This window comes from Lissotriton vulgaris, chromosome 3_1, assembly GCF_964263255.1.
Source record: "Lissotriton vulgaris chromosome 3_1, aLisVul1.2, whole genome shotgun sequence".
Classification (NCBI taxonomy): domain Eukaryota; kingdom Metazoa; phylum Chordata; class Amphibia; order Caudata; family Salamandridae; genus Lissotriton; species Lissotriton vulgaris.
This window is the reverse complement of record NC_141689.1, coordinates 1,446,240,600-1,446,312,688: the sequence shown is the minus strand read 5'-3', so window position 1 is coordinate 1,446,312,688 and position 72,089 is coordinate 1,446,240,600.

Below are 72,089 nucleotides of genomic sequence, written 5' to 3'. Positions count from 1 at the left end.
AACTCCGTTAAGCCGTATCCCGGAGTTTACAAACCCCTACCCTGCCACTCCCACGCCCCGCCTCACCGACCGCAGCACTCCCTCGAGGAGCCGCCACTGCATATTTACAACAATATGGTTCAGCCCTGCATTTCTCCCTGTGCTGGGGCTAAATTTGGCAGCTAAGCGCCAATGCAGGCACCCTTGCACCATAGTTCAAGGGTATCTGCGTGCAGAGGAATATTGTTTATGTGCAGGAAGGTCTCCCTTCGTGCACAGAAACAATCTTTAAATGGCGTTATGTAAGTTCTATGTGCGCTACTTAAGCACACATTGAAGTTGCAAATCTTCATTTTTTAATGATTGTTTATGTGCAAGAAGGGACACCTTACTGCACATAAACAATCAAGCGCCTTTTGCTGTTTCTATGTGTGCTGTACACATGGAAACATGAAATACAAGGAGTAATGAACATTTTTTCCTTGTTGTTCCTGTTTAAAATCAGGATTTCCCTTGTCTTAATTATGGCACTGCCCTATAAGTATGCTGCCCTTGTAAATATGGGGCAGCGTCAAAATCAATGGGTGTTGGGGTGGAAGGCACACCGCTACACCCATTGCCCACCCCTTTCACGCTAAGTATAGCGTGAAAGTGGGCCTTATTCACAAGGCAGCATTAAGCAATGTTAGGTGGCTTAATGCTGTCTTGTGAACGCCATCACAACGTCCTAAAATGTGACGCTGTGGTGGCGAAAGGGATTGTAAATATGCACCCGGAGTGTGTCAAAAATAGAACCCACTTTGAAAAAAGGTAGTTTGCCTTTAGTGGCAAGGCATAAAAGAGAATTTAGAAGCATTGCTAATCGGGATTTAGCACAGGGAACAGAAAGGTCAACAAACATCAACTTTCAGTGACAAAAAGTGACAGATAATGTAAAGTTAGAGTTGAAAGCAGATTGAAATTCTATAACATAATTGCGGATGGCCTCAATCTACCCACAAAAGGGCCTACAAATTACCACACCAGCTGCTCACCACATTCATTTACGCATGTGTACTTTGGTATGTTCTATAAAGAACAGAGACAGGTCTTATTTAAACCACTGATAGGGTGTAACTTACACCAGTTGTGATCTGCCCCAGTTGTTATGAATCAGGGTCAAGGTTCGGCCATGCGTATAAATGTAATGACACGTACTTGACACCCTGTTATACAAATCTGTTTTCACCTAAGCCTTGGCGGGTGTTTTTTTAATTTTATTATTCCTTAGATTTGACCAGCTTCTTATAATAAATAAGGCATGTAGCACCAAAAAGCATCTCACCTGGAAAGGTGACATTCATTTTCTTTATCAAAGACCTTTCTGTTTTAACTGAGGCCAAAACCAGGCATCAACAAGGGCATATGCACATTGGTTACCCTATTGTTAGAACAATTATGCATTTATGAAGGTCACCAAGGTTAAAAATAGCTCCACAAACACTGTTTTCAGAAGAAAAAAATGACATTTACCTGTTGTCAGCAGCTAGCATTTTTCAACCCTTTTCCATCTTTAGGAAGTAAACCAATTCAACTGTTTTCGATAGAAAATGCTTCCGGTAACATTGCACTTCACAAATCATGCGTGTTCTGTTTAAAATGTCATAGTCAGGTACCACCTTATCAAATGCACTTCCTATTATCATTTCTTAGAAATATACATGAACATATTTTTACTAATGCCTTAATATTCTAATCGAAGAGGTGTACTGGAATGTGTCTGCCGTCTATGAGTGCTGGTATTTTTTCTGAACCGCACATGTCACACTTCAGTAGTGCTTTTCATACTTTTCAAATTGCAGGTCTTAAACCCCTTGGGATGAGTTATACAGAAGAGCCAACATCTGTAATTAACTTTTCTTAATTGGTGTTTCACAGAGACAAATAGTGTTAGCAGAGGTGTGACTCTGTCTTTCAAATAATATAAAAATATAACGCTGGCACATTTCCAGCATACACGTAATGGGAAGTGCTACATTCTTTTAGCAAAACCATATTTGGTACTTATAATTAAAATGAAGAAGACGATAACATTTTGAGTGGCGGCAAGCTCAATGTTTTATTTCAAATGCATCCAAAACATCCGATATCCAATGGCAAATACGATAATGCCAGTTTTATGGCATATTTCTGCTGCACTGTATGGCAGCCCTGAAGGTCTCTCCATAAAGGAGTTTGCACATCAGGGGTAGACTATGCACAATAGGAGGGCTCAACAAATAAGACTGATGGGGTTGCTCAATGTTTTATTTCAAATGCATCCAAAGCATCCCATATCCAATGGCAAATACGATAATGCCAGTTTTATGGCATATTTCTGCTGCACTGTATGGCGGCCATGAAGGTCTCCCCGTAAAGGAGTTTGCACATCAGGGGTAGACTATGCACAATGGAAGGGCTCAACAAATAAGACTGATGGAATTGGGGGCATTTAGATGATATCAACTCAGGAGCATTAAGGACATAAGAGATGTTATGTAACTCGAATTTGTAGAGCACACGTTCATCAGACGGTTCCTTGCCGCTGAGTGCATGATGCAGGATTTTACTGTTGGGCAGGGTGTTAATCGTATGTCTGTCTAAATTACCAGGTTTTTTTAGGAGTTTCCTGAATTTCAAGTAACATGGGACTGTCCTGATCTCTATAGATGGAAGAAATTCCAGATGCTAGATGTGAAGACTGAGAATCTAGAGCCACCCATTCTCTTCTTTTTAGGTCTCGACCTCTGCCAATGCGCTTGCGCATTGCAGATGTCGAGACTATTGAGTTGAAACCAGGAAAGCTAAACTAGTGCATGTGTGTCCGTGCACGCGCTATCTATTTGCTTCCGAGCCGCCTGCCTGCTTCACACTTCAAAGGAATGCGCCCCCCACCCATGCAATGCAGAGAGCCAGCGCTTCCCTCCCATTCGCTTACTCCCCTTCTCCCCCGCCCCCCACCCCATCCCACTTGTTTTTTTTATTGCCGCGCGGCGTCACATTTACAGCCGCGCGGCGCCAATGCTTGTTGTAATTGCATTCACTTATACTGAAAACAACGTGTTGTTTTTAAGTCCTGACAGTACATAGTGATGTCTGTGATACAATTTGTTAATAAAAAACGGAATTCCTTCTTCAAAGCACCTCAGCGAATCAGCACTGAACTCATTCATTCATTTTATGAGTTACAGGAAACGACTACTGTAGTTAAAGTGCAACTTGTGAGTTTTCTGTATCCTCCTTTTTTCCGCAACTCAACACTGAGATCTGAACCCTCTGCCTCTTAATTATATGTGGGTGACCCGTAGCTGCGTGGTTCACTTGGCTACGCTCTCGTTGACGTTCTTGTTTACAAGGAGGTTGCAATTACACAAGACACTACCATCCGATATTTGTTGAAAACAAACACCAGGTATCCAGTTGGTTGCCTGGACCGGGCATGGCTTCCTTCACAGGCATAGACTGCGCACGTGTCCAGATGGCCATGTTGAAAGTGGAACACTCCACTTTCTGCGGGCGGAACCATTCTTTTCTGATATCTGTTCTCGATAAAAGCGTTTTATTCTTGGATTAAAATGCTTCTTATGTAGGGCACTTGTTAAGCTGTGGATAGCTGGTGAATATTTCATATTGAGACCCAGGTATCCTCGCACTTACACCTTCATAACTATGACGTTTGTATTATTGGTCCCAGTTCTGAATATCTTTTGCTGAATGGACACTGTACCTTAAAGTAGGTGTCTGTGGCCTTTGTAAAATTTCCGGCATAATTTTGTCTGAACAAATATTCTGTGCATTGAGACATAATGTTCGCTGGGATTGAACCCACCTAGATGCAAAGTGTATGCAGACTTATTTTTCCCTTTTTTTTCTGCCCTTGTGCCCTCTGTTAGACTCGTTTTTTGTGCCTTTGTGCCCTTTGTTAGACTCGTTTTTTGTGCCCTTCTGCCCTCTGTTAGACTCGTTTTTCCCTTGTTTTTCCGCCCTTCTGCCCTCTGTTAGACTCGTTTGTTGTGCCTTTCTGCCCTCTGCATCACCACATCATCACTCAGCGCTACCCCAGCATCACTCAGCACCACCACATTATCACTCAGCACCACCACATTATCACTCAGCACCACCACATTATCACTCAGCTCCACCACAGCACCACTGAGCACCACCACCACAGCACCACTCAGCACCACCACAACATCACTCAGCAGCACCACCACAGCACCACTCAGCACCACCACATTATCACTCAGCACCAACACATTATCTCTCTCATTATCTCTTATTTCACTTTATGGAGGAACATTTTTAGAAAGCATGCCCATGACCTAGGCCAGGGATTACCTCCATAGAAACTTTGCCAACCTCCTGAAACCAGATGGCCAGTGACCATTTTTTTTCGATTCAGGCACAAAAATTGTTTCCATTCTACAGTGTTCTGCTTTCTGTCTGCTCGGGTATTATAAAGAAGTCCTATCATAGTTTAATCTAAGTCACTGTAGCATAAACTACAAGACCAAGAGATAAAGCTGTCAGCAGCCAAAGGAAACCTGGATGTGTGCAGAATGACAGGGAGGTTTGGATCCTGGTCTTACACTTAGAATGGAAGATGGTCCGTACTCAGGCAGCTTTATTGACAGCAAGCACAAAGCTGATAATTGAGGCAAGAACAAGGAGATACCCAGATAAAATATGTGGCAAATAGTATGGCTTTGAAACTAATTTAACCGTTCCAACCAGTACTTAATTTGAGATGGTGGTTGTGGGTGTCGCACACCAGTACTTATTTCTGGTGACCCGCATTTATTTTTTCTCCTCAGAATTAGACCCAGAGCAAGAGAGAGAAAAACACAAAAGTGAGAAGGAAAAAAGGGAGAGAAAGGTGGAAAAACTGTGACAAAGAAAAAGCAAGGATGAAACTGAATCTGAAAGAGTGATCTAAAGGGGCAGGGAGTGCCTGTTGGTGAATAAAAGACGCAAGAGGTGGAATCAAGACTAGACAGCCTTGGCATTTGGCACCCCACCATTGAGAAGTGATGGCTGCAGGGCTATGAGCAAACCTGTAGGCAGTAGCACTTATTCTTTTACAAATTAAGCACTGGTTCCACCCAACACACGTTGTTTCCCTCTTTGGTTCTGCAGAGCCCTTGCCTGCTGCCTCAACTGAGCTTCTTTTGAAAGTGAGCCAATGCATATGAATGTGAATACCTCTTTCAAGCATTGCCACTTAGTGGCATGGAGCTGAAACTTTCAGTGTGGTATGGTACAGCTATTGGGATAGTTTAGAGGAACACATTATATCGGCGTTAGGCTCAGTGTGTGTTGCTGAGGCTTGACTATGCAATCAGATTGTAGCACTACCCACTGATATGAGTGCTGCCCCAAGAGCTGCTCCTGCTGACAGAAATGCTCCACTCCAGGGGCTTTCACATTGCTTGGTAAGACTCACATTCCATTCCCACCCTGCCCTCCCCATTAGCATTTGATGGAAACACGTCCGTACTGGCCGTAGCGGGCACATTTCCCCAGTGGGGGCTGGTTTTGTCACTGAGGGCTAGTTTTGGAGCAGTGCTGCAATATCAGCCCCCTGTAACAAAAGAAGGAGCAGTGCTTCTTGCCCCCATCCACTCCTCACTACCCCACTGCCAGGGCTGGTTTCTGTTTCAAGTCTGGACCTGGATGCAATTAGGCCCCAGACTTCTCTGAGTGCTGTTCTGGCAGTCATTTATTTAAAATGCTGTCTCGATCATCACCAAACTACTAAACAATTCAGGGAAGAAAATCATGTGTCCTTGACAAATATTGACAGACTGAGGGTTTAGCACTACAGCAAGTAAATGATCACATGTACATTGCCTCAAGGCCCTACTGCACACATATTTAGATATATTTCCAGAAGGGAACTATAACTTGGAGAAAATATTGACTAAAGTGGAGGCAGTCTGCTTCAGTGATATTTCATCCAATTACACACAGGATCAGTTGGCGTATGCCTACGGCTCAAGAAATAGTTGTAAATATAGTTAAGATAAAATTAAATATCAAACTCATACCATGCTTACCATTTTGGTCTACTAATATTTCGAGTGAGCTGCCTATTTACTTCTACCCATGCTGCTTGCTTTTGAAAAATGCTATGTTTTCTTTCTCACTGCACCACAGTCATCTAAATCTGGCAAACAAGCATGGGCAAAACCGATTTTACTGCTTTAATTTAGACATACAGGATGTTTTGCAATGTTGTTAAGTGTGAAAAGTTAGGATACACATTTCAAACAAATATAGGGACATACATATAGAGTAAGCTGATGTTACAGAACAAAGGTGGCGATTAAGTAAATACAATCGTGGTAGTAATGACCGGTGATAGCCACACGAGGCAGTGAGAGTAATATTTAATCGAGTAATAAGTCTGCCAAAACTTTAAATCAGGCCCTCAGACACTATATCTAACATGCTACAGGTTGTGATAGAGTTTGGGAGATCTTGACTCGCAGGACAGCTACACTTTGGTGGCTATAGATAGATAAAGTAGAATGTTTTGTGCAAGAGGATTCAAAGGGTTTCTATATGTGCTTGGTCTATGCTAAAAACCATCAGTAACTTGTCTCGTTGCAACCCAAGCTGAAGAAAACGAAGAATGTGAGTGCACATGCTGAACCCTGGCAGGCTGTGCTAACTCCATGTGGAAGGCTTAAATAAATGCTTTCAGCTTGGCCTACAGCATAATTGATGAGCATAGTATTCTGTTTCTGATGGTGGCAAGACTTTTCTAGAGCCCTGGTCATTCTGAGGAGGCGAGGCAGGCAACATCTCCAATGGATGGCCACAGTTTCCAGCCCTCAGTGACAGCACCCATGAGCACTGGCGTGGCAAGGATGCCATGGGCCCTGTTGCAGGCAAGGAAAATGACCCCCTTGCTGTCCAGGTAGTAAAATGTGGCAATGTCAATTTTCAATGGGGCCCTCAGGACGTTGAGACCTGGTAGCTTTGTACCAGGTGCAACAATGGTAGATACGGTTCTACCCATGAGGTATTGGCAGTCAATTGGAACCTGGCCCAAAGTGAGCCTGAGAAAATCAACCAAAAGTGAAATGGGTTGTATATCAGACTATCATATTCAGAAATGCCATTTGACATAAAGATGTATCTCCTCATTGGATGAAGATTTTACATTTTTACCGCCAAGAATGAGATATGTTGAAGCCATTACTTAGGAAAAGATATTTACATGATACGATATTCTGACTACGTCATTTTGGCACCGCACTTGGACCAAACTTCTGACTGTTTTTGAAAGGGTCTCAACCTTTATTTTCATTTGGTGACTATTTTGGGCTCCAATCACTTTATCTTAGGTGATATGAACATTTCAACAACAATGGTGGCCATCCTATAGTGATTAAAGATTGTGCAATGCAAGAACATATTGTATAACAATTTCTGACTCAAGCAAAGGCAGATGGAGGTCTAAAAACTCGTCATGAATACTGACTTCCTTGCTTTACTCTAGCTTTCAACAATGTTGCTTTTTGCGTGCAGGAGTCAATAAATATGAAAGGAAACTTTGTCCTAAGCAGATAGGGAACTTAAATATACCCTTGTAGCTGATGCAGGGGTCTGGCTAAAGCTACAATGGTTGTGCCTGGCTAGCACTGTCTTCTGCTAAGGTCTGCACTTGCTTTGAACTAACTGTGCCTCTGCTTTTATACATCACCCTAGATGTTCTAGCCTCTACATGTCTTCAACTGTACTGTATACATAATGAAGCATCATCAAGGCAAATGATGGTGTTTGCTTGTAAAGTGTCATGGAAATCCTCAAGCTACCCTCCAAGGAGGGATCTTTGTCTCGAATTGAGGCTCAACATCAACAATTTAATAACATATCAATGACAGTGAACCACATTTTGCACCACAGTAAAGACAGCGATTAGTAGATTTGCAAACCATGAAGGTTTTATCAATAAATTAGTAAAGTTACAAGCTAAAATCAATCAGTTTAGTCTTTAATCACATGGTTACAGAACAAACAAATATAATCCAAACAGGTCAAACAGTAAATATAAAGCTAAGTTATCGAAGGATAGAGTAGGCAAATTACTAAAGATTCTGTTCTCCTAATGGGAAACTCAATTTTCTGGTAAAGTCGGGGAAACATAAGTAGCAAGTGTCATCAAATATAGCCTCAAAGCAGAACTAAGTAAAGGTTCAGATCAAGTAAAGATTAAGTGTGGTTGTGCAAAGATTAACTCTATGAGCAGAAATAAAAGCAGCACTGTTCCTCAAGAGTGGGAAAGGGAAATCCAACTCCAAGGGTGAACAGAAACACTAATAAAAAGCAGTGACACACAATTAAAAACATGAAATTCAGCAAAAGGATACTCTGCACAGCTCCCACAGAGAAGGATCCAATCAAAACCAGCATTTTCAAAGCACTTGGTATCACCCCTCTTCTCACGACTCATACAATAGAAGATTTCAATTACATGGTCTTCACAGATATCATCCAAGGGAGAATTTCTTCTCTACCTGCTATTCTCAGGCACAGGTGCTGAAATTTACTGTCCCAATTAATAAATAGATACTTTAGATGACTTTCACACAGAACTTAACAACAACAATGCAATTTTAAGGAGTATGGGTTTGAAACCTTGCTACTGAAATAAGAAAACTGTTATACAAGGAAGCACAATCACAACATTTCATTTAATATGGAGCCTTTCAAATCGGTTCCTACAGTGTCTGTGTCCAACTTAATACGAACACCCTCTAACTATGATTAAGTCTTGATGTAAAAGGCACAGGCTATGATCAATCTAAACATAAAATTGCCCATGAATATATGAAGCATTGATTATACCTGGTATGCATTTGCACGGCATTAAAAGCAAATTAACAATAGTGACACTGTGCCACCAAATTACCCTCTCTAATGACTCACATAGTCATCACATAAATCAGTCGCAATTTTCCCTCATGACAATTTCAGATACCATTTGTTGACTTTTGCTGCTTGTGTCTAGACTCCTGTAGTTCCTTTAATTCATCACAAATAAAACACTGTCTCTCCCCCAATTCTATTTATTCTTGTTTTCTTTTCTTCCCTTGCTCCTTGTTGATCTCTCTCCTTCTTTCTGTTCTAAATGCTTTGTTCCTTTCATCAGCTTGAATCCTTTTACCATCAAGAACAGTCAAATCACACAAAGTGCAATAATCATTACTCGTCTAAATATAGTGCTTAGAAGCCCACTACCAGTGTCACTAAACCATTTACCTACAGCAAAGGATACTTACCCAATTGCTTCTCAGACACTTCTCTTCTAACTCTTCAAGTCTTTAGATTACCTTGTGGAATTCTTCACACGCTTGTTGCTCTCCTGGCTCTCATCTGGCATGTACATGTAATATTGCTGGATGAGTAGCATTTTGCAAAGCAAAATGTCTAAAGCAAGCCTATTCTGCAAAACTATTGCTCTAATGGCTACTAATTCTGTAACAATGGCTAAGAGCGTGCAAATGCATTGGTCGCCAGTCTATTGACTAATGCAGACAGATCTCTAATCTTTAAATCATTTGGAGCTGCTCCTACAGATGGGATAACAGCCTCAAAAATGTCACCTACTGTTTGTGAAGTATTATGTTTAGCTCTTCCATGGAACACTATTTTTATGTGCAGAGATCGCTGTCCCTACAGCAGAGTCCTTACAGTCATAACATTACTATTACATTGTTTGTTGGTGAATACCAAACAAGGAAACATACACAACGGTGTAAGTTAACATTTATGAATTGGGCCTTCTGTGTCTCTGCTTTCATGGTAATACCAGAGATCCCATGTTACCAACATGGAATTTCTCTTGTTTTTTGATTATAGAACACTTTTCCCATGTTGAAAAAATATTCCCTTTCAGTGAAGTACATTTACAACAGAGTTAATGGTGAGCAACTTTTTTCAAAGCTTGTAGAGCACTGTTAGTGGAGCCAGAACACAAGGTTTATGTGCTTAAAACATACAGAGTCAATCAAAAACGTTGAAAGAAGGAGCAAGGAGCCAGAGGGCTAGTGCATCAGGGTCTTTCAGACCCTACATTATGTTTGTTTATCATATAAACCAGCATCATCAATTCTCAGCAGGCTTCAAGTACTCAACTTTAGATACCCACAATACTAATATCTTTTTCATTTATAAACTAATACTATCTCTGTTAATACATGTTTTTAATTACATTTTAAGCTAATGATCTGAGACTTTTTTATGTGTTCTGGGTTTAAATTAAGTATTTACAAATATTTTCCATTGAAATATTTTTAATGATGTATTTTAAGGTTTATTATAGCCTTATAGCCCGCTGTAGCGGGCTATACCGGCTAATAAAGGCCCGAGCCGAAGGCGAGGGACTTTAACGAGACAGCGGGACTTTAATTGCCGGTATAGCCCTGCTACGAAGGGCTATAAGGCTATTAGAACATTCTGCCACTAGAGGGCAGAATGTTCTTACAAATTAAACAAAGAGTTCTCGAAGCTCGAAGGGATATAAATCCCCTCGAGTTTCGAGAAGCCTTTGTAGAACATTGGAATGTTGCTCTGCGGACTGTAGAAGCAGGGAGCACTCCATTGTCTGCAATGGAGCTCCCAACATTCCAATGTTCTAATTACCTTTATAATTTCTTCTTTTACTTTACCCTAGGGAAACCTCCCCAGTGGCAGAAACCTCGGGTCTGTGTGTGAAAAGTTACAATTTGTCTCCACTCCCTAGTTCCATGGACTGAAGACACCTAAGAGTTACTTTACAATTGGAGATTGTGAATAGCCAAAAGCAGTACAGTTATCCATAAGTGTAAGAGCAAAAGCATACATGATTCAGGTGTAAACATACTTTTAGTGCATAGACCCCACAATCCTTTAGCTCTCTAAAAGTAAGTTACTCCTAACACTGAAAAGTATTTCTCTTTTGTCATTACATAATGCTGCATGAGCCCTTTAATAACGCAGACCAGCGACATAGTGCACCCAATGAAGGGTTAACTATGAAACAACAAGCTAATACTTTTATCACCTGATAAACATCTATGCATGCTAGGTATAAGAAAGGTATAGGAAGGTCCCCAAATGCCAAACCAAGAGTGACATTATGGCAAGCAGTTTAGTGTTCTCACACTTTTTGAACAGTGGATACATACCTTATTCTATTTTTTCTCCACACTGTGCACTATAACTTTTCTGAGTGGAGACAAAAGTTGTCCTGCTAACTCTTCAAATAGAAAAATGGTAGGTCAACAACTACCAGCATGTGTTACATTTGTGCAGACGTACTCACAATACATTGAATCACTGATATTCTAACACATTTTTCAAATTGATCTGTGAGTGCTACAGGTACATAGTTGAATCCATACAGGAAAAAGGGGTGTCAGTGCATCACAATAATAAATCACACCACAGAGGTAGTCCCAGGTAGTGCACGAAGTAGGCACCATAAAAAAGAAAGTAAAGTTAGTATATCTCATCCTGATACCACCATGCAAAAGGAAGATCATCACTGATGAAAATCCCATCTCATGGCAGCAGTGAAATAAATCCAGATGACTCACTGGTGCTCCTTTGAAAAGTCTTCCTTGAGCAAGACAATAAGTCTGCTTATATATATGATACTCACAATATTATAGCTTATGCACTTATAAGGTGCCAGATTCATATCTATACAATGCTTCCACTCTTACTGTTAAGTGGATACTAGTTCTGAATAATGAAAATGTGGTACATGTATGCGACTATCACCATCTTGTAATAGAAAAATGTAAACAAAAGGTCTGATTGTAATCATACATGTGTATATACCATCTGCAGTACTCGATAAAGTTTGTGTTAAAAATGTCTGCTTATATAAACGGTCACAAACTCCTTGCTGGAAGTATTAAAACAAGTATCAAAAGTCCATCTCATCAGCTTGTTTGTACCAATAATGTTCCAAAGCCACAGATATGTTGTATTACCATACTGTCTTTATTGCTATTGTTTTGTTTGTGCTGACTCTAATGACTCATTAATTGTTTATCTTTGACAGCAGGTGTCCGTTCTGGAGCATGCTCAAATGACCTGCTGACTCATTTTTGTGTGCTGACACTGGTGACTTCATTGTTTTTCCCTTTAGCAGCAGGTGTTTGTCTAGAACATGTTCAAATGATCGGCTGACCCTCATAACTCATTTGTTTGTGCTGACTGATTACTTCATTGCTGTTTGTCCTTGGCAGCAGGTGCAGGTTCTGGAGCATGCTTGAGGGCAAGTCTTCTGAGATAGAACCTCTATTTAAAGAGGCTGTGATCTTTCAGCTGCGCTTGCATTCATGTTTGGTTTTGAAAGGAGCTTCCACATCAAGGAGCTAAACACCCAAAAGGTGTTCTCAATTTCGAAAAAGCTGTTCTGATCTTCCTACAGATCAAAGTTGAATGTGTTTCATCATACTGTGTTCTCTATCAGAGTGCTTTCAGTCCCCGCTCACCTTCTTCACACCTTCGGATAAGGTACCACCTTCTGGTGCTTGAGCAGAAATTCTTCTGGTTTATTGGGCAAGCACAGCACTCTGGTAAGGTGGGGAGTAGTGGGACACATTCTGGTCTGTACTAGTGGTTGGTGAAGAGAGATCAACCAACCATAGCATGAGAGACACATTCGGAACTAACTCTTAGTTGCCCCTCAGTAAAGATTTGTTTTTGGATATAAAGGTATGTTTTGAGAACTCGCAATGAACCTTGAAAATAAGTGTTACAGTTTTTGATTCAGGAATATCAAGAACTTTGTGTTAGTAAACATAAGGAACTGTAATTCTGGACTTTGCTCCCTTAGTGAAAACAACCTGCATTTTCTGATGTGAAATGTAAAAACAATTATTCGTGAAGGTAGATCCAATAATTATTGACTAACCGTTTTCCTTCCAGGGGTACTTCCCTGCAGTACCCACCCTAACTTCTCTACCCCCCATTTGCCAACAACGATATTCTGGTAAAATATAACACTCAGAGTGGGTGCTGCAAAAAAAGATCATCTTGAGAGCATCGCTTCTGAGGAACCGGGCATGACATAAACCATGCACACACTGCACAGAAGGATCCTAAGAAGTAAACAAGAATCATGTGTACCCTGTCTAATCCGAGCCTCTTATTTCAAAAGGAAGGTTATCACACTTGGGATCTTACATTTTAAGTACTAATGTGGAACACAAGGCCCGATAGAGTGTAACCACTGCTTGCTGCACCACTTACCATATAGTTAAAGCCCATTGGGTGAGGTCTATCCCACTGACCCCCTAGTGTTCGTGGGTGGTTGTGATGGGACAAGGTTTAAAACAAAAAATCCCTACAAGCATCCCGGTTTTCCTGAGGTTAACATGGTAGATGGTCAGAAGTTGAATGAGATGCATGATACTTGTGTCAGGCTAATCTTAAGTCATCAGCAAAAGATACAGCCAAAACAACTTATGTAGCCTTTTGTTTTGAGGTTGACACAGGTGTTGCGGGCTTGTTAATGGTGATCTCATAAGTAGCGGTTAGAACTATGCCTGAACTAACTTAGTGGTTAACCCAAACCCTTGAAGTCTTTACACTACAGTCACTAGGGACTTCGGTGCATGTGTTCTAGTAGACAGCACAACTCAAACAATGAGCAGTGGCTGAAGCTTTCTGTATCCAAGCTGTGCTGCTTGTATTTCACGCATTAACATGTAAGATTTCGAGTTAATTATTTGCATTTTAGAAAGTGCAAAAAGCAGGTGTGTAGTTGTGCCCTTCACAACTACACACTTTCATTTGACCCACTGACCATATTTGCATTAGAATGTGAACCTACACTGGAAGCTGAATATTAGTCATTGGCAAGAAACTACTGGCCTGCCTTTCACAGGAGGTGGTAAACCCACTCTCTATTTTAGAGAAGTGGGTGAGCCTGGATAATCCCTGGGACCCCTGATTCTCACTCCCAGGGGGCACTTTGGGAGGCACACTGACTATGTACCACCCGATATGTGACGCACAATCTATGTGCTTCCTGACAGCTTCTTTGCCCATGCACCCACTCTTTGACATGGTGCATATGCAAGGACAGAAAAGTTCCTATATTTACCTTGGACCTTGGGATTATACTGGCAAACACTTTTGCCATATTATAAATGGGGCTGTACATGCCTCTGTTCCTTCTTCTAGAATACCAAAGTGACCACTGGGGAGAAAAAATTTATTAAAACAACCGAGAAAGGACGACAATGATTATTAAAGCTCCTAATGCATTAAAATGTTTGGTATTGTGATGACTGAATTACCTACAATGACATTACATTTACAACCACAACCTGTGCTCCAGTTTTCCAGAAATACCAACATTTTGAGATAAAGGTCATGGTTAATGCATTGATGGTGCTTGTGCCTCAACAATAGCTAGTACAGAGTATCATATGATTGCCCCATCCTGTCTGCACTTGGTTCACTCTTTGCTTAACATAGGAACAACTACAGATTTTGAAAAGCACATGTCAGAGTTTTACACATTAGAGAAGGACTGGTCTGTTATGACACATTTTATAATTCAAATTCAAATTTCATTTATTTATGCTTAGGGACATATTTAGCACCACACAACATAACACAAGTGTGACACAAAACCTAGATGAGACTTACCAAGCCATGCAAGGCCACCTTGTGTGGCCCTGCAGTGCTTGTAAATCTTGAGTAATAAAAGGCAGCGCAAGTCGCTGCCATGCCTTACTCTGCTCCACGGAGACATTCCATGAGTGGAGTGTTAGTGATCCCATGTATTCACCCATGGATTTTGGCACATTCCCAGATTTACCAGGTTTACCATGAGTGGGGGACTTGGAAATGTGTGGAATTGTTCTGCCTTTCCAGGAGAGGCATAACGAGGAAAATATATTTATTTCCCTTGTTTTTTTCTCTTTTTTCTTGTGCTGCATTCACACATAGATAGAGAAAAAAGCCTCGATGGATTGTTTTTGTATGGAAGGTGTCTCTCTGCACAAACAAATCCGTCTGCATTGGCACTAAACAGCCAAAAGTGCACCAGTGCAAGGAAAGAGCAGTATTGTACCATATCTTGATAGATGCAGTGCAGTGCAGTGCAGTGCAGTGCAGTGAAGCAAGGGGTCTTGCTGTGTTGGTTTGCATTGCATGAAAAAAAGATAAATATGGCCCTCAGTTTAGAAAACAAATAACTAGCACTGTCTGACCCCAATGAGAGCAACAGGAACGCATTAATCATAGGCTCAGTAAAACTTAGAACATTTGTTTCCCCAGAGTAACATTTTAAGTGAATCTGAAGAGATGTCCTTATGCTAATTAGACACTCCTTTCTGCAGCAGCCGGGTGAGGACTTCAGCCCCAGGCAGCCCAGGGAACGGATGCAGCCGCGTCATCTTTCTTGCACCAGAAGGTGCTTATTGCCAGCACAGGAGCACCGCTGCGCGGGATGTGCCTGAGCAAAGCCCGGGCGAGGGTGGGCCTGTCCTTGCCTGTCATTGGCAGGAAGAGGCAGGGCAGGGCCAACCCCATGGACCTTGCGTTTACAATTGATTATGGATTACTGCTGTAGCCCTGTGAGTTTTTTTAAAACTTTTGGTATATTTTGTTGGTATTACTAAGTCTGACACTGTATGCTTCCTTATTTATTTCTGGGAGTGAAACAAAAATAGTTACCGGCAGCAACAATGCAACTACTATGTAGACTCTTCACAAACTTGAGACTTTTTTAGTTGCTGTTACATTCAAAATTGATTAAATACTGTACCCTTCATACATTTTTGGGGGGTAATTGGTGGGCGTGATGGATTAAAGAAAGGTGACAAATCATCAATCTCCCCAAAAGAAAAAAGTTTTAGAGGCCCCTTTCTTAACATTGATGAAATATCTCACTGGGGCGATGAGGGCAATAGAGAAATAAATCACAACTGTGGAGGAATTGTTAAACTCAGGTTGGCTGGGAATAGCACCCTCAACGGACTTGGTGTAAGCCACAGATTGGATAGATGGGATAAAAATGATAGAGGCCCCTAAGGCAATGCATGACCAGAACGGATGTGTTAAAAACATGCCAGACCATATTATTATTAGCGATCTGGAGTGTGATAACCAGCCACCGCAAAAGGCCCTAGTAACCCAGAGGTTGCTTCCAAAGAGAAAACAATGAGTAAAAATGCAAAGCATGTTACAACCGCAGCTACTACAGCTACTGGGCCTACAGGACAATCCTGTCGGAAAAAGCAAGATAAAAACCCACAATTAGAAGCCACCATATTACTGGCAACAGTAGAAGAACTGGGGAGATTTTTACTGGATGCGCTAGACACCTTAATGTCCAGAGTGGCTTCGGTTGTGGAGCTATTAAAAAACATCCCTAGAGAAATGGCTAGTTTTGTTACGAAGACAAGCCCGCTAGCATCCCATAAGCAAAAGAGGGCAATTGAGCCCAGCCATATAGGGATAGCCACAGACCCTCAGGCAGCCCCCAGGTTAGACAAGCACCTTAAAGAATCTTATAGTAAGAAATGCCAAATTGAGGTTGCACCTAGGTCGCAAGTAGAAAGCATGAGGCCTACTGTATAATCCACCCAACTCGGCACGAGCCATTATAGTTGGAAACAAGAGGGTAAGCCAGCAACTTTTTAATATCCCACCTCTAAATAAAAACAATCAGCCGAAACCTCTTGAGCACCAAAATAGACACCTGCCCAATTGGGATCGCCCGGATCTCCTTCCAACAGCAACTCCCTACACAGTAGTTCTTGCAAGTGTGCCGAGATTAGCGGATCAGGAAACAGAATCTTGGGATACCTTAAAAAATAAAGCGCTGCATTGGATAGGTATGAAAACATGCCTAACCCAGTTACCCTTTTCAGAATTCAATATGGTAAGAAGAGTCAGCTGGATTGGCAGAGAACCAAAAATCTTGCAAGGTGACTGGGTTGTATTATCATTCAAATCACCGTCCTCGCTAGAGAACATTCTCAGAAGACTGGGTAGTCAACAATTACCAGTAACAGTATTAACTTTTTACAGTTGGGTTTTCCTATCATCCCCAAGTAAACTTTAGCACGAGATCCAGAAATAGGTATGAGAGATAGGTGAAAACAAACACGTTACGCCTATAACATCCCTGTTAGTAACCAATTTCATGATCTCCTAGTATTTGACGAAGTAGATTGACTGAATAGGACTGACACTGGGGGAGTTTTATCCAATGTACATATGCAAGATATAGGCCTAGATTCACAAGAGAGTAGATCTGAGACAGAGATAATTTCACACAAGGGTATCATTCTAGAAACACCACCCAGAATGTCTTCTCCTGATCATATAGTCTCTAACATCTCAAAGAACAAGTCCGTTGATAGAACAGATGGAGGAATAGACTTATATCAAAACCCTCGACCTATGACCCCGCCCCCCCAATGGTTGCTGAAAATAAATTGAATGGCAGTAACAGTAAAGATGACCAAGCAAGAATATTATTCTGGAATGTCGCGGGTCGGCAGAAGAAAATAATAGACCCCCTCTGGCTAGGCGTGGTAGAAACATTTAATATTCTCTGTCTCCAGGAGACTAGGGCAGAAGACCCTATACATATTAATGGGTATAAGACCTACCATGCTTCAGCAGTACCATCAGTACATGGGAGATCAAAAGGAGGATTAATTACGTATGTATCTAATTATATGAACACAGATAGGATAACTCTGGCAATCTCTGATACCCATTACAATCTAATTACTATTAAAACAGGACAACCTCATCTCATAGTTGTGATTAATCTCCATGATAATGCTTGCATGACCAAATTTTGGGGGTCTTAGGGAAAATTAATGATGATCTTCAGAATGCACTGAATCACTCCGTAAAAGATACTTTAGTACTCTGGGGAGGAGATTTTAAAATTGGATTGTCTACCCTTAAAGGTAGAGGGGGGAACTGTGGTATGGTATCTGAGGATAATGAGCCTTATACCCAACTCACACACTCACACTATGGGGATTATTTAAATGAGATCATGTCTACATTTGACTTAGGTTTTGCAAATGATTTATGTACCCCCTTGGTACCTTTCGATTTCACCTTTAATGGGAGAGGTGCAAAATCGATTATTGATTACATATCATTTCAAATAGACACCTAACTAGCCTCAAAGGTTTTAAAACTCACAATAATGCTTTGAATGATCACTTTCCACAGAGAGTAGCTATCCAAATGCCAACCAAGGCGATAAGTACTAGGGGCACAACTACACACCTAGTGCAAGATATAGCGTTCAATAAATTTAACAGTTATGCCCATGGGTGTTCGAAGGTGGAGCCATCAGAATTCACTAGGGAAATATTGAGGAAGCATTGACCAGCCTTTGCAGTCTGTCTTGAGGAGGCGTCCGACGATACAGAAATTTTAGTAGCCGTTGCAATAATTACTAGAACAATGAAAAATAAAAAGGACCACAAGAAACCCCAAGGTTGGTTTAATGGTAGATGCACGAAGGCATACACTAAGCTGAAACACGTTCTCCATAAGATACCAAGAGACAGCGATGAGATAAAAGAATGTAGACAGGAATATAAACTGACCTTGACAGAGCACAAGGTGGATGTAAAGAGGGAAGCATGGATAGCATTGCATGAAGCATTGACAGCCAGAGATAATACTGTCTTTTGGAGGGCAGTCAATGTTCCATTCCTGATATCTCATGACATTCCCACAATAGATGAATGGGTAAAACACTTTACAGACATGTATAAAGCTACACAAGAAAAGCCAGTCACTGACCAAACCCAGCTAGTGCGGGCTTCAACTGACATAAGGAAGCACCCAATGGACCTCCACATAACAAGGTAATCACTGCATTTAAGTTTAGTAACGGAGGTAAGACACCCGGACCGGACGGTGTGCCAGTAGACTTATTTATAGGCAATTTGCCATTATGGGCCCCATTGTTAACTCAAGTGATAAAAGCTTGTTGCTCTGCAGGGTTCATTACAACATGGTCAGATTCAATCCTTGTTCTGATCTTTGAGAAAGGGGATCGACAAAACCCAGTTTGTTACTGGCCAATATCACTTCGTGATTCCCTGATGAAGGTGGTAGGGCACGTAGTATTTAACAGACTCAAGGTATGGGCTGAGGACAACAATATAATATCAGAGTTGCAGTTTGGTTTCTGGGAAGGCCTGGGTATGGTTGAGCAGGGATAAAACCTAAACCTGCTAATCAGGAAGTTTGCAGTGGCCAAGCAGGGCAAATTATATCTGGGCTTTGTTGCCCTAATTGCAGCATTTGACTGCATGGAACACTATAATTTGAGGACCATATTGGCCAACATAGGTTTGGAAGCCCCACTCTTACATTTTCTGAGATACCTATACACAAATATGAGAGCTAGGGTACGCTATGGGGTAAAAGGTGAATGCAAGGCTCAATTCAGCGTGGAGAAGATGGTAAGACAGGGCTGTGTCCTGGCACCATTTTTATTTACGCTCTAAACCAATGGATTAGGACAAGCATTGGTGGATCAGTGCTGGACTTGCCACAAATTGACAGACGCCCTATACCGGTCCTTCTCTACGCCGATGATGCCATTTTAATTTCACGCAAACAATTGGGGCTACTATGGGGTTAACTTCCGTCACTGTTTCTATACAGAAGCTGGGTCTTCAAGTGTATATATACCAAAGACATTCATTATAAAGTATGGAATAGGAAGCACTAAGTGCAGGGATATATACATAGACAAAACAATGATACATTCCACAAAGACATTTCCCTACTTAGGAATTCTTTTTGATCATAAGGGCAGATGGCACATGGTCCCAGGTAGTTAATGCCAGGAGGCTTGCATTCTTAAAATTAACAGCAGCCCTATCGAACGTTGCATGGAAACTGGGAAAAAGAGCCCCTGAGGAATTGATAAACATATATAGAGCAAAATTTGTCACCACCGCTACATACGGGGCGGGTAAATGGGGTTATACTAACACTCAGCCCCTACAGATGCAGGAAAACTATTTTCTAAGATTCCTCCTAACAGCCCCTGATAGCTCTTCCACTTATATATGTGATGTAGGATTGGGGTTACCATATGTAACTAATTTAATACAAATCCAACCAGTCCTATTATGGTACATAATATGAACAAACAAAAAAAACGATGTCAACAGGGATATTATAAGACATTGTATTAAACTAGATCGGGCCTCCAATATCCCATGGTTGAAACACATAAAAGATTTTAGGCAGGATTTAGGACACCCGGAATACTATGAGAAGTCAAGCTCTGCACTCTCTGTTAATTGGAAAGATTTTTAAAAAGTGTGTATGACTCTTTTAGAGTCCTGCAGACTCTCTACAGAAATAGGGAGGCCCACATTCCAGCCCAATCAATTGTTACCTAATACATATGGCATGCAACCGTACCTAAAATACATGGAGGATACACAAGATAGATTTGTCCTGACCTGTTTTAGGTTTGCCATTTTCCACCGAAGAACATCCTTTCCTACAGTGAACGATTTGGACAAAACACTAAGTAAGTGTCCATGTAATGACGTGTCAGCTCCATCTACAATTCATGTGGTGCTTTTTTGTAAATTTTACTCTGTGCAAAGAAATATATGGGTTTTACTAATTTTAAAGATATTAGGTTGTAAACAATGCGGACCTTCATTATTGTTTTTACAATTTTCACAGAATGAGGATTTTACCAGGTCTATAGAACGGTTTTTAAGGAACATAATTGGCTGCAGAAAAACTAAGATATCATAGAATTTACAGTTTTACTAGATCATTGTATATAATAACTTATAAATATATGTGTTTTTTATGATATATGAAATGTGTATGATGATACATACTGGTTTTGATTGTTTCTGCTTTTATGATTTTTTTGTGAAGAATCAAATAAAGTATATTGTATTGAATATTGAATTAGACACAGACAGGCAACACTAAAACGTGTTTCACAGAACCCTCAGCACCCAATATGAAATCTTTAGTTGGCAAGTAGGGTGTTCTAATGAATTAAATATGTGAGCGTAATGTAGTCATCCACAGTAGGGAGGCTTCATCAGCCGTCCAACCCCAAATCGATGGCATTACTCAACATATTAGTGAACATCAATGACCATGTATCGTATGTCACACATTCTCACCTAAGTTGGCGAATCAGGTGCATTTTCTTGAATCTGCAGATGGTTTTTGCATGCAAATGAGAATAAAAAGATAACTTAATGATCAAGTGGAAGCATTTATGAAACCCACCTTACAATCAGATCTTAAAAGAACACTCTGAATGATATTCCTCTTCATTCAAGAGAACATTCTATGCATTTATTCATGCAACACGATCCAGTTGTTAATTTATAGATAACATTCTGGAAAGGAGAGAGGTGCAATCAGATACACATGAGGGAATTGATGTCAAACCAACATCTGTAGTTTAATGGTGTGTGCTGTGTGGCAGTGAGTGGTGGCATATTGCCTTTATGTAACACGGTGCCAGAGACATTTCATCATTTGGTTAAGATGAAAGGAGGCATCTCTATAATTGTCCACATATTGTTCTGACCATGCACCCACATGGATCAAGTGGCAAGGAGCTCTTCAAATGCTGTTTTCCACTCTGCACAGCTCTGTCTACCACCTTTCACCTCATCTACAGGGCTCTGAAACAGAATTAAGACTTCATAATCACATTCTCTAACTTACTCACAATGTCATCTACTCATCACACTGGCACCACCCTCTTCAGAGACTTTAACCTCCCGGACTTCTCAAACACAAAGAAAACAAGAGACACGCTCCTCTGCCTCATCATCATGCTCAACGTTATACAGCCTGTCACCAAGCACACCCACTCCATTGGCCACACTCATGGCCTGGATCTCTACATCACCTACCATCCAGTGCAAACCACCCTCATCCCTGGACTGGACTGACAATGTTGTCATTCCCAACACCAACCTTAATTTCTAACCAATTCTCCAATGCCAAGCAAAAAGATAACAACATACCTTCAGAACCTTCGAGGTGTTCTCTAGCAAGAGTCTAAAGCTCAAACTTATGTCTTACACTTTGTCACCACACTCTCAGCTTCCAATGTCATTATGCTCCTCACAAAGTTTAATATATTTCTGGAAACCATGTATACATCTAGGCACCAATGAAAACTTGTTAGTGCAAGACAAACCCTTTGGCATTATGATTTGGCAAAGATCTTACCAACAAATGTACCATTAACAGACAGGAAGAAAAATGAAAGCAAAGCATAATCCTTAATGACCTCACACAGCAACATTCCACCTAAGCAAAATACATACAACGCATCACATCAGCCAAAGCCAAAATATACACCAATGTCAACAACGATGGAGTCAAAAGAAGGAGAGCATGCTTCAGGAAAATCAAGTATTATATCAACCCTTGCATCGCCCACTTAACACACACTCCACAGGCTAAATGCAGTACTATCAGCCTCTTGGTTTAGAGAAAATGTACAGAAAATCTAACAGCATTTTGACAGCGCCAACCCTGCTTTGTCCCTACCACTCACCCCATCACAAAACATCCTACACTGCTTATCTTTTATTCTCTATCACAAGCTCAAAATGCCCTTAATTATCCCAGCAAGGTCTCTCTTCCCAAAGTTATAAGAGAACTTTTTGAATTAGCAAGAAAACCTGTAATGCTTAAAATGTTTCTGATAGATGTTTTTCTCCTGTCCTCAGGGCTCAGAGACCTTACCTTTTGAAAAAAAAGAAGAAGACTGAGAACATACACTTCCTCCTTATTCGTGTGGAGCAGCAAAGTCGGCTCCGAAGAGAAAAAGATGCAGGATGGCAGGAGTCACTGCGGGACCATCAAGGAGGAGACACAACATCAGCCCAGCTGGAAGTAGACTAGTAGAACCCAGAGAGGGAGGATAGTGGAGCCAGCCCATTGCTGGGGAAAGACTTTGCAGGCCATCCCACTGAGGCTCCGTCGCAAAGCAATGACCCCAGGCATGTGTCGCGAGGGGATTCTGGCACTGTGTGTTGATGAGCACTGAACAGGAAGTATTTGGTGGACCTATTAGGGACACACATATGTTATAAAATCCCCTGCAAAGACACCTGTGGATTGGGTGTACTGTAAAACCCCTCACTAATCCGAAATTTGCACTATTGGTATAAGAAGTGGCTGATTATTTAAGGCCGGTATATATTTATTTCCCTGAGCACCATTGTGGGCTAGGGGAAGGGCATACTAGGAAGACACTCTGAAGGCTCCCCAGGAAGACATCCGCAACAGCTATTGCGAAGAGAATCCTTTTGTTTGTTATAACAGCCAGAAGTTTAAGGTAATAAAAACAAACTAATAACCCACAGTGACTCAGAGTCATATCTGGCAACCTGTTACAGTGGTGTCAGAAGTGGAAGTTTTTTATCACTCCCTACAAAGCTGTGGATGTGACTCAGCCTGTTACAATGGAGGACAAGATAAAGAAATTGGCTGAAGGACAAAGACACTTATGTCTGTCATCAAGCAAGAAACTAAAGCTGCTTAGCAGTATCAGGAAAGCTCACAGACACCCCTTAAAACAAAGGCCACAGTAATCGCTGCTGATTAACAAGCTCAGGACACAGCAATACTGAGACTTACAGATGTAATAGCTAACACTAAGGTCCACCCAAGCATTCCCAATTTGGTATTGTAGAAGAATCAAGTGGATGAAAACGCGGACTTCTTCTTCACCAACTTTGAAAGAATGGCAATCATGGCTGTGTGGGGCACTGAGGGGTAGTGTCAGTATATTGCTCCCCTCTAGTCAGGAGAATTACAAATGGCATATCAAACCACTAATCCTGCATGGACACCTTATGTAGATATACATAGGATGACATTGGAATCGCTTTTGCTATGATACTACGTTTTGTAGGGACAAATTCAGTAAGGAGAAATGGAACCCTAGCCATAACTCCAGAGCATTGTTTTACCACATGCACAACTTGGTAAATAGGTGGCGGAAGCCTACCTCCTCCTCCATGGAAGAAGTGTTAGAGAAGGTATATATTGAGCAGTTTTTGGATGCCTAACTAAGCCCCGCTTGGGTGTGGATTCACCAGCACCCTAGCATCACTGTCATGGTGGCGATTGACTTGGCTGATGCTTCCCACAGATCCTCTGAATTCAAGGTCAAATCCCCAACAGACTAACCCTTCCCACCCCAGAAATGGAGAAGTCTTCCGAAAGCTGTGCCCAAACCCTTCCTGGAAAATAAACTGCAGCACCGAAATAATAAAGGAACCTGGGCAGGGAGACCCAATGTTTTTAGTGAGCAGAACGGGGTCATTTAGCCTGGAACTGCCCCAGAACCCTTAAACTCCCCAACCAATGAAAGTAGGTTACTCTATGTGCCTTATGGGTGTAAGGGAGACCCAGGAGATATAAACAAATCATGGAGCTTAATGGAACTCGAGTAATGGCTTAAGTCAACTCCGGTGGCCACTGCTCAATAGTCAGTCAAGAGTAGGTGGAACCCAAACAGGTGAGAGTGCACCCATCAACTGTATTCATGGGGACTGTAAAATGTACCTGGTACCCAAGGTGAAAATTAGAAAGATGGTCTCAACTGAAGGATAGAAGGGGTGGTTGAGAAATTGATAATAGGGACTGACTATCCTCAGTTCCCCCAACTTCTGTGAGAAACCGAGAGAGGTAAAACACCAAAGAATAGTTGAAAGAAGCTCCTTTCTGGAGTGAAACACTAGACAGGGGTAAGACTGAAAATAAGCTGTCTAGAACTAAAAAACATGTCAACAAGAAGTGTTATGTGCTGGATGGGGAAGCTAAACTTCCTTTTAAAGTTTCCTCTACAGATGAGCAGTTGGAGAGGCAGCATAGTTTTTGAGCCACCCAGAGGGTACCATCAATACAAAAAGGAGCACAGAGGGAAAGAAGGAACCCAGGTCGCCCTCCACTCATAAAGTAATTCAAAATGCAATGACCTGGTCCAATTGAGGAACTATTCTTAATTCCTTGAATTGATGTACAATATTTCGAAAAAAGTTTTCTTCTTTTCAAATATCTCCCCTATCTCAGAGATACACGGGGTAAAGAGTACATCAAAATCATGCCAAATTTTAAAATAAGCCACAGTTTCTTATCAGACAGTCATAACCTCTACACTACACAGTGTATATAGTGAAAAAAATGTGTGCAAGCTAGATGACCCCTCACGGGCGAACCACCAATGGGGAACCTGGAAGGAACCTCACCAGAGTTGCCCTGTTCTCATCATCGATTCAGAAAAGGGGGTGGTGATGAACAGAGTGTCTGAATTAAGCAGACCACTCTAACCCAGTCCAAAGATCAGGGCTTGATCCATCACCGTTATTTAGCTCACTGCACCATCCCAGCTCAGAACCTAGCTAAATGCAAATTAGTCTGTCCCTGGCCCAGTGCATCATGGGAACAGGGCAGACCAAACTACCAAGCCAATTCTTCACCAGAAAGGAGACAAGCTTCCGGGGACCGGTTTATGGCATTTCAGCCGTCGTCGGCCCGGCTTGCTTGAATCCTGATGGTGCAGTGAGCAAGGGACTTATGTCTGAGTATACCCTGCCACACCTATAGTGGCCAAAAACGATTCAGAAAAGGGGGTGGTGATGAACAGTGTCTGAATTAAGCAGACCACTCTTACCCAGTCCAAAGATCAGGGCTTGATCCATCACCGTTATTTAGCTCACTGCACCATCCCAGCTCAGAACCTGGCTATATGCAAATTAGTCTGTCCCTGGCCCAGTGCATCATGGGAACAGGGCAGACCAAACTACCAAGCCAATTCTTCACCAGAAAGGAGACAAGCTTCCGGGGACCGGTTTCTGTCATTTCAGCCGTCGTCGGCCCGGCTTGCTTAAATCCTGATGGTGCAGTGAGCAAGGGACTCATGTCTGAGTATACCCTGCCACACCTATAGTGGCCAAAAATGATTCAGAAAAGGGGGTGGCGATGAACAGAGTGTCTGAATTAAGCAGACCACTCTTACCCAGTCCAAAGATCAGGGCTTGATCCATCACCGTTATTTAGCTCACTGCACCATCCCAGCTCAGAACCTGGCTATATGCAAATTAGTCTGTCCCTGGCCCAGTGCATCATGCGCACAGGGCAGACCAAACTACCAAGCCAATTCTTCACCAGAAAGGAGACAAGCTTCCGGGGACCGGTTTCTGGCATTTCAGCTGTCGTCGGCCTGGCTTGCTTGAATCCTGATGGTGCAGTGAGCAAGGGACTCATGTCTGAGTGTACCCTGCCACACCTATAGTGGCCAAAAACGATTCAGAAAAGGGGGTGGTGATGAACAGAGTGTCTGAATTAAGCAGACCACTTTTACCCAGTCCAAAGATCAGGGCTTGATCCATCATCATTATTTAGCTCACAGCACCATCCCAGTTCAGAACCTGGCTATATGCAAATTAGTCCGTCCCTGACCCAGTGCATCATGGGAACAGGGTAGGTCAAACTACCAAACCAATTCTTCACCAGAAAGGAGACAAGCTTCCGGGGACCAGTTTCTGGCATTTCAGCCGTCGTCGGCCCGGCTTCTTGAATCCTGATGGTGCAGTGAGCAAGGGACTCATGTCTGAGTATACCCTGCCACACCTATAGTGGCCAAAAACGATTCAGAAAAGGGGGTGGTGATGAACAAAGTGTCTGAATTAGGCAGACCACTCCTACCCAGTCCAAAGATCAGGGCTTGATCCATCACCGTTATTTAGCTCACTGCACCATCCCAGCTCAGAACCTGGCTATATGCAAATTAGTCTGTCTCTGGCCATCACCACCCCTTGTTGTTAAATATTTTGTCCACCCTAAGCGTGGAAGCGTATACTCAGATGTGAGTCCCTTGCTCATTGCACCATCAGGATTCAAGCAAGCCAGGCCGACGACGGCTGAAATGCCAAAAACCGATGCCCGGTAGCTTGTTTCCTTCCCAGTGTAAGAATTGGCTTGGTAGTTTGGTTTGCCCTGTTCCCATCATGCACTGGGACAGGAACAGACTAATTTGCATATAGCCAGGTTCTGAGCTGGGATGGTGCAGTGAGCTAAAAAACGGTGTTGGATCTAGCCCTGATCTCTTGACTGGGTGAGAGTATTCTGCTTAATTCAGAAACTCTGTCCATCACCACCTCTTGTGGTTAAATATTTTGTCCACCCTAAGGGTGGAAGGGTATACTCAGATGTGAGTCCCTTGCTCATTGCACCATCAGGATTCAAGCAAGCCGGGCCGACGACGGCTGAAATACCAGAAACCGGTCCCCGGTAGCTTGTTTCCTTCCCAGTGTAAGAATTGGCTTGGTAGTTTGGTTTGCCCTGTTCCCATCATGCACTGGGACAGGAACAGACTAATTTGCATATAGCCAGGTTCTGAGCTGGGATGGTGCAGTGAGCTAAAAAACGGTGTTGAATCTAGCCCTGATCTCATGACTGGGTGAGAGTATTCTGCTTAATTCAGAAACTCTGTCCATCACCACCCCTTGTTGTTAAATATTTTGTCCACCCTAAGCGTGGAAGGGTATACTCAGATGTGAGTCCCTTGCTCATTGCACCATCAGGATTCAAGCAAGCCGGGCTGACGACGGCTGAAATGCCAGAAACCGGTCCCCGGTAGCTTGTTTCCTTCCCAGTGTAAGAATTGGCTTGGTAGTTTGGTTTGCCCTGTTCCCATCATGCACTGGGACAGGAACAGACTAATTTGCATATAGCCAGGTTCTGAGCTGGGATGGTGCAGTGAGCTAAAAAACGGTGTTGGCTCTAGCCCTGATCTCTTGACTGGGTGAGAGTATTCTGCTTAATTCAGAAACGCTGTCCATCACCATCCCTTGTTGTTAAATATTTTGTCCACCCTAAGCGTGGAAGGGTACACTCAGATGTGAGTCCCTTGCTCTTTGCACCATCAGGATTCAAGCAAGCCGGGCCGACGACGGCTGAAATGCCAGAAACCGGTCCCCGGTAGCTTGTTTCCTTCCCAGTGTAAGAATTGGCTTGGTAGTTTGGTTTGCCCTGTTCCCATCATGCACTGGGACAGGAACAGACTAATTTGCATATAGCCAGGTTCTGAGCTGGGATGGTGCAGTGAGCTAAAAAACGGTGTTGGATCTAGCCCTGATCTCTTGACTGGGTGAGAGTATTCTGCTTAATTCAGAAACTCTGTCCATCACCACCTCTTGTGGTTAAATATTTTGTCCACCCTAAGGGTGGAAGGGTATACTCAGATGTGAGTCCCTTGCTCATTGCACCATCAGGGTTCAAGCAAGCCGGGCCGACGACGGCTGAAATACCAGAAACCGGTCCCCGGTAGCTTGTTTCCTTCCCAGTGTAAGAATTGGCTTGGTAGTTTGGTTTGCCCTGTTCCCATCATGCACTGGGACAGGAACAGACTAATTTGCATATAGCCAGGTTCTGAGCTGGGATGGTGCAGTGAGCTAAAAAACGGTGTTGGATCTAGCCCTGATCTCATGACTGGGTGAGAGTATTCTGCTTAATTCAGAAACTCTGTCCATCACCACCCCTTGTTGTTAAATATTTTGTCCACCCTAAGCGTGGAAGGGTATACTCAGATGTGAGTCCCTTGCTCATTTGCTCATTGCACCATCAGGATTCAAGCAAGCCGGGCTGACGACGGCTGAAATGCCAGAAACCGGTCCCCGGTAGCTTGTTTCCTTCCCAGTGTAAGAATTGGCTTGGTAGTTTGGTTTGCCCTGTTCCCATCATGCACTGGGACAGGAACAGACAAATTTGCATATAGCCAGGTTCTGAGCTGGGATGGTGCAGTGAGCTAAAAAACGGTGTTGGCTCTAGCCCTGATCTCTTGACTGGGTGAGAGTATTCTGCTTAATTCAGAAACTCTGTCCATCACCATCCCTTGTTGTTAAATATTTTGTCCACCCTAAGCGTGGAAGGGTACACTCAGATGTGAGTCCCTTGCTCTTTGCACCATCAGGATTCAAGCAAGCCGGGCCGACGACGGCTGAAATGCCAGAAACCGGTCCCCGGTAGCTTGTTTCCTTCCCAGTGTAAGAATTGGCTTGGTAATTTGGTTTGCCCTGTTCCCATCATGCACTGGGACAGGAACAGACTAATTTGCATATAGCCAGGTTCTGAGCTGGGATGGTGCAGTGAGCTAAAAAACGGTGTTGGATCTAGCCCTGATCTCTTGACTGGGTGAGAGTATTCTGCCTAATTCAGAAACTCTGTCCATCACCACCCCTTGTTGTTAAATATTTTGTCCACCCTAAGCGTGGAAGGGTATACTCAGATGTGAGTCCCTTGCTCATTGCATCATCAGGATTCAAGCAAGCCGGGCTGACGACGGCTGAAATGCCAGAAACCGGTCCCCGGTAGCTTGTTTCCTTCCCAGTGTAAGAATTGGCTTGGTAGTTTGGTTTGCCCTGTTCCCATCATGCACTGGGACAGGAACAGACTAATTTGCATATAGCCAGGTTCTGAGCTGGGATGGTGCAGTGAGCTAAAAAACGGTGTTGGATCTAGCCCTGATCTCTTGACTGGGTGAGAGTATTCTGCTTAATTCAGAAACTCTGTCCATCACCACCCCTTGTTGTTAAATATTTTGTCCACCCTAAGCGTGGAAGGGTATACTCAGATGTGAGTCCCTTGCTCATTGCACCATCAGGATTCAAGCAAGCCGGGCTGACGACGGCTGAAATGCCAGAAACCGGTCCCCGGTAGCTTGTTTCCTTCCCAGTGTAAGAATTGGCTTGGTAGTTTGGTTTGCCCTGTTCCCATCATGCACTGGGACAGGAACAGACTAATTTGCATATAGCCAGGTTCTGAGCTGGGATGGTGCAGTGAGCTAAAAAACGGTGTTGGATCTAGCCCTGATCTCATGACTGGGTGAGAGTATTCTGCTTAATTCAGAAACTCTGTCCATCACCACCCCTTGTTGTTAAATATTTTGTCCACCCTAAGCGTGGAAGGGTATACTCAGATGTGAGTCCCTTGCTCATTTGCTCATTGCACCATCAGGATTCAAGCAAGCCGGGCTGACGACGGCTGAAATGCCAGAAACCGGTCCCCGGTAGCTTGTTTCCTTCCCAGTGTAAGAATTGGCTTGGTAGTTTGGTTTGCCCTGTTCCCATCATGCACTGGGACAGGAACAGACTAATTTGCATATAGCCAGGTTCTGAGCTGGGATGGTGCAGTGAGCTAAAAAACGGTGTTGGCTCTAGCCCTGATCTCTTGACTGGGTGAGAGTATTCTGCTTAATTCAGAAACTCTGTCCATCACCATCCCTTGTTGTTAAATATTTTGTCCACCCTAAGCGTGGAAGGGTACACTCAGATGTGAGTCCCTTGCTCTTTGCACCATCAGGATTCAAGCAAGCCGGGCCGACGACGGCTGAAATGCCAGAAACCGGTCCCCGGTAGCTTGTTTCCTTCCCAGTGTAAGAATTGGCTTGGTAATTTGGTTTGCCCTGTTCCCATCATGCACTGGGACAGGAACAGACTAATTTGCATATAGCCAGGTTCTGAGCTGGGATGGTGCAGTGAGCTAAAAAACGGTGTTGGATCTAGCCCTGATCTCTTGACTGGGTGAGAGTATTCTGCCTAATTCAGAAACTCTGTCCATCACCACCCCTTGTTGTTAAATATTTTGTCCACCCTAAGCGTGGAAGGGTATACTCAGATGTGAGTCCCTTGCTCATTGCATCATCAGGATTCAAGCAAGCCGGGCTGACGACGGCTGAAATGCCAGAAACCGGTCCCCGGTAGCTTGTTTCCTTCCCAGTGTAAGAATTGGCTTGGTAGTTTGGTTTGCCCTGTTCCCATCATGCACTGGGACAGGAACAGACTAATTTGCATATAGCCAGGTTCTGAGCTGGGATGGTGCAGTGAGCTAAAAAACGGTGTTGGATCTAGCCCTGATCTCTTGACTGGGTGAGAGTATTCTGCTTAATTCAGAAACTCTGTCCATCACCACCCCTTGTTGTTAAATATTTTGTCCACCCTAAGCGTGGAAGGGTATACTCAGATGTGAGTCCCTTGCTCATTGCACCATCAGGATTCAAGCAAGCCGGGCTGACGACGGCTGAAATGCCAGAAACCGGTCCCCGGTAGCTTGTTTCCTTCCCAGTGTAAGAATTGGCTTGGTAGTTTGGTTTGCCCTGTTCCCATCATGCACTGGGACAGGAACAGACTAATTTGCATATAGCCAGGTTCTGAGCTAGGATGGTGCAGTGAGCTAAAAAACGGTGTTGGCTCTAGCCCTGATCTCTTGACTGGGTGAGAGTATTCTGCTTAATTCAGAAACTCTGTCCATCACCACCCCTTGTTGTTAAATACTGTTCTCATCATCGGCAGTCATCAAGCTTTAAATGAAATGTATCCAAGCAAACATAAATGTGTATATACAAATAATGTGCAGTGGAACAAATGTGTGTAAAACATACAATACAGACAGTGTAACACACAAACAAAAAATAAATATAGGATAACCTGCTCATCCATACGACCTTTATTCTGTTCTTTCGTGCAGAATTATCTAAGTAAAAAGCTAGGTGGGGCGATTACCTATAAAGCCACACACCACTCGCCAACATGTTTCATTGCTGTATAAATTGATGGCAATTTCTTCAGGGCATTAAATATTTATTTAGCCACTGCATTCAAACTGGACACATTTTTCTTCCTGACCCCAAATGGCCATTGTAACTCCTACCAGCCCTGGGGTAAAAAGTCGCGACCACCCCTTCCGTGGGTTGTCTCAAAATCTCCTGTTGTATTCGCTATCAGGAGCAACTGGCAGCATTAACTTGTCCCGTCAGAGGGTAGACAACAATCTAGTTCAGGCAAGGGACCATACACTTACACAGAATGAAGGACAGGTAGAACCATATGTGGTGAAGAGACTATTGTACCGAAGAATATATGTGGTTGAAAGTCAGGTCTTGCAACTGATCGTTCTCCTACCCTCCTGCAACCAAGTGCACCATTTAGCTCCTTGTCAAGTACGGGTGGACTCTATGGGTGGGAACAATTTGAAGAATATTTGCTAAGAAGATTCTATTGGCCTGGTGTGTACTCTGACGTAATAAGATTTTGTGCTTTGTGTGAATTATGCCAAGTTGTTAATCAGCCCGATTAACCCAGAGCACCCTTCTGACCACTACTGTTCCGTTTACGAGAGTCGGTATGGGCCTCGTAGGTCCCTCGGAGTCCTCGTCCAGGGACCATCAATTCATATTAGTCCTTGTGGACTATGCCACAAGGTATCCGGAGGAGCTGCCACTGTCCTGCTTTGCCACTACCTCAGTTGCACAGACTATGATAGAATTTTTATCTAGAGTGGGATACCCCAAGGGGCTCCTCACCTACCAAGAAACTCCTTTTATGTCGAAGCTGATGTCTTAAGAATGTAAAATTCTGGGGATCAAACAAATTCGAACTTCCGTTTATCACCCCGAATGGATGATCTGCTCGAGAAGTACAAGTGTACTATCAAAACCATCCTGCAAATACTGGTTTGGGGCACTGGTAGGGATTGGGCAGAAATCTATTGCTGGTCATATTTGCCATACGTAGTCAGGCCCAGAGTTCTACTGGATTCAGCCTGTTTTAACTGGTTTTTGGCTTAGAGTCACTACAACATGCTGCCAGTTTAAAATCAAAGGTTAACAACCTTTGAGAGGAAGTTTGTAATAATAATGGAACAAATAAGAAGAAACAAAAACCAGGGTTTGACCGCCACTCCAATATTAGGTGACAAGGTACTAGTGTTACGATCCACCTCCAAAAATAAACTACTGGCTAGGTGGCACGGTCTCTACACAGTCCTGCAACAGGTCACACAGGTAACATATAGGGTGGTAGTACCCCATAGTACAGAAAAGGGACAGATATATCACATCAATTTCATGAAGAAGTGGGAGTATGTCAGTGAGTAGAACAGTAGAAGGAAACCCATTCTCTTTGTAACTGACTCACAGCGCCTGGACATTAGCTTTGTCCCAATGGGAACCATCTACATATGTTGATAAGAACAAACTTGGAACTTGTCTCCGTTCTATACAGGAAGGAAGGTACAGGTTGCCTTAGACCCGTATTGGGATGTGTTCTCAGTAAAACCAGGGAAGACTTCTCTAGTCCAACATGACATTGTCACAGAGGGTACCCAGGTGGAGAGATTACAGCCATATTGGATGCCGGAGGCTAATTGGGGTGCTGTTGAAAGTGAAGTGGCCAGTATGCTAGTGGAGTGCATTATCAAACCCTCCAAATGTGCATGGTGCTCCCCAGTAGTTTTGTTCGCAAAACACCATATCTCTCCTAGGTTCTGAATTGATTTACGCCAGCTCAACTGCAGTTCCAAATGTGATACATAACCAATGACATGAGTGGACTAGATGGTTGAAAATCTGGGAAAAGCTGCATAACTCACTACCCTTGCTCTTACTTAAGGTTATTGGCAGATCCTCCTAACCCAGAGAGCAAAAAGAAAAATGCTTTCTCAACCTCTTCAGGTCTACATCAATTTAGAATCCTACCCCTTGGACGTCATGGGCCCCCTGTGGCATTCCAGCGATTCATGGACTTGATGCTATGCTCCCATCACAAATATGTGGCTGCATTTCTTGACAACATTGTCATATTCAGCCTCTCCTGGAATCAACACTTCAGCATCTGGAGGTCCGCCGAGAGGTGGTTCTCACAGCTAATCCAGGGAACCGTGGTTACTGAATCAATTGGCAATCTGGGATATCACATGCAGGCCACGAAAATCAGCCCGTAGGTAGACAATGTGAAAGTCATCTGAGAATTGCCCGGCCTACCTGTAAGAAAGGAGTCAAGTAATTTTTGGGGGTTTTGGGTATTACAGTTGATTTATCTCCCACTTTTCTGAAAGGGCTGCTCCTTTAACCGACCTGCTACTAAAGAATCAACCTAACAAAATATCCCAAAGGTCCAAAACCCAACAGCAGAGCTTTGACATGCTGAAAGACATTTTGTGTCGGGATCGGGTGCTGATATGCCCTAATTTTAAGAAGCCTCTCTCCTTACAGACTGATGCTTAGGATAGGGGTCTTGGGGTAGCCTTATAGCAGCTGTACCTCACTAGCTAACTTCAGCCTGTGGTGTAGGAAGCTACTGCCCAATGAGCTGCATAACGTCACAATTGAAAAGGAGTGCCTGGCCATCTAGTGGGCTATGGAGGCCCTCCAGAGCTACTTGTTGGGCCACTCATTTTTCTTCCTGGCTGACCACATTCCTCTTCCTTGGTTAGCCCATCATAATGATACCAATCCCTGTGTCCTTTTTTGGTTCTTAGTACTCCAAACTTTCTCCTTTCAGACTTACCATTGAGCTGGGAAACTGCTGGGCAACGTTGACATTCTGTCCCGGGCCGCAGACTCAGCATGGCCCGATCAGCCATTCTTGGATTAGTGATATTGTGGCAAAGGGGTGGTGGAGGCAGCCGGTAACTTCATGATTGCTGATACAGCCGGCCTGATAGAGACTCCAAATAGAGTCCAAGTTGTGGGGATGGCCATGCACCCTGATAACAGTTGGCCTGCATATCCACTCACTTTGCCAATGGATTCAAGCTAGGCTGGCTGATGAGGGGTGATACCCCAAAACCGCTCCCGAGATGCTTGTTTCTGGTCCAGGGAGGACCTGGTTTGGCAGGTCAGGCTGGACTGCTGTCATGATGAGGAGCAGGATGAAGACTGATTTGCATATGGCTTGATCTAAACTGGGGTGGAGTGGTTAGCAAAAGAACAATGGATTTAACCCAGATCTCTTGACTGGTGTGATCATTTGATTTGTTCTGCATTCCGTCCATCATTTGTATGTCTTTTGCTTTCGCGCTCTAAACCACAAACACTCAGGTGGATGCTTCTATTGCACATTGTTTATTGGGAGTACTCCCTGTTCCTAAGAAGGGAGCTAAGATGAAACGCCATTTTACCCTACTGGGGCTATTACTGAATAAGAGATACATAGCAATCCATTGAGCACAGTCCACCCCGCCTACTACTCAAAACTGGATGGCAGATATGTGTGAAAGGGGAGTGGCAGTGTAAAGACCATTGAGAGAGGTGTGCAGTGATAAGAATGCTGAATAAGTTCTAGAATTGTGGGGTGACATGTTAGAAGGCCTCACTGTGGCAGAGCCCCGAGGGGAGCCTCCGCATCAGCAGAAACCCAAGGTACAGATGGAATGGTGCCTTCTGCAGATATGTAGGAGTCCTCCCCACACCCTCGGAGAGCTACCCTCCCCCGGGTGGGGACGACTTCCTGTGTTAATGGCTGCAGACTGAAGATTGGGGAAATGTGGATTAAGCCTACTGCTTTGTTCCCTCTTGTCTCGTCTTGCCTCCCTTTCTCCCCCCTTGTTAGTGCTCGCATCCCTCTGATCCATCTCTTGCCTGCTATTTGTAGTTCTACTGCTGCTGCTGCATAGCCTTTTTCTGCTCCTTGCTGTGATGTCCCTCTGGGGGTTGGACGTCAGTTTGGCATAGGTTATAGTTAAAAGGAAGGGATACATAGCCCATTTGATATGGTATGCCTATTATAGTACCCTACTCAGAGTATCATGAGATGTACGTACATTCTGACTTCTGTATTGTACTTTGTTTTTTGCAATAAGAACATGTTAAAAAAATTCTATCAGAAGTGACTGATTACTTAAGGCCTGTATACTTTAATTTTTCCTGAGGGTCAACTGGGCTAGGAAAAAGGTGTACAAGGAAGACACCCTGAAGGCCCCCAATGAGAACATCCCATACAGCTACTGTGAATCTCTTTGTTTATTATAACCTCTAAACGTTAGATGCATTCAAAAACTACAGAATAACCCACGCTGACTCAGAATCATATCTGGTTACCTGTTACAAGTGCATTTCCAGATTTAGCATCAATGGTAGATCTGGGAATGCGTCAAAATTAAGCATGGGCGGAAAATCAGTTCCGCTCGCGGATTTTGCAGATTTTCGGTAAATTCGCAATCCACGAGATTTGCGAATTTCCCGCAAACTCCGCAAATTCGCACGCAGCGGATTTTTTTTTTCTTGGTGATACAATTTTGCGGCGTGCGGCTTTCACTTACCGTCATTCAGCGTTTGCCGAGTTGTTTTTCTCGATATTTTGCGAGTGCTGCGCCATTTTGGATCTTGCTGCGGGATCCCACGGGAGTTTGGCGACGCATCGCAAGAGTTCGCAATTGCGAACATGTAGGTGCGGCGGGCAGCAACAATCTCGCACTCGCGAAATTACAAAATTTGCAATCCACTAGCAAGCAGCATAGAACTCTGAAAATGATGATTTTTATCAGAATAACTCCTCAAGTTGACATTTGCCTCCACTTTTTTGGATTTGAGGCCTTTTGACTCTCTTTGGATCACTTTTGGATTAGAAATCAACTTTCATAAGTAAGTTTGTTTGGGGCATTACAGTTGCTGTTCTGCAGAAAGCACTCAGCAGGTGTAAAAGTTCACTCATCATTAGTAACCATTCCCTGAAGTACTTCCTGAGGGCCCCCTCCAGAGTTCAGTTGACTATGTTTGTTTGGGGCATTACAGTTGCTGTTCTGCAGAAAAAGAATTTTGCAAAACTGAAAGCACTCAGCAGGTGCAAAAGTTCAAACTCATCATTAGTAATAGTAACCATTCTCTGTAGTGCTTCCTGACTGGGGCCCCTCCAGAGTTCAGTTACTAGTTGCAACAATTGTATGACCCTGCTCTGACCCTCACAGCAGGCTCATAGTATAGCTACAAATAGGCCACAAAGGTCCTGGAAAAAAAAATTGCACTGCAACGGAAAGCAAATTACAGATAAGGAAGCAGGTGCCAGACTGGAATTTTAAAACCAGTTACACATTAATAAACCAACCCCAAATTAATTCATGTCAGTTGAAGCAGGGCAGGTGTGCTTGCTTTCCCCCCCATAATCTACAGTGATGATGAACCAGAGGGTGGCATGGGTGAAACAGTGGGTGGCATTGGTGAAACAGAGGGTGCTGGGAACCTGTGATGATGAACCAGACGTAGAAACAACATAGTCGCGACTGTTGCGAGCCGACAAGTAAGTTCGCAATTGCAAACTGGTACCAAACCCTCGCGAACTGGCAGAAACCCTTGCGAACAAAAAAAAATCCGCAAATTTGACAGAATTCGCTGATTTTGAGGATAGCGAGTGCGCAAATACGCAAATTCGCGAACGCCAGATTCGCAAAATTCGCCCATGCTCAGTCAAAATGCTACATCTCCCCAAGTAAGGCATAAGAAGTCTAAATATCTGTATTTCTGCTTGGTACTTCCCTTTCTATGTGTGCTGCATTCTGCAGCATACATAGAAAAAGGAAAATGCCTCAGGGGATTGTTTTTGTGCAGGAAGGCAGCACCCAAATAAGTGAATAAACTACAGTTCCCAGAGGGCCAGGCGGCAACTGGGCCATGGGAACGAAAAAAAACGATAATACAGTAACCAATCAGCATCAAGTAAATCAAGTAAATAGATAAGAGGCCATACTGACTGCGCAGCTTCCTCTTTTCTTGCTGCTTGCAGTCAAATAAGTGCTCTTATCTTTGCTCCCAGTGTTTTAATATTGTTATTTCAGTGTAATATTGTGTTGTTGCCTAAATTTATTTCCCCTTGGTATTTTGACATTGCGCCACGGCGCGCTTGCCTTTTCGCGCTACACGCGCTATTATTATCTTCACCGTACAACCTGTCAGCTGTTCCCCCCCCCCCTTTCCGAGTGCCGGTGGTTTCGTCCGGCTTTGCCCCTCGCGCTGCTCGCCCTCCTTCTCACCTTTGTCGTCTGACTCTTTTCCCTCAGCGCTTCTCGAAGCCTCTGTCTCCTCGGCGTCTTGCTCCAGCGCTGACGCAGACTGCCTCTCTCTTCTCAGACCCGCCCTGCACACGCCCACAGAGCTGCTCAGCTCATTAACCCTTTCCTGCCACCTTTTTTCTGTTTTGTCTCGATTATAATGGAACGTGACAGTTCCTCTGAAGATGTGCCCTCCAAGGAGGATAGTGGGTCTTTTAAACAAGACTTGAGCAAAGTCATTAATAATTCTGTGGAACATGCTGTGGATTTATCCATGAAACGCATGTCAAAGACAATGGAAAACTCTATGCTCAGCATTATGTCCAAGGTTTTGGCCCATTTTGCGGGGATAGCAGAAAATGTAAGGTGGACCACTCTGCTCCTGTGCATACTACTAAAAAATCGTCATTGTTGATGGGCGAGTCTTTCTCGCATTTGACTGAGGACTTAGTGCCTCCCAGGCCTCCAGCTAAGGAGGGGTTTGTCGGTACCGAGGGCAAAAAGAAGCAAAAGTCAAAGCACGCAGAGTCACCAGTTAAAAAATTGGTAATTTCCACTGTCTTGGACACTGACGATGATATGGCTGATGCAGACGATTTGTTTGATGTATTTGATGTAGCTGACCCTCCTTCCCCCCCTGCAAAAATTCCCAAATCTGACTCTTTTGCTTTTGAACCGGTTTTTGACTCTGATGGTCTCCCCATGTTCGACCCTGCCTCCATCCGTCACCCTAATTCCACGGAATGGCTCCCCTCTCACCATGTGGGCGAATATATTTCGGCCCGTTTACGCCTTCCTCTGGAGACTGCGGTGCAGTCTAGACTTAAATCCGAATGCCCAAAGCCCTCCTTACCAGAGAAAATCACTCAAGTTCCCTCTATTGATCAGCCCCTTCTCACCTTTTTCTCCAAATTTGGCAAAGACCCACGCAAAGGAGTTGACAAGGCATGGTCCTCCTGCCAGGACAAGGTTTTGGATGTGGTGAGTCCTCTGGCCCGTATTCTCGACATGGTGGAATCCGCCCGACTTGAAGGTACTGATCTCTCTGCAGAGGACATTTCTATGTGGGCTCAACGCGCTTTCTGTCTATTAGGCAACGCCAACTCTGCCATTACCCACGAACGTCGTAAGGGACTTTTGATCAAGTTGGATCCGAAACTTGCCAATCTCGCCCCTATGGATCCTGGTCCCAAATCCAATGGCCTTCTTTTTGGCGATAACTTGGTCCGTGACCTCAGCAGGTTTGTCTCTACTTTTGCCTCCTTGGATAAGGCGCAACAATCCATTAAAAAAGTTTTTGCTCCTCGTGTTTTTGGATGGGCCGGACGAGGCAGGGGTCGCTCTTCCAGCCGTCCCTACAATCAAGACTCCAGAGGCTCCTACAATACCTCCCAGGACTACAAGCCCCAATTCTACCCACAGCTGGGTTGTGGCTTCCGAGGTAGAGGACAGAAAACCTATCGCAATTCCAACTGCAACCAACAAGGTAAGCCCTTCTTCTTCCCCTCCTGTAGGTAGTCGTCTAAGATTGTTTCTGTCAAAATGGCACACCACAAGTTCAGACCCCTGGGTTCTCAACACTGTTCAGGGCTACCTCATAGAGTTCTCCTCTCCTCCTCTCCAAACCTCTTTTCCTCCCCCTCTAGTTTTCTCCACACTTATGGCCACTCTAATCTCAAACGAGATTCAATCTCTCCTCCAGAAACAGGCTATTTCGATTTTTCCCTTCGACTCCTCAGGCTTTCTAAGCTCCATTTTTCTAGTTCAAAAGAAAAACAAAAAACTGCGTCCTGTCATCAACCTCCAGTGGTTCAACCAGTTTGTGATTTATCGTCACTTCAAAATGGAGACTATTCTCCATTTGCGAGACACCCTTCGCCCAAAAGATTGGATGGTGCGTTTAGACCTTCAGGACGCTTACCTCTCTGTTCCTATCCATCAGTCCCATTGGAAGTTTCTTCAATTTCAATGGTCAGGTGTGACCTATTGTTTTACCTCTCTCCCCTTTGGTCTCTCTTCCGCTCCCTGGTGCTTCACAAAAATCTTAAAGCCAGTGGTTGCCTTACTCAGTTCTCTTGGAATCTGACTTATCATCTACCTGGACGATATTCTGATTCTCAATTCCGACAGACTCTCTCTTCTATAGAAAGCAGAAGGTATATTATGTCTGTCAGTAACAAGCAGTATTCCCTGATATGTATATAACCTTTTTTTATATATATATTTCGTAGTTGCACAGAGCATTAAGGTGACACGACCATACTGATGTTGTTACATTATGCACTGTCCCCTAGTATCTTTATTGAGGCATTGGGGTTTTACCAACACTCGAAAGACCCCACTGTAGGATGGCCGCTTCGTTTCCACGATAATACACTAGCAGCTTTACACGGGAACAGCAAACCCCTCAGACGCATGCGCTGACATGTTTTGTTTGAGGCCACGCTTACTTGCCGGGTCCCTTACGCGGAGACACGGACAGCTTTTAAACACGGTTGCACCGGGAAGTCAGCACCAGCTGTTCCGCGCTACTGTAGGAGCGCCATGCATGTGGGTAGGTTGACAAGCCTTGGCTGCATGCACTAGAGGTAAGGAATGTGTCAGTGTCCTGTGTGCCGGGTCTTATTGATACTGCAGGCTCTTGTTGCATTGTTGTTGGCGGTACTCGACCACGATGTTCAATGGCCCACTCGAGTCAGTTACATGGCCTTGCTGGGCCTCACTACAATCGGTGGGTTGTGTACGTGACCTCCCATGGGCTGTGTTATTCGGGACTTAGTGTACCTTTTAACGAACCCTGCTGTCTGCCTCACCTCTTTTCGCCATCCTACGGGGACGTAAACAACATGGCCCATGCCTGACTTTGAGCTGAGCATGCAGTGTGTGATACACAGAGTGTCTGCTTGCTGGCATCGTGGGGCTTCACTGCACGCTAACCGGACGGGAGGTACTGGGGGCCAGTCTCGGCTCGCGGTGATCCGGATATCGGGTACTAGTGCTACTACGATCATGCCTAGACACCTGATATCAAGGCATCTTTACATCGTTTACCTTTCAAGTGGCCCCACCCCCTCACTTTTATAAATCTGGCACCTGGTGCGCGTGTACATTTATGTTTTCCCAGGTAACACACCTTACTGTGCTGCCCCACGGGAACAGACTGCGGGGCCCATTAGGGACACCCTTAGGGTAAGAATGAGCCTACTTCTTCATCCATTTCCTGTTTTTTAATCGTTGTTATGTACTGGTGTGTCCACGGGCTTACACTGCTGAGATGTCCGATTTTTAATGATTCCTTGTGTGTGTGAAATTACTTTGGAGAGCGGTGGTGACCATTTATTTATTGATGAGATAATGCCAGTACAAATGTTTGGCTTATTTGCATACATTTCTTCTAGGTCACATTACTACTGCAGGGCCCCTTGGCCTGCCCCCTTACAGACCCAGAGAGGTTGTATTTTCCTTTTTTCTTTATTGTTCTTTTATCACTGTGTAGTACTGAGCACTTGAGGTCCTGAGGAATTGCCATTTGGGCAAGAAACATGTCGACCTGACCAGAGGGTCCGAGGTAGTCCGCTGTGCCCCTTACAGTCTCTATCTCCCCTCCCACCTTTTTAATCAAGGGAGTTAGCCACGTGAATAAATGTCCTTGTGAACTGACTTACCTTTTTTAAATCACAATCCCCTCACGACTACACCTTCACTTGACCCCTCACACCCACCCAACCATTGGCTGGAACAAAAGAACTCCGACAAAGAGCGCCTATTAGGCGCCCGTCAGACATTGCAGCACCAGTCTGACGAGGAGCAGGAGGCCAATGATGAAACATGACATCTAGCTGGCTGGGTGTGTGAGGCCTCTTAGTTCCAACAAGGTAACTTCTTGTTCCCTGTCTTTGCTCTCCTCGTATACAACATATACACTTTCTTTTCTATTCTTCGGGGAACTTTGTACCTTCTGCTGTCTATAGTTGATTGGACATGTACACTGGACCCCGTTAAATAACGTCCAGAATTGGTTCCCCCTTTTTGTATTGAGACTTTCTCTTCTGTCTGATCTTCATATGACTCAGTCTCTTCTTCTGGACTTGGGTTTCCTCATCAACCCGGAGAAGTCCTCTTTGATTCCATCTCAGAACACGGAGTTCCTGGGGTTCCTTGTGGACTCAGTGGCTGCTTCTCTCCACCTGTCCCTCTCCAAAGTTTCCAGAATGAAAGTGGAGATTGCCTCTGTCCTTCAGTCTTCCCTTCTGTCCCTCAGGTTCTTGGCCAGGATCGCCGGTCTCCTTTCCTCCTCTATCCAAGCCATCTTCCCAGGCCCTCTCCACTACCGCGCTCTTCAGTGCCTAAAAATCAGACATCTTCGCCAAGGCCTTGCCTACGCAGACCTCGTTGCCTTAGACTCAGAGTCCCGCACAGAGCTTCAATGGTGGATAGACCATTTAGATGCGCGGAACGGGCGCACTATCTTCGCCACTGCCCCAGATCTTGCATTAGAATCCGATGCAAGCCTGACAGATTGGGGCGCCCGCTGTGGACTAATCTCGAATGGAGGTACATAGTCGTCAGAGGAGTCCAAGTTGCACATCAACTGTTTAGAGATGCTTGCAGGTTCCTTTGCGATCCAAAGCCTTTCCAAAGACAGAATCAAACGTTCCATCCTTCTCCGCATGGACAATGTTTCTGCGGTTCGCTATATCAATCATCTTGGCGGGACCAGGTCCAAGCCTCTGGCAGATCTAGCGAAAAGTCTGTGGGAGTTTTGCCTCTCTCATCATTTTTCCTTAACAGCGGAATACCTTCCCGGAAATCTCAACTCTGTAGCGGACTGGCACTCCAGGTTTCTCCACGATTCCAGTGATTGGAAGCTTTGTCCCTCCGTTTTCCGTTCTCTTTCTCACATATGGGGTCCCTTCTCCATAGATCTCTGTGCTTCCCGCCTCAATTGTCAATTGCCCCAGTTCTTCAGTTGGCGGCCGGATCCTCTGGCCCTAGCTACAGATGCATTCCTCCAGGATTGGTCTCTTCACCTCAATTATGCTTTTCCTCCTTTTCTTATGATCAGCAGAGTTCTGTCTCAAGTTCGTCGCCAGTCCACTTCTCTGGTACTGATTGCTCTTTTTTGGCAAACTCAAATTTGGTTTCCCTCCTTGTTGGAGATGGCAATAGATTTTCCTATCCTTCTTCCGTCTTTCGACGACCTGCTCATCAATCCCCAGGGCCTTCGTCACAGCCTCATTCTGGACAACTCCTTGACTCTGTCGGCCTGGAAAGTTTCCGGCCTTCCCCTCCTGACATCCTCATTTCGCAAGAGGCTGCTCTCTTCATCAACCAGGCCTGGGCCCCTGGGACTTCTAAAGCAATCAAATCCGCCTGGTATCTTTGGGCAAGCTGGTGTTTGGAAAGGAATATCGATCCCCTTTCAGCCCGTCTAAATTTTATAATCAATTTTCTGGCCTCTGAGGCCAGCTCAGGTAAGGCCTATCATACTGATTATCGCTCTGCGATTTCCCTCAACCATTCTCAGATCAATGGCAAACCGGTTGGCGCTCATCCTCTGATCTGTCGCCTCCTCAAGGGTGTTAGATGTGCTAAACCTCCGTTGGCTAAGTATAACTTTTTATGGGATGTTTCAGTGGTTCTTAAACTGTTCATGAATTGGCCTGTTAACTCTGCCTTGTCTCTCAAAATGTTATCTGCCAAGCTGACCATGTTACTTTGTTTGATCTCTAGCAAAAGAATTTCAGATGTTAGAGCTTTAGATGTTTCTTCTTGACTATTTTCCCCTACAGGTGTTCTGTTCCAGGTTCGCAGAAGAACAAAAACTAATTTGGATTCAGTGTTTTACCCTTATTTTCCTGACCAACCACAACTTTGTGTGGGACAATGCTTGAAAGTGTATGAACAAAAGATCGCTAATCTAAGAATGTCCTCTTGTTCCCAACTTCTTATTTCCTTCTGCAAACCCCACCTTCCCGTCTCTTCCCCTACCCTCGCCAGGTGGGTTTGTTGGGTCATGTCTCTTGCCGGTATTGACGTCTCCGTTTTCGGAGCGCATTCGGCCAGAGGAGCCATGACCTCTAAGGCCTTTTGGTCCGGCTCCCATCTGGAGGACTTTCTGAGATCAGCTGATTGGCCCAATGAAAGTGTTTTCCGCATGTTCTATTGTAAACCTATTCATTCTGTTGCTTCTGATGTTATTAATATGCTTTGAACAAGCATAATAGGAGCCTCCGGTCTTGTCATAAAATGTAGATTTTCCTAGTTATTATGACGGAAAGTCTTAATTGTATTAAAGACACGGAGGTGAGTATTATCCCACCTCTACACTGCTAATTTGTGTTCTCCCTCCCTACAGCGAATCCGGCCTTACGACCTGCTTCATCATAAGAGGTCTTCCCTCCATCGTCTTCGTGCTTCACCCTTGTGGACTTCTTCAGCTCTCCCAGCTCTTTCTCCGGATGCTCAAGTTGGACTTTGGCCCTGGCTCTCCGTGGTTTAAGATATCTGCTCCTGGACTTTGGCTGTTTCTATTGTTATGACTTTTTTTTCCCTTTGTTCACCAACTTTATCTGACCTGCTCGTCAGTGAAAAGAGGAAGCTGCGCAGTCGGTATGGCCTCTTATCTATTTACTTGATGCTGATTGGTTACTTTATTATCGTTTTTCTCGTTCCCCTGGCCCAGTTGTCGCCTGGCCCTCTGGGAACTGTAGTTTATTCACTTATTTGGCTGCTATTGCAATAAATGCAAGATTAGAATGCATAATACTCGCCCCTGTGTCTTTAATAAAATTAAGACTTTCCGTCATAATAACTAGGAAAATCTACATTAACTCGGGTTGTGGTCTTTAACCCCCAGCTGAAGTTTGTCCCTTCTTTGTTTCCATGTTTAGGGGAAATGCTTTACGCCGAAAGGTTTGTGTCCTTTGCTGTCGAATAAAGTTCTGCAAAGGTCCCCCTGGAGTGCAGTAATTTCTTCCGGGCTCGGGAGATTTGGAGCTTTGATATATATATATATATATATATATATATATATATATATATATATATATATATATATATATATATATATATATATATATATATATATATATATATATATATATATATATATATATATATATATATATATATATATATCCTTAATCCGAAAGGGATCCTTATATATATATATATATATATATATATATATATGTATATATATATATATATATATATATATATATATATATCCTTAATCCGAAAGGGATCCTTCCTGAATGGTTCCCGTAGTCAGGTGGCGCATATGCCGGCAGGACCCCAAAGCCGGTAACTTTTTGCACAAGTTTCAAAGGTTCCCAGAAAGGATTCAATGCACACTCAGAGCGAGGGTAGATAACACCAAGTTTATTCTTTGATAATCGCTACGCGTTTCGAGACCCACCGGTCTCTTGATCACACGATATATATATAAATATATATATATATATATATATATATATATATATATATATATATATATATATTCACTGAAAAAACCATAGGTTATAGACCATATATAGTTAGGAATTCGCATTTACAAAACCTTATTTTACTCACACAAAACCATTGAAATTCCATATATAGTTAGTTGCACTAACTATATATCGCGCACCCGCAATCCACTGCTGATGATGTCACATATTACATCATTCATGACATGGTCAGTGACATCACTGATGACCTCACTGATGACATCTCAAATGACATCACTGATGACATCTCAAATGACATCACTGATGACATCACTGATGACATCTCATTTGACATTACTGATCACATCACTGATGATATCATTCATGTGATAATACGATGAACCTCTTCAGACTCTAATATAACCTTAGATACAATCAGTGTAAACAGACACTCACAGACTGTCACTCATCCATGGAGTTACTCACACACCTAGTCAGTCATGCAAAGAATCAATCACACCTCCATTTCCTCAACTATACAGTTATACAAACTTTACTTATTCAAACATATACTAACACATATTTACTCTCTTATACAATCCCTGATACAAGTTCACAATGATCCATACAGCCACTCACACATTCACTGGCTCTTATGCACAGTTATTTATATATGTCAACTCTCACATGTACTGTGTTTTACATATGTACTTACTTTGACATGTAGCACTGAGATATCCATTCACTCACCAATACACTCATGCACACAGTCAACCGCCCATACAGCTGTTTCCACATGCACTTTTGAAACCATACATCTAGTGAATCAACTGCTCACACATCTATGCACAGAGTCATACACCTCCCAGCCACCCACACACACACTCAGTCTCCCATACAAATACTTGGGCAACCAATCAATAACCCATATAGTTACTCATATAGCTACTTATCAACACATGCAACAGTTTACAGAACAACAGACATAATGATGCACACATTAAGACAGTTTAGTCACTAACCCATGCACTCAGTGAGACACATTTAATCACTCACTCATACAGTCAGTCATGCACCTACTAAATCCTTCATCCAGACACTTATACATCCACTCATTCTTCAATATGTAAGACATATTTTAACTTTACAGAAACATACAGTCACTGGATGTTGTCATCAGTGATGTCATCAGTGATGTCATTTGAGATGTCATCAGTGATGTCATCAGTGATGTCACTGACCATGTCATGAATGATGTAATATGTGACATCATCAGCAGTGGATTGCGGGTGCGCGATATATAGTTAGTGCAACTAACTATATATGGAATTTCAATGGTTTTGTGTGAGTAAAATAAGGTTTTGTAAATGCGAATTCCTAACTATATATGGTCTATAACCTATGGTTTTTTCAGTGAATTTTCAAGGTTTTGTAAATGCTAATTCCTAACTATATATGGTCTATAACCTATGGTTTTTTCAGTGAATTTTCAAGGTTTTGTAAATGCTAATTCCTAACTATATATGGTCTATAACCTATGGTTTTTTCAGTGAATATATATATATATACATACATATATAAACATATATCATCTGTATATCTATATAAATACAAACATAAATGCATGCATACATATACTTATATGCATACAGATGCATGTTATTTACATGAAAGTTGAAAAAACACTAATAAAAGCAAAGCTAAAAAGCCACCTCATTACAAACAGAATGGCTTTAACTTAAACGAGGGCGAGATCTATTGCATTTTCAATGCTTGTTTACTTTGGTTCCATCAAGAAGGCATTCAGATGTGTCACACATTTGCCATAAATTCTGAATGTTAGCACTCTAGTTGCACATTAGATCACTGTAGTAAAGCTACTGCTCACCAGGGACGTCTGCTGCTGGTATTCAAAGTGCATGTTTCAGTCTGCATGTCAGAATTTTTTTAATGAAATAGAAGAGGATTTGAGAAGTCACTCAAAATGATCCCTAATTTTTCTTTCTGAAGCACTAATCATACTTTCTATGGCAAAATTAACCCCCTCATGTTGTTCCTTTTTAAATTGAGTGTTTTCAGACTTACCACTTCATTCCAATCAAGATGGCTTCTGGTGTGCCATACTTTTGTCATAAGTAAGACTGTTAGCGCTCTAGTTGTTCTTTAGAACACTCTGGGACATTCTGTCATTGGGCTATACTTGGGGTACATCTGGGTGATATTTGGGCTACATTTAGGCTCTTTTGTCTCTGGTGGCCATCTTGGGAGACTGTATGTCAGAATTTTTTAATGAAATTGAAGAGGGTTTGAGAAGTCACTCAAAATGTGCCCTAATTTTTCTTTCTGCAGCACTAATCATAATTCATATGGCAAAATATACCCCCTCATTTTGTTCCTTTTTAAATTAAATGTTTTAAGAGTTACCACTTTATTCCAATCAAGATGGCTTCAGGTGTGCCATACCTTTGTAATAAGTAGGACTGTTAGCGCTCTAGTTGTTCTTTAGAACACTCTGGGACATTCTGTTATTGGGCTATACTTGGGCTACATCTGGGTGATATTTGGGCTACATTTGGGCTCTTTTGTCTCTGGTGGCCATTTTGGGAGACTGCATGTCAGAATTTTTTAATGAAATAGAAGAGGATTTGAAAAGTCACTCAAAATGTGCCCTAATTTTTCTTTCTGCAGCACTAATAATACCTTCTATTGCATAATATACCCCCTCATTTTGTTCCTTTTTAAATTAAATGTTTTAAGAGTTACCACTTTATTCCCATCACGATGGCTCCAGGTGTGCTATACCTTTGTAATAAGTAGGACTGTTAGCGCTCTAGTTGTTCTTTAGAACACTCTGGGACATTCTGTCATTGGGCTCTACTTGGGCTACATCTGGGTGATATTTGGGCTACATTTGGGCTCTTTTGTCTCTGGTGGTCATTTTGGGAGACTGCATGTCAGAATGTTTTAATGAAATAGAAAAGGATTTGAGAAGTCACTCAAAATGTGCCCTAATTTTTCATTCTGCAGCACTAATCATACTTTCTATGGCAAAATATACCCCCTCATGTTGTTTCTTTTTAAATGAAATGTTTTAAGAGTTACCACTTTATTCCAATCAAGATGGCTTCAGGTGTGCCATACCTTTGTAATAAGTAGGACTGTTAGCGCTCTAGTTGTTCTTTAGAACACTCTGGGACATTCTGTCATTGGGCTATACTTGGGCTACTTCTGGGTGATATTTGGGCTACATTTGGGCTCTTTTGTCTCTGGTGGCCATTTTGGGAGAGTGCATGTCAGAATGTTTTAATGAAATAGAAAAGGATTTGAGAAGTCACTCAAAATGTGCCCTAATTTTTCATTCTGCAGCACTAATCATACTTTCTATGGCAAAATATACCCCCTCATGTTGTTTCTTTTTAAATTAAATGTTTTAAGAGTTACCACTTTATTCCAATCAAGATGGCTTCAGGTGTGCCATACCTTTGTAATAAGTAGGACTGTTAGCGCTCTAGTTGTTCTTTAGAACACTCTAGGAGGCTGCAGTAGAACACAAAGGAATCAACTGACAGTCTCTGTCCTTGTTGGATGTACATGTTTTACTGAGAATGTCAGACTTCATTTTCACATGACTGAGAAAGATAATGTGAATTTACAGAAAATATGCTTTCAGTTTAGCTTATAGATCCCCTTCCAAACCACTGTGGGAAAATCATGAGGTATTAGTTTTCTTTCAAACAATATTCATGATATCACAGCAGAAGGTTTTTTCACATGGTAAAATCCCCTTAGAACCCACCACAATTCCTAAAACGAGCATGGTACCATCAACAAATGATTTATAATGTAACTAAAGTCCTAAAACCCTCTATTAACTACAATGCTTTTTAATGAGGTGCTATCATGTATATTGGTCCCAAGATGGCTGCCAACACTTCTTGGATGAAGTGCTGACAGCCAATCAGATCAGATGTGTGGTTAGGCTCCGCCCAGATATATATCTTTTTTTGAACCTAAATTACTCAAAATCCACTGGAGCACATATATTGAGACCTAGCAAAGGCACATCGGGCTAACAGTCCCTACAATTTTGCCAAGTTTCGTGCAAATCCATTCAGCCGTTCGAGCTAAAAGTGAGGCCAACCGCCCTATGGAAATTAACATGGGAAAAACGCGTTTTGGGACCCCCCTTTTTTCTCGGCCCCCCCTTGATGAAACCCCCCCAAATTGTCAGGGGCTGCTCAGAAACAAAATGTTCCATTTTCCTGAAAATTTCAGCCAATTCCGTCCACAAACGCCAAAGTTATTAGACATAGAATTTTCAAAAATCCCATAGAGAAAAAATCCTAACTATATATACCTACTGGCGACCGCCAGTAGGTAATATATATATATGTATATATATTACCTACTGGCTATCGCCAGTAGGTATATATAGTTAGGATTTTTTCCCTATGGCATTTTTGAAAATTCTATGTCTAATAACTTTGGCGTTTGTGGACGGAATTGGCTGAAATTTTCAGGAAAATGGCACATTTCGTTTCTGAGCAGCTCCTGGAAATTTGGGGGGGGGGTCGTCAAGGGGGGGCCGAGAAAAAAGGGGGTCCCAAAACGCGTTTTTCCCATGTTAATTTCCATAGGGCGGTTGGACTCACTTTTAGCTCGAACGGCTGAATGGATTTGCACGAAACTTGGCAAAATTGTAGGGACTGTTAGCCCGATGTGCCTTTGCTAGGTCTCAATATATGTGCTTCAGTGGATTTTGAGAAATTAACGTTCAAATCAAGATATATATCTGTAACAGCGCTCTGGGCAGCGATCCGGTCCGCTTACTTTTCGCGAAACGGAACTTTGCGCGCAGAAAGCTGATTGGCTCTCCGGTGTCTGTCAACATTCTAAACAGTCCGGAGCGGCCGCCATCTTGTCTCTCGGTAGGATCGAGAGAGAAGAAGAGGTGAAAAACGAAAGGGGAATTTAATGAAAGGGGGCAAGGTATCCCCCTCTTGACCCCCTAGGAATGTTGTTGGGGTTATTAAAGGGTCCCGTGGGGAAAAAAAAAAAAAAAATGATTTTTCACGGTAGAAGCGCTTCACGGGCCGCGAACTGGGCCGCAAACTGGTAGCGAAACGGGAATTCGCCATTTTGTGCTTCGTTAATTAAATTACTAGGTATAAGTGGGTGCGGGAGACGTATCCTAATCCCCTATGTTTCCTGAGGGTGGCTGAGGAGGCTGATATATGTTGATACATCTCTTCCAGCGGCTGTGCGTGAGCTTTTTTTTTTTTTTGCTGCGTGACAGTCCGGAGCGGCCGCCATCTTGTCTCTCGGTAGGATCGAGAGAGAAGAAAAGGTGAAAAACTAAGGGGGAATTTAATGAAAGGGGGCAAGGTATCCCCCTCTTGACCCCCTAGGAATGTTGTTGGGGTTATTAAAGGGTCCCGTGGGGAAAATAAAAAAAAATGATTTTTCACGGTAGAAGCGCTTCACGGGCCGCGAACTGGGCCGCAAACTGGTAGCGAAACGGGAATTCGCCATTTTGTGCTTCGTTAATTAAAGTACTAGGTATAAGGGGGTGCGGGAGACGTATCCTAATCCCCTATGTTTCCTGAGGGTGGCTGAGGAGGCTGATATATGTTGATACATCTCTTCCAGCGGCTGCGCCATCTTGCCTTTTTTCCAATGCCACAATTTTGTCGTGCACGGCAGCCATTTTAGATGCCAGGCTGGTCCCAGGCTATCACCTAACCCTGCGGATGTAGTTTATGGCCCCAGCTGTAGAGAATTCAGACATGCCAATCCTCCCGATTCGGGCGTGTGACTACTGATTTCAGTGCTAGTCTCCCGCCTCCCGATTTCTGCAAGCAAAAACCCGGGGGCATATTACGAACAACTAGCGATAATTTTTGTCTCTAACTTGTTTAGAGACAAAAATTATCGCCGTACATCGGCGATTTTTATCGCAGATAAACCTTGCTATTATCGCAGAAAAGTCAGCGATATTCATGTATTATCGAGCAAATGCTCTTAGCCATGTTATCCACCTCCCATTGGATAACATGGCTAAGAACTGCTCAGGGCAGGTGTTAGATTTTGGAGATATTCGCGCTTAGCGCGAATATCTCCAAAAGTTGGTAATAGAAGGTAGCGATGTTAGGGACTGTTTCCAGTCGCTAACATCTTGGCACGCCACTTTGCATGTCATTAGTGATAAGTATCACTGACATGCAAAGCGGGGCCCAAGATGGTCGCTATCTCCTTTTAGCTGTCACTAACTGGTGTTAGCGACAGCTTGGTAATAGGGAGATAATTTTATCTCCGCTTTCAAGGCTTTTAAAGCCAAAAAAGCGGAGATAAACCCCCTTGATAATATGCCCCACGATTCCTTGGGGGTTTCAGCTGACAGGGCTTGGTATTGTGTTACATGGTAATTTTTCCAGGAAACGTCAGAGGGTCGATGCAGGGGTTCTAGAAGAGGTGATAAACCATTTAAGCCTCATGAACAAGCGCATGGTCTTTTAAAGATTTGTGAAGTACTCGGAGCGGCGGTGTGTGTGTTTCCTCTTTCAGGAGCGGGCGGGGGGGCACTGCCAGCAACTTGCCAGGTCAGGTAGTGTTCAACACGTGCATCACCCTTTCTCTGCTTGCTATTGCGCTCCATGCTTCGGAAAGGTAAGAAAAAGAACGAGCATTTGAGTTTGAAATGTCCGATCCTGCAGCAGCACACTTCCAAAGCCCACACATGACAATAACCCGATTCAAGGCCCCATTCACCCGTTTTTAAAAAAATAGATAACACTCCAACAAAGTAAGGTTATAAAACTTTATTAACTATTAACTTTAACGAACGGAACAAAAACTAAAAACATTTAAACATTTCTCAACACAAAAAGCAACAATGGTTAGAAGCTGTCTTTTGTGCGAATAGTCCCAAGGCAGCACAACGTGCAGAGTTCTGGACGGCACCCAGGTGATGTCGCCTGGGTGCCGCACTGGTTTAGGGATCCTACAATGCAGCACAGAAAAACAGCGTGGGGCGTCCCGGGTGGTGCGGGGGGAGGCCTCGTCAGTAGCGGTCTGTGTCCAGTGTCACATGGCTGACACAACATGTACGACAGGCACCCAGGTGATGTCCAGTAAACTGCCGCACTGGTTTTGGTATCCTACAATGCTGCTCCGAAAATTGGCGTGCGGCGGCCCGGGGGGGGGGGGCGTGGGGGAGGCGGCGTGAACGGGCCTCCCCAGGTGGCGGCCATCTAGCTGAGTTGCGCCCGCTCTTGCGGCTACAGCGTCTCGCTCACCATGTTGTTGAGTTGCTCCCACTCTTGCAGTGCAGCGATAGGCGGCTGCCACATGGCTCTTAAAATGGCGGACGGCTCCTCGGTTTTGGGCCTGGTCCACTGAAATGGCCCTGGGACACTTTGGAACTCGGACGCTTGCCTGCTAGGGCTTGGGCTCCATTCTCGAAAAGCATCCCCTCAGCCGTGAAGATTGTACAAAAGTCTTGGGGGCCCCCGACTCCCGCAGGCTTCCGGTGGGGAGCGGCTGCCATGATTGCTCGCGGAATGACCACGACGGAGCCACGAGATGGTGGTGCTCTCATGCTGACGCCAGCTTCAGTCTGAATGATCCAGAAACAAGGTGGGGCTTTCATCGTTTGGGAAAAAAAAATGTTCTAAACCAATGAAAAGTGTTATTTTTAGGTCATATGACCAAGCCTTCCATCTTTAGGAAACCAAAAGTAAAATGAACCAATGAAAAGTTTTATAAAGAAGTCACATGACCTGTTATGCGGCATAGGGCTACAAAAACCGTAGAAAATCCGTTGGCACGTGAGGCGGCGTCAGTAGCGGACCGATGTGCGAATAGGCCGAAGGCAGCACAACGCGCTGAGATCCGGATGGCACCGAGGTGGTGTCAAGCAAATTGCCGTACTGGTGTGGCCATCCTACAATGCTGCGCCGAAAGACGGCGTGTCCAGCTGAGTTCCGGTCACTCTTGCGGTACAGTGAGTCGAACGCGCCGAGATCCGGATGGCACCGAGGTTGTGTCCAGCAAGTTGCTGCACTGGTGTGGCCATCCTACAATGCTGTGCCGAAAGTCGGCGTGGGGTGCCCCGTTGGCTTATGAGGTGATGTCAGTAGTGGACCGATGTGTGAATAGGTCGGAACCAGCACAAGGCGCCAAGATCCGAATGGCAAGTCCTGGATATTGAGTGCCATAGTTGAGAGTTCTGAGCTGTGCTTGTAAGACTATCTGAAGCTTATTTGCACCTGCTGCAGCTTCACTGTTGCCCAAGGTGGTGTCCAGCAAATTGCTGCAGTGGTGTGGCCATCCTACAATGCTGCGCCGAAAGACGGCGTGTCCAGCTGAGTTCCGGTCACTCTTGCGGTACAGTGAGTCGAACGCGCCGAGATCCGGATGGCACCGAGGTTGTGTCCAGCAAGTTGCCGCACTGGTGTGGCCATCCTACAATGCTGCGCCGAAAGACGGCGTGACCAGCTGAGTTCCGGTCACTCTTGCGGTACAGTGACTCGAACGCTCCGAGATCCGGATGGCACCGAGGTGGTGTCCAGCAAGTTGCCGCACTGGTGTGGCCATCCTACAATGCTGCGCCGAAAGTCAGTGTGGGGTGCCCCGTTGGCTTATGAGGTGATGTCAGTAGTGGACCGATGTGTGAATAGGTCGGAAGCAGCACAAGGCGCCCTGCACTGTTGAGCTTTTTTCAATGCCTGTTTTTTGTTGTTTCCCCTCCATCAAAAACAAAAAAAAAATATATAAAACTGTGCAAAAATACAAAAAAATGTTTAGAAAAGCAGTGCTTGTAAGACTGTCTGAAGCTCTTTTGCACCTGCTGCAGCTTCACTATTGCCCTGGTGTGGACAAAGATCGCCCATGACTTAGGCTGATTGAGAGTTTGTAGAAAAATGGCTTCAGATTTTGCACATATTACTCTTCAACATTCTTCCTAAATGTAACAATGTGAGACTCACTAGGAGAACGGCTGTTTATCTTTCCTTTCAAAATGCTGCCAACAATATTTTCTGAATGGAAGACACCATCTTGTAGCATAAAGGGCCGAAAGGGGTTCTGGTCTGGCCGATTGTTGGTGAAGACATTTTGACTATATCTTGGACCTGCCCGGCCTCGCCCAAAATGGCGCCGGTATAAATGGGACTCGTAACTCCTTGCCCGCAAATGTATATCTAGAAAATGTTATTGTAAGTGGCCCTGTCTTATTTTAATTACAAAATGTACGTCCACCGATTCCGCAACTGTTAGACACCTTAGTTCTTGCAACCTAATGGCCCGCTCGTTACGTTCCTCTACAGTGTAAATGTCTCCTCATCATATACGATTTCAGTTTGCTCCGTGGCCGGCCCACGTGGTTATAGGCCCGTATTTGTATACTGATATTTTCACAATAAAGGTTTTTAAAACAAAACACGGTAGTAGTATTTACATTGGTAAAGTTTTTACTTTTAGTCACTGTTTTCGAATCAGTAAAAGGCAAGTGAAATAAAGCAGTCCAATTACATGACGGATAAAAGGTATAATATGTAGGAACGCAGTAAAGATAAATGGTCAAGGGCAGTTGTGTTTTTCATTTCTGCAACATAAAGTGATCGATAAGAATCTGATAATCAGGCGTATCGGCGACTAAGACAGCAGGCCGAGTCTCTCTTACTCAACGGCTCCGTCATGGAACGAAGAAACGCCCTTTTTCTCGAAAAAGGAATATATTTTACTTGCAGGACAGTTGTAAATTTTCCGGGAAAGTACATTAGCCTGGAATATTATAACATATATGTTTTAAAAAAAATAATGTTCGAAAAAAATAAAAAGCGTAATTTTTAGGTCATATGACCAAGCTTTTCATCATTAAAATAACAAAAGTAAAATGAACCAATGAAAAGTTTTATTAACAAGTCACATGACCTGTTATGCTTACGTTACGCGCTGCCCGCCGCGCCCCGGATCACTTCCGGGTGCGCTAACGCGGCGTGTCATATAACGCATTACGCGACAACGTAGGTCAAGAATATAGTCAAAATGTCTCCACCAACCAGCGTTCGGAACACAACCCCTTTCAGCAGTCCAAAAAGTTCTGTTAAATGACAACAGAGGGGACAGGCAACAAGAACCATCAGTCAAAGAGGGGAGGGCAAGTTCTTCTCTTCCGGGTCATGTTGGGGCGCTACCGGAACTGATCGAATTGGTAGTCTACAGTGTTTCTGGATGTTTCAGACTAAAGCTGGCGTCAGCATGAGAGCACTACCATCTCGTAGCTCCGTCGTGGCCATTCCACGAGCAATCATGGCAGCCGCTCCCCACCAGAAGCCTGCGGGAGTCGGGGGCCCCCAAGACTTTTGTAGAATCTTCACGGCTGAGGGGACGCTTTTCGAGAATGGGACCCAAGCCCTATCAGGGAAGCGTCCGAGTTCCAAGGTGTCCCAGGGCCATTTTAGTGGACCAGGCCCAAAACCGAAGAGCCGGACGCCATTTTGAGAGTCCTGTGGCAGCCGCCTATCGCTGCACCGCAAGAGCGGGAGCAACTTAACTACATGGTGAGCGAGACGCTGTAGTCGCAAGAGCGGGCGGTAAGCAGCTGAATGGCGGAAGAGGCACAGTGTAGCAAAAGCGGGCGGAATGGCAACTAAAACGGTAAAGGGGCGCCCCACTACAGCGTGTCTTCAGGTCAAACGGATTGTGGGACAAAGTCCAGAATAGAAGAGTCATCAAAAGGCAAAAAGTTCCGCCGGACCCCGGGAGCCGGCCGCCTATGTCGGGGGCGATCTCAGGCTACACCAGTGCTATAAGACTTGGGGAGGGGGTCGGAGCCAAGCGTCTTCTCCGAGTCCGTGTCATCACACCGCCCCTCGGGGGCCTCCGTCAAGCGGTTTAGGGAGGTACCATATAACATTGTTTTCAAATGCAGTCAGGTCCACAAACGACCCTCACTTACTTTGGAATAGTGAAGCTGCAGTAGGTGGAAATAAGCTTCAGACAGTCTTACAAGCACTGCTTTTGTAAACATTTTTTGTTTTTTTTGTATTTTTGCACAGTTTTATATATTTTTTTTGTTTTTGATGGAGGGGAAACAACAAAGCACAGGCATTGAAAAAGGCTCAAACTCAGAACTCTGAACTATGGCACCCAATATCCAGGACTTTCCATCCGGATCTTGGCGCCTTGTGCTGCTTCCGACCTATTCACACATCGGTCCACTACTGACATCATCTTATAAACCAACGTTATGTAAATAGTTATTTAATAAAATGTTTTACCCTGTTTCTTTGCTGGTGTGTTGTCTATATTTTTAATATTTGCATAGGGTTTGTCATTATTTTGGGCGGGGTGGGTGACGGAGCCGAGCTGTCTTGCAGCCCTCATGGTGTGGAGCTCAGTTCATCTCACTATTTTCGTATTTCTCATGAAGGGTTGTTTATAATATTTCTATTTTAGCGAGGTCAAAAAGAGATCCAATTAGTGGCCTACTGATTTTGCTCGATTACTTTTATTTTTTTACACGATTTTTCACGATCTGCAAAGACTAAACAGAGTATTGCGACTTTGTGCTTGTTTGTAAATAGAGAATGAACCAAAGAGAATCAATTGAAAAACAGTAAATGCTTGGATAATAATCAATCAAATGGAGAGACAAGCAGGCAGGACGGATTACAACGGGGGTAAAGGCCTGCGTTAACTACTCTTCACTATCTGCAAAGAGAGAGTACTACTAAGAGAAAAGAGGGGAGGGGGGCAGCGTTCAAAGCACATCAGCGTGCATAAATACGAAAATGTTTTTATCTATCACGTACTTGACATTTTAAAGCTTTTCATATTTGATATTAAAAAACCAATGAAATTCACAGAAAAAACCATAGGTTATAGTGGATATATAGTTAGGAATTTGCATTTACAAAACCTTGAAAATTCAATGAAAAAACCATTGGTTTTAGGCCATATATAGTTAGGGATTTGCATTTACAAAACCTTATTTTACTCGCATAAAACCATTGAAATTCCATATATAGTTATAAGCGCTAACTATATATCGCGCACCCGCAATCCACTGCTGATGATGTCACATATTACATCATTCATGACATGGTTAGTGACATCACTGATGACATCACTGATGACATCTCAAATGACATCACTGATGACATCACTGAAAACATCTCATTTGACATGACTGATAACATCACTGATGATATCATTCATGTGATAATACCATGAACCTCTTCAGACTCTAATATAACCTTAGATACAATCAGTGTAAACAGACAGTCACAGACTGTCACTCATCCATGGAGTTACTCACACACCTAGTCAGTTATGCCAAAAATCAATCACACCTCCATTTTCTCAACTATACAGTTATACACACCTTACTTATTCAAACATATACTAACACATATTTACTTTACTCTCTTATACAATCTCTGATACATGTTCACAATGATCCATACAGCCACTCACACATTCACTGGCTCTTATGCACAGTTATTTATAGATGTCAACTCTCACATGTACTGTGTTTTACATATGTACTTACTTTGACATGTAGCACTGAGATATCCATTCACTCACTAATACACTCATGCACAGTCAACCGCCCATACAGCTGTTTGCACATGCACTTTTGAATCTATACATATAGTGAATCAACTACTCACACATCTATGTACAGAGTCACACACCTTCCAGCCACCCATACACACACTCAGTTTCCCATACAAATACTTGGACAACCAATCAATAACCCATACAGTTACTCATATAGCTACTGATCAACATATGCAGCAGTTTGTAGAACAACAGATATAATGATGCACAAATTAAAACAGTTTAGTCACTAACCCATGCACTCAGTGAGACACATTTAATCACTCACTCAATCAGTCAGTCAGTCATGCACCTAGTAAATCCTTCATCCAGACACTTATATATCCACTCATTCTTCAATATGTAAAACATATTTTAACTTTACAGAAACATACAGTCACTGGATGTTGTAATCAGTGATGTCATCAGTGATGTCATTTGAGATGTCATCAGTGATGTCATCAGTGATGTCACTAACCATGTCATGAATGATGTAATATGTGACATCATCAGCAGTGGATTGCGGGTGCGCGATATATAGTTAGCGCTTATAACTATATATGGAATTTCAATGGTTTTATGCGAGTAAAATAAGGTTTTGTAAATGCAAATCCCTAACTATATATGGCCTAAAACCAATGGTTTTTTCATTGAATATATATATATATATATATATATATATATATATATATATATATATATATATATATATATATATATATATATATATATTTATATATATATATATATATATTTATATATATATATATATATATATATATATATATATATATATGTTCTAATGTTAAAATGTAGTTTAATGTTAATTATTCTGTATTAATTATTACTTTAATATTTTTCAGTTTTTTTCTGTTGTTATAAAATACTTTTTTCTTTTAATATCGAGTGCTTGATATTATAATTCATTTTCATTCTCTATTTTTTTATTATATGCATTTAAATAATAATTCAGTTTTGTAAACAATTATTACCACACAAATGATTTTAAGAGAGTTCCTGAATCTACCGATACTCAAAAACAGATAACATTCCAGTAGGTAGGGAAATCTCAATTGCCCAGTTTGGGTTCCAGGCTATTGTGCGCTCTGTTCTTTCCAAGGTTGTGAAGTAGAGCTTTGTTTCTCAGATGGGGCAAGCCATGTTTCAAGTGGCGGCTGGCACAGGTAAGCGTGGGGTAGGGGGAAGGCAACAGACGACGGAATAGGTATTATTTATTTATTTAATTATACCTATTCTGTCCTCTGTCGTCTTTTTACCCCCTCCCACCCCTCCCCACTGCCCTTACCGCTTTACCGCGTTTACCTGCGCCGGCTGCCGCTGCATGTTTCAAGAATTACAGCCAGATTCATCAATGTCCCGATTTGCGAGTCCTAAATAGCGATTATTAAGGAATCGCTATTAATGACTCGCAAAACGGGATTCATGTAGGAATCGCAATATTATTTGCGATTCCTACAGCTTCCTTATTTGCGATTAGCAAATTGCTAATCGCAAATAAGGAATGACTCCCCATTCATTCCTATCGGCCAAAGGCCCATAGAAATGAATGGGGAGTCATTTCTTATTTGCGATTAGCAATTTGCTAATCGCAAATAAGGATGAGATTTCAAGGGTGCCAGGGGTGTCCGAAGGACACCCTGTAGCACCCCTGAAATATAATTGTAGACTGATTTTGCGCACACACATGTCCAAAGGACATGTGTGTGTGTAACATACAACTTAGGAAAATGCACTAAAGTGCATTTTTCTAAGTTTTCGCTATTTACCGCGAAGTCAGACTTCGCGGTAAATAGCGGCCAAAAATAGCGAATTCGCAATTTTAAAATGGTTAATGAATTGCATTTAAGGAATCTCAAATAGAAATTCCTTAAATGCAATTCCTCGCAATTTAGCCATTTCGCATTTACTGATTTTTGCATTTGGGATAATGAATCCCAAATGCAAAAATTGCGCTCGCAAAGGGCCAGATTCTCAGAATCTGGCCCTTTGCGAGCCCATTTTTCAATGATGAATCTGGCTGTTAGTGAATAAACATCAGTGCCACCAAAATCATGATTACCAGCAGCACACAAGTAATTTCTACCCAGCCACATAATCAATTTTCATTGTGATCATTTGATCAAGTCCGTCAGGTATCTAATTTCCTAGATCAAATATCTATGTTAAAATGCGTGTCAAAATAAACTATTTCAGAGGCTTCAAAAAACTCGTTCAGTAAAAAGATTAAATTATTTTCTTTTGTTTTTTTCTACAGTAATTCCGATTTTTAATGACAAAAGACATATTTAAAATGAGTCAATCTATCAATTCTCCGGCTGTGGACATCCGGTCTTTATAAATGTCTTCCTGCTGGTAATACCTTTGTTCGACTGACATTCAGTCTAGTTGAAAATATCAGAACGGATTACATACCATCTTATTTGCCCTTAAGGAAGGCCTGGCGTGGATGGAAGTTAATATGACATTTCATATGCACCATGTATTTTTAAGTGCCGGATTTCTGCTGTCTCTCTCGATCCCCTCTGCTACTTTCTATTCCTGTTTCCGTAAATGCCTTTGAGCTAGATCTTTGAGCGAGGAGGTCAAACTGTTATACAAATGCACAGTGGCAGCCCTTGCCGATAAAGCGTCAAGTGCATATCAGAGACCTGGAGATTGTGTTTTGATTACGTTTGAGTGTCAGCTGTCACCATTTTCGGCAAAGGAAGCGGAGACCTACGTTTTGCCTTAAGCAATTATTAATTCAGCAGTTTTTGGCTTCTCCCACCCAGATATAAAACTGAGGCCCTCATGTTTGAACCTGCTTTATGGTCAGTAAGGCCTATTCGTAAAATCAAAGCCTTTCCAACTGCAAAATGGCATTTTTAAATTCACAAACCCAGCTTGCGATTCGCTAACATGTTACCGAATCTTACCATATCACGATTTGGCTTTGGGAATAAATACAGATTCGGTATTTGGAAGAAGCATGTTAACGGCGTCCCTTTCAGAATGTATGTGTTAATGTTACGCACCTCCCCAAAGAAGGTGAAAAGACATTCCCAAATGAGAGGGGGCCCCCAGAGGGACCTGTTTCCCCTTTATAATTTTCAGAAGAAAATTTTTTTTTGAGCAGGCAGTAGTCCATGAGAGAACTGCATGCTCATAGAAAAGGTTTGTGTCTTTTTCTTTTTCTATTTTTTTTAAACGCATCCCATTTTCCTTTAAGGAAAACGGGCAAAATAAAAAAAAATGTAAGTTAGCTTTTTCCAAAGGAAATCACAGGTATGGTGGTCTGCTAAGCCTGCCTGTCATTGTAGCCAATCACAGTGGATCTCAATGTACGACCTACCTAATGCATATTAATGAGGGAGGTTGAATTGCGACCCACTACGAATTGGTATCTTGAGAACCAACATATTATTACATTGGTCGGTTCGCAAAATACCATTGGATTTGTTTGAAGTAGGTGTGCAAAATGTGACCACTTCTAACAAATACATCTTTGTATATTCCATTAAGGAATCGAAGAATGTGAATCATTATTTGTGGATTAATTTATGATTCCTCAAATGGAATGTTTGTACATGACGGCCTAAATTTCCTTCCCTGCACCCTGGCAAAGTAACACACATTTGCATCATTATTCGTCTTATTTTAGTACGTGTATTTCCTTTACTCTAGGTTGTGCTCATGTAATAAATGTTAACTGAGCCAATTTACAATGAAAGTAGTATGTCTGTACCTCTAAAAATACATCTAGGTAGAGGTACAGACTTTGTCATTCATAAGCTGTTTCAGGCAGAACTATTTAGGCGTACTACTGGGGATCACATTTTGTGTAATTCTCAATGATGTTGGATTATGAGCAGGGTAACTGTGGATCACTGTGCAAATACACAATGTATAAAATATAGAACTGCACACAGAGTGAATGTAGACCGCTGTGCAAGTACGTTTTTATCCTTTATTTACTTTGCATGGAAAATATTTTACCACATGGAAACATCTTTTTCCCCCCCACAAGTTCTGAGGATGATACGTTCCCTTTCGTATCCCGAATGGGGAGTTACTGCAGTCCTTGGGCAGAATAAATCTCTGACTATTTCCATGATGGGAACGAGTCATTTCAGAGTTTGGGAATAACTAGAAATGTACGAGATTGTAAGCATTTCCGATGTTACAAGACTCCCCATGCCTTTGTTTGCTTACTAAGAACCCATCTCTTGCATGGGACTTACTTCTATGGGTTTCTCCAGACATGATGTGGAATAATGCACAGCAGTAAAACCATTCTTTTGTGAATTGCTGGGAGGCTAAAACGAGGTATTTTCAGCTGTAAACATAATTTTATGTTTGAAAATACCTATGTGAATTGGCATCAGTTTTGCAACTTCCACTTAGATGTGTATGCTTATTTATCTGAAGTATTTCGTTTGTCGTATGTACAGGGGGGGCATATATATATATATATATACATACATACATATTACCTACTGGCGGTCGCCAGTAGGTATATATAGTTAGGATTTTTTCCCTATGGGATTTCTGAAAATTCTATGCCTAATAACTTTTGCGTTTGTGGACGGAATTGGCTGAAATTTTCAGGAAAATGGCACATTTTGTTTCTGAGCAGACCTTGAAAATTTGGGGGGGTTTTGTGGAGGGGGGGCCGAGAAAAAAGGGGGGTCCCAAAACGCCTTTTTCCCATGTTAATTTCCATAGGGCGGTTGGACTCACTTTTAGCCCGAACGGCTGAATGGATTTTCACGAAACTTGGCAAAATTGTAGGGACTGTTAGCCTGATGTGCCTTTGCTAGGTCTCAATATATGTGCTTCAGTGGATTTTGAGAAATTAACGTTTAAATCAAGATATATATCTGTAACAGCGCTCCGGGCAGCTATCCGGTTAGCGAACCTTTCGCGTAACGGAACTTTGCGATGAGAAGCTGATTGGCTCTCCGGTGTCTGTCAACATTCTAAACAGTCCGGAGCGGCCGCCATCTTGTCTCTCGGTAGGATCGAGAGACAAGAGGAGGCCAAAACAAAGGGGGAAATTACCATAAGGGGGCATAGTAGATCCTCGTTGACCCCCTAGGTTTTATGTGGAGGTTTTAAAAGGGCCTAGGAGGGTCCAAAAAAAAAAATTTTTTTTTGCGTGGTAAGCGCCAAGTTCGCGAACCGGATAGCTTTCTGGGCAGCGAACTTTATGGATAGAAGAATGAAAGACTTTTCTAATACTGTATGTTAATTGTTTGTTGTTTTTCTTGTTTTTTTTTGTTTTCTTTATTTATTTATTTTTTTTATTATGATTGTGTTTCATACTTTATTAAATTTTCTAACATTTCATTGTCAGAAATGTCATAATTTATTATAGGGTGTAATTGTTTTTCATTTTGAAGCAAGTTGTCTACTGCTTCAACACATTGTAGAAGTTCGTGGTCTCTACTGTCATCCATAAAGTCATCAAGTTTGTCTTGGCTGCTCTCCTTCAGTTCAATCGAAAATGAAACTTGCTGCTCGCCTTCCATTTTGCCTGAAATTTGGATTAAAAAAATATATATTAGTAGAGATAGGGCACTGTTGGGATTAATTTTAGATAGGCAGTTTTTATCAGTGAATTTATCTTTTGGCAGTGTATAGTATGAGAGTGGAAATAGGACTAAAAAAAAGTGTATGTGATTTAACCAAGACAAGCCTTACTCCATTGATAACTATAACAGAGAAGTCTATCTAAATACATTACTACTACAGAGGGATAGTGTATATGTAGCAGAAAAAGTCTACTATATTAAGTCATAGTGCACAATATATTAAATTATAACTTACCTTCACAAAGAAGTTGAAGTTTTTTGAAGCTATTGAAATAGGAGGTACAACAAGAAGTAGTAGTCAAAATGGCTGTGTTTCCTTCTCTCCCTTTATATATATACAGGTATATAACCAATTAAATGTCAGGTAATAAAAGTAGAAAATGAAAGTAACATTTTCATTGGTTGTCAATTCCAACAATTCAGATGTGTTTTGTGAAGTAATTTACCTCACGGTACTTGGAGAGGTCTACAGGCTAAATGGCTAAATGGAATTTCAATGAAATTTGTGAGAATGGAAGGGATTGTTATGTAGTATGAGCTAATCTATATTTGGTGAGAGTGTCTCTAGTCGTTTTTCTGTAAATTACTTTCCCGCCTTTTTTTAGGACCGCTTTCCGGGAAGCTGCCCGGTTAGCGAACCTTAAGCGTCACGGGAGTCCACCATTTTGTGTTTCGTTCGCATTAAGATACAAGATGGAGGGCAAATAATGTTTAGAATGGGTAGAAGGGGTCATGGTAGACTTATCTTGACCCCCTAGGTTTTCTGAGCGTGGCTGAGGAGGCTTATATGTGCGGAAAAAAAATTTTTTTTAAAAAAAATTCCGCGAGGTTAGCTTTCGGTTAGCGAACCGGGTAGCGCTCCGGGGAGCGAATTTTGTGGAAAATTAGTGAAAAAAGTTAGAGAAAAATAATAATTGTGAGTGATCAGATGTAGGGTAGCTCTGAGAAGAGCTTTTGGGTTTATGGTACATTTAGGTACTTATAAGTAGGTACCAATGCACAGTCTTAAATTCAGAATGAAAATTCTGTTGCCCTCATCTGAGAAGTGAACTCCATCTCCTCTGTAGATATCTTGCATGTAGTAACGCAAGTTATTGTTGTACAGAGAGCCCATTCCATGGTCTCTCATGTAAGCTGAAACAGATTTGTTTACATGCTTCCTCGCTTTCTCAATTTGTGGACAAAATTGGTTGGACCACCTCCATTTCTGTCTTTGGCATATATTGGAATATACCAAGGCAGTTTGAGGAAAAAGTGCCATTAATTGCTCCAAGGTGTCCTTTAAAAGCATTTCCAGACCTACCCCTGTCAAAGTGCCCAAATCATTACCTCCACAGTGCACTATTAACAGGTCAGGTTTTGGCAAATGCATAAAGGTTTTCACCAATGGTATCAATTGGTGACATTTTAATCCTCTTTGGCCCAACCACTTAATTTCCACATCTTGTAAATTGAGGTTGTGTAAATTTCTGCTCTCAGCATACCTTTGAGCCCAGTGGATGTAACTATGTCCAACAATCCAGACGTTAAACATGGTGGAAGAAGGTTGTTCTGCAGTCAGATGAAGTGTGGTAATGAAAGGGCAGTTGAAACAGTAGGAGTTTCTAAAGAAAAAAAACTGTGGATTTACAATGCTAATGATTCATTAGCAGTGATTGGTGCATTTCCATTTCTGAAAACAGAAAGTTAGGGTGCATGGATGTGTTCTTTGAAAGATGTAATTTGAATGGTCAAGGAAGAAACATTTAATGAAAGATTGCACTGGATACGCAGGTGCACTGAGAGTTCAGAGTTCAATTGAAACATTGTTGTGTGAATTTGCAAACATGAGAGGTCTTCCAGGAGGTGGTTGCTATGGAAACAAGGCAGACAGGGCAGAGGGGGGGAGGGTTTTGATTTGAAAAAAGTGAGGGAAGAGGTATGATTGGCTAATATGAGAGATATGTGAAAAGAATATCTGTATTTCTGTGCTTTCAATAGCTGCAGCCTTTGGAGTGCATCCTTTTTCTTCTGCTGAAGACAATTTGGTGTATTTCTGAGACTGTTTTCAAAACTCAAAAAATATTTGCTAAGGTGAGAAAAGATTTATTTAATTTAGATAGAGAATAGTATGATTTAAGGAGAAAATGATGAAGAAAGCTGTGTTTTTAAAATGTGGTTTTGTCTCTAGTGATATACTAATAGAATTAGTTTCAAAGAGAAATTATAATTGCATATTTGGTGTAACATTCTGGCATGCAGTTACACAAGATATTGTAATACATGGAGGCCATTTCATGGTCTGTTATGTAAGCTGAAACAGATATGTTGCTTTTAAAAACGATTTAAGAAATCAATTACATTTCTGGATATGTACTGCTAGAGCTTCATAGGTTGTTTTGGGCCATATTTATAAGGTATTTGAGTGTCTAAGATGTTGTGTTCGCCTTTTAAAATGTAAAGTGTTCCTCATGGGACAAGTGTCTTGTAAATACGCTCCCACTTGTGCTTGGCAAATTTAGATTTTGATTATGGGAGTTACCTAGCCATGTTAATAGTGTCCCAAAAATGGTGCTAGGGCATTCCAGAAAACACTTTCATGTGTCTCAAGGACATTTTTAGTCATTTCTTCATGAATGCAGGTATACAATTGATTTATATGCTGTGTTTAAAAACGAATTTTGAAATGAATTAAATTTCAGGATATGTACTGTTAGAGCTTCATAGGTTGTTTGGGGTCATATTTAGAAGGCATTTTAGTGTCTTTGAAGTTATTTTTCCCTTTTTAAATGGAAAGCGTTCCTCATGGGGCCCTGAGCAGTTCTTAGCCATGTTATTTAATAGGAAGTGGATAACATGGCTAAGAGCATTTGCTGGAAAATGCATGAATATCGCTGATTTTTCTGCTATATTCATGCATTGTGGCCGTTTTTTTTCACATTGCTTCATAGGTTGTTTGGGTTCATATTTAGAAGGCATTTTAGTGTCTTTGATGTTATTTTTCCCTTTTTAAATGGAAAGCGTTCATCATGGGGCCCTGAGCAGTTCTTAGCCATGTTATTTAATAGGAAGTGGATAACATGGCTAAGAGCATTTGCTGGGAAATGCATGAATATCGCTGATTTTTTTGCTATATTCATGCATTGTGGTCGTTTTTTTTCACATTGTTTCATAGGTTGTTTGGGTTCATATTTAGAAGGCATTTTAGTGTCTTTGATGTTATTTTTCCCTTTTTAAATGGAAAGCGTTCCTCATGGGGCCCTGAGCAGTTCTTAGCCATGTTATTTAATAGGAAGTGGATCACATGGCTAAGAGCATTTGCTGGAAAATGCATGAATATCGCTGATTTTTCTGCTATATTCATGCATTGTGGCCGTTTTTTTTCACATTGCTTCATAGGTTGTTTGGGTTCATATTTAGAAGGCATTTTAGTGTCTTTGATGTTATTTTTCCCTTTTTAAATGGAAAGCGTTCCTCATGGGGCCCTGAGCAGTTCTTAGCCATGTTATTTAATTGGAAGTGGATAACATGGCTAAGAGCATTTGCTGGAAAATGCATGAATATCGCTGATTTTTCTGCTATATTCATGCATTGCGGCAGTTTTTTCCACATTGCTTCATAGGTTGTTTGGGTTCATATTTAGAAGGCATTTTAGTGTCTTTGATGTTATTTTTCCCTTTTTAAATGGAAAGCGTTCCTCATGGTGCCCTGAGCAGTTCTTAGCCATGTTATTTAATAGGAAGTGGATAACATGGCTAAGAGCATTTGTTGGAAAATGCATGAATATCGCTGATTTTTCTGCGTTATTCATGCATTGCAGGCCTTTTTTTATCACATTTGCAAGCACTTCTTAGCCATGTTATCCAATGGGAGGTGGATAACATGGCTAAGAGCATTTGCTTCAAAGGTTGTTTGGGGTTATATACCATTTTTGGGAAATTATTAACATGCCTATCTAACTCCCATAATCAAAATCTAAATTTGCCAAGCGCAGGTGGGAGCGTATTTACAATAAATTTGCACCATGAAGAATGTAAAATAGCATACTAGATACTCAAATAACTTATAAATATGATCCAAAACATCTTATGAAGCACTAGTAGTGCATATTTCCAGAAATGTATTGGTTTTCATTTAATGATTTACTTCATTGGTAGGCTTTCACATGTTTTTTTACCTTGGTTTTTTTTCAGTGAAAATCTTATCTGCAACCATGTGTTGGCCTCACCTCAAATAAACAAAACAGGTGATGGACTGATTGTGGATCAATGACACACATTCACCCCAGTCCAAAGATCTGGGCCTAAACAAACCTTTAGATAGGCTACATCTTATCGTCATCCTGAATTAATGATTTAAAATATTAGGGAGTGATTTATGAGTGTTGTATGCCTGTTTTGTACCATTGAGTGTCATTTTTGTGATGCAGTGCTGGTGGAAAATATTTGCTATGTTAAATAATTAGTACGGCATTAAGTTTTAGATGACTGTTATTTATTTACTGTTTGGTAATAGTGGTTAATAACATTTTATATTATATTTTTTCACAGATTCAACTGCAGATTCTTTCATAGTTTGGAAAATGCCTTCCAGAAGTCGAATACGAAAGGCTAGAAAACGTCAAAGACAGCAGGATGATGTTTTATTGCAGCAGTCCTCTTCCCCAAATACTTGTCAAAACACCAAGAAAGGTCCGGGTAAGAGCACGAAATCATTCTTAAGAAATATTTGTAGTAAAAAAAATTTTGCTCAAAAAAATGTGTCTGTTCACAAAAAGAGAAGTAATTTAAATGGAAAGGAGAGACCCATCACAAATGTTACTGGTAGAGGAAGAGATAACTCTGTGCATGATAGTAGAAGGAAACAACAGTTTAGGGACATTCGACAACGAATGTTCCGTAATAGGATATTAGTTAATTTATTGAAAAATATTAAAAAGAAAGGCCAACAGAAAGCGGCATTTTATAGGAAGAAGAAAAATGTAGAGAAAATTATTGATCATGCTTTTGAAATCAAGCGAAAGTTGTTTATTTTGGTAATCAATAGAATTAGGAAACTAAGCAAGGTAATTTCTGATTTCAAAACAAAAAGTAGATGGAAGAGAGTAGTAAATCGTACTAACTTTTGTGAAGTTTTTTCTGGAGAATGGATGCATAGTTCAAGTTCTGAGGCATTTTTTAATGAGGAGACTTATTTTCAGGATAATGATTTGGTGCATGCAGTTGACATCAGTGGTCGAGCTTATGAAGTGAAGGATGGTTGTCCAGTTGAAAAAGAACAACTTGTGACAACAGAGACAGAAGAGGCGCTAAGTGATGAGGTTTTAGGAAGACGTCCTAAGGGTCCTGTGTACATTTGGAAGTGTAGTTCTATTTGCAGTGTGCGACAGGTTTCCATCAATTTGCTTTGTGATTTTATACGGACATTTAATAAGAAAAGTTTGAAGCAGAAAATGAAGTTGTTGCAAGATTTAGATCCTTGCAGAGTGAGACAAATGACAGGTTTGCGTGGTCATTCACTGGCTTGTCTTTCCAGGAGAGTATGCCAGAGTGTTTTTCATCATTTCAGGATGCTAGCAGTGCATCATAATAAAGTGAGAAAATTAGTGAGAATGTTGTATTATGCTAAGAGTCCAGCAATTATGCTTAAACAATTATGTGCTGCTCTTTTGCATGGTTCTGAAATAGATGTGAAGAATCTTTGTGAAGAAATTGAGTTTTGTTACTTTGGTAGTAAAGATGAGAATGTTCAAATTGACCCTGAAGTAGAGGGTAATGTGGAAGATAATGTACAGGTTTCCAGTACAGATAATTTTCAGAAGGAAATTGCCACGTTTCAGATGAAATCAAGTGAGAGGCCTAATTTCACTTGTGTATGTTGTCGACGCACTTATTATAAGAATCAGACTAAGGTAGTGGATTTATATGCAAAAAGTGAAAGGGAAAATAATAGTGAATGGAAGGATTTAGCCACATACTTGATGGTAGAAAATTATTTTGATTTGGGATCGGATCAACGTGTGTGTACTTATTGTTGTAATAAATTAAACCAAAACCAGATGCCTGCTAGGGCAGTTCATAATAATCTGGAATTGGTTGAGATTCCTTCTGAATTGAAGGATTTAAATACTTATGAATCTATTTTGATTCAAAGTATCCATCCCTTTCAGGCTATTGTAAGAATGGAGCCAAAGACAGGGAAGTTGCCTCCAGCAGATTTACAGAGAGGATTAAAGGGAAGAGTTGTTTATTTGCCTCTAGATTTGAACAAAAACATTAACACAATTGGAATAGAAAAAGTGGAAGAGGAACCTCTGGTTATCTTGGTTAATGGGGTTCCGACAAAGAATAAGAAAATATGGCAAGATTTAGTGGATGTTAGGAAAGTCAAAAAGGCAACAGTGTATTTGAAGAAAAATAATAAGTACTATAAGAATGTATATGTTGCAGAAGAGGAAGTAAGTGATGAAGAGGATAGCGATTTGTGTGCTGGCCAAATTGAGAAAGTAGAGGCCTCTAAAAGTGAAGAAATATATGAACATTATAGTGTTCATCCTTTGCATTCCAAGGAAGTGATGGGGAATGCTATTGAGTTGTTTCAAATGAAACAAGCCAAAGGGAGTCCCATTAGTGTTTGGGAGGAAAGTTTGGAAGCTCGGTGTTTCCCACAGCTATTTCCCACAGGTCAAGGAGGAAGATATGATGAGCGACCTCGTGAAATTCCTGCGTCTGAATACCGGACTTTACGATTGTATGCAGAAGATCCTAGGTTTCGGCAATGCATTCCCTATTTGTTTCATCTCCTGTTTGAAAGCGATCTGTCTGGACTGTCATATGCAGTGAACCACATCTTAAAAAGTGGTATACAGATGCGAAACATCTCGGCAAGTGACTTTATGCATAAAGTCAATGTCCAAGACAGTATTTTGGATTCTCACTTAATTAATCTCATGGCGTGTCAGCGTGGTACTAATGAGTACTGGTACCGTCGTCATGGTGACTTAAAATGTATGCTGAGGAACTTAGGAACTCCGACATGGTTCCTCACTCTGAGCTGTGCCGAGTATGGCTGGGATGACTTACTTGAATTTCTACGAGAGGCAAATGGAAATATTGAAAACATTGAATTCAAGACACCTGGAGAACTGTGTTCTTTGGATCCTGTGAATGTATGCAGGTACTTCAATCATAGATTTGAAGCTATGATGTCTTTCATCACAAATAAAAAGAATCCACCTCTTGGAGAGGTGTTGGATTTCTTCTGGAGAAAGGAGTACCAAGCAAGAGGTGCCCCTCATATACATATGTTGCTGTGGATCAAGGATGCACCTAAATTTGGAACAGATCCGGATGACTTAGTGATGAATTTCATCGAACAGTATTCTACGTGTGCTGTTCCAAACGCAACGGAGAAGAAAAGTCTAAGAGAACAAGTTCTACGTTTCCAAAGCCATCGTTGTGGAAAGTACTGTCGTCGTAAATTCAGAAACAAGGACAAGTTCTACACCAAATGTCGTTTCAACTTTCCACGACCGGTGATTTCTAAAGGAAGAGTGAACAGTTTGATGTCTTCGCTGCGACATAATGTGACGAGGAAATCACCCAAGAATACATACAATTTGAAAAGGAACGAAGAGTCCAAGTACATCAATGACTACAACCCAGTGATTTTGTCCATGTGGAATGCCAACATGGATATACAGTTTGTGGCTGACAACTGTATGGCTGTGGCTCGGTATGTGACATCTTACATCACCAAAAAAGAAAAGACCGAACTGAAGGATATGTGGGAGGACATTTCCCATGAAAAGAGCCTCAGCAAGAAGTTGTACAGTTTCAGTCTGAAGATGTTGTCGCATCGAGAAATCGGAGCTTACGAATGTTCTGATCGATTGTCTTCAGCAAGTCTCTATGCCAAATCCAGGAGTCTCGTTTGGGCGAGTCTTGGTCTTGCTGCAACGCGAAATCGAGTTCTAAAACCTGTTCGGGAAATTGAGTATTTGGCAGAAAAGGAACCAAACAGTACCGACATTTTGAAGACCAACATGTTGGATACATATTATCCAAATCGAAGCAGTCACCTTGAGAATGTTTGTCTATATGAGGTTCTCCAAAATTATATATTCAAGAGGAACATCAAAGAAGATATTGAGAAAGGAGTGTATGCTGTAATTGGAAGTGAGGGATGCCTGGTCAAGCAAAGAAAATGCCAATTAGTAAACCATCGAAAATTAAGTGGCGAATCTCCAGAAAAAAAGGAGTTTTTCTATTTAGCACTTTTGCAACTTTTCAAGCCTTGGCGTGCAGAAGAGGAACTGCTTGGAGATTTCCTCTGTTACGAAGACTCTTTCAATGCAGCCAAGGAGTCCATAGAATGTCCTGCTTTTTCTAAATATCAAGAAATGCTAACTTTGGAAATTGAGCAGGAAGCAACGATTGCAGCCGAGATTGCCAGAGACAGTTCTCAGGACAGTCAGAGTTCTGTTTCATTGAGTCAAGATCCACTTGGAGGACCTATTATCGAAAATGAAGCTGCCACTGCTATGAATGAAGTAGAAAGAGCCATGGCACATGCTCAGGAGGATTCTGTTAACTTACAAGACTTGGAAAAACAACTCAAC